The sequence below is a fragment of the Ursus arctos genome, unplaced genomic scaffold (genome assembly GCF_023065955.2).
Source record: "Ursus arctos isolate Adak ecotype North America unplaced genomic scaffold, UrsArc2.0 scaffold_29, whole genome shotgun sequence".
Taxonomy (NCBI): Eukaryota; Metazoa; Chordata; class Mammalia; order Carnivora; family Ursidae; genus Ursus; species Ursus arctos.
The window spans coordinates 8,906,288-8,978,376 of NW_026622974.1; positions in this window are offsets into that span (position 1 = coordinate 8,906,288).

A 72,089-nucleotide genomic window follows, 5' to 3' on the forward strand; every position below is an offset into this window, starting at 1 on the left:
TGCTAAGAAAATACTAACACGTAGTGGCCTGTTTTCTTTGAATACGAGGGATTTATATGCACATATCATCCCTTCTCCATCATCTGCCATAAATCTATATACTGCATCTCCTCCTAATGACTTCACATAAATATTGAGTTCTTCCTTTAAAAATGGGCTTAAAAACAAAATCTATTATAAAACCCAATTTCATGTATTTCAAACAAAAATTGATTTTGATTATTTATAATCACATCTTTAGTGTTCAAATTCAGTTATTTTATTAATACTTCAAAACATCCTTTAAAGAAAAGTACCAAAAGAAAATAAAAAGATGTTATTTAAAAGTCACTGAAAACATTAAGAATTAGATTTGGTCAGAGAAGGGAATGATTCATAACCTGAATTAATGGCATACTTGTGTTTGTTCCAATGTAGTTTTAAGTGGAAGAAAAATCATACATAAATTGTAGTAAATGTTAAAATGAAGAAGAGAAAATGAGTTTCTTTTCTGAATGAAAAATGGTGGTCAATGGAAATAATAAACAAAACTTTATATATAAATGCCACGTAGGCAGATGTCCAATTCAAAGTAATAAAATCAACCTTATATTGTTCCTAAATTCAAGATAAAATTGCTAGTTAATGATATTCAATTTTCAAAGGTGAATCTAGAAACCACTTTGAATTATTGGGAAATTGATGAAATTCTTAAAATTGTTTCAAAGTTCTTGATCATATTTCCCCTCCTTTTAACTGCTTCCCTCTGATTCATATTATTTTCTCCAATGAATCTAACCTGTAATGTAACCTAGACATATTACAACTCAGGGTAGTCATATGGTTGCCAGGAGATTTAAGTCTTAAAGTTGTGAAGTACATAAGATTTGATTTCTCTGTAGGCTGCCCCTTTTTCTTGTTTCAATTTTTGCTTATTCCTCATTCATACAACCAACCAAACACCAGGAATTAGGTCATCAGAGCAGATTGGATCACTGCCCTCATGAACTAGTAGTATGAGAAATGGGTGGGCAAACAGATAGTAAGAAATTAATCCGAAAATTGTGTAAAATAGAAGTATGAGAAACACTATGATTAAAAACAACAGAATAATGGATTAGGGAATTCATCTAATCTGAGGGATCAGAACAGATGTCCCTGAAGAAGGGATATTTGATTTGAGACCAGAAGGGCGAATTGGAGTTGTCTAGGCAAAATGGTTGTGAGGAAAACACTGTAGACTAATAATGGAAGATGCGCCATATTGAAAAGACTCGACATGAGAGAATCATGGCATTACAGGGCCTGGAGGAAGGAAATGAGGCCAAGGAGGAAGCAGAGGTGAGAAAAAAAACCACAAGGTTTTTCAGCCAATTAAGTCATTTTGCCTATTGTATACACAGAAACAAAAGTCTTTGTAAGAATTGGGGGGGTAGGGAGTGAGGATAATAAGATCTTCATTTTAAAAAAGATCTTTCTGCACATTCTATGGAGAATGGATTTCTGGGAGCAAAAGCGGGAAAGAGTGCTTGTCAGGCTAGTGTGGTTGCCCAGCAGGAGATGATACTAGCTTGGAGCAGGATGATGCAAGTTTTAGAGATTGAAGGAAGAGGGCAGCATAGCAATATTTAAGATAACCAATCAAAAGTAATTGAAATATTTTTGTGAGGAGTGTAAAAATCCATTTCAAGGTTGAATCTTATGGTTCCATCTTGTACACCAGACGTGTAATTCTCTCATTTGCTGGGATGGGCAACCTTGGATAGGAAACAGTTTTGGAGGAAAGATGATAACTTTACTTTTGAGCCTGATGAGTCTGAATTCCCTTTAGGGCATTTCATGTGGCCATGGTGAGTAGGTGATTGGATATATGGGTCTGGACCCAGAAGAAAGATGCTGATTGACAATAATGATTTTGGAGTCATAGATCACCTAAAGACCTGGGGGAGGATTTAATGCAGAGAGCACCAAGTCAAGGAGTATGGGGTCTGGGAGAGGACCTAGAGAAATTTAGACATACAACAGAGGAAAAGAGACTAAAAGAGAACCACCATTGATTCTCATTCTTTTAAAGTTTGAGACTCCTGTTATTTTTCTTTTTTGTTGTTGTTACTTTTCTTGGCTGAATCAATGACAGCTGAATTCTCTTCTCTTGATGGTTCTATCTCCCTCTCTCCAGGATAAGTCCCACTTGTTCATGCTTTCTACCTATTAAGATGGTGAGGTGGTTACCTGTGCTCTAGTATGTCAGGGACTACAGGAAAGTCTCTGCTCATAAAGTTTGCTGGTGAATGAAACACCAAATCAGTGGTTTGTCTTTTGGCTAAAGACCTTGCCCTCTGTTAACATGAAAAACTCATTGGCGTTGTATCATTTTTATCAGCAACCATTTAGTTCATCTTAACTGGAATGTATCTATAAGAGCATTTCCTGAAAATGCCTTATAATTGATAATTATTTCTTCTAGATTTTATTATTAAGGAGGACTGATTAAGGAACAAACTCAACATGTGGGACATAAACTTATTAATCAGTTTTCTTTGTTAATTTATCCCTGGGTGTTTGCATTTTAATAGGGAATTAAATTCTCTTTTAAATCAAAAGAATAGAAGCTCTGCTGTGAACTATGCCTTGTGGTTATCTTTTTGGAGAGGTAGAAGAATCTTCTTAGAATCAGTAAAATTTTATGAGCTGTCACTTAGCCCAGTAATATTCTTAAGCAAATTTCAATGAAAAACTAAATGGTGGATTTTCTCTACTGGAAAAGCTCCTCTCCTGAAAACCAGGCACTCCAATTTTCATTTTCTCTCTCTTATCATCCTAAATAAACCTCCACAATTCAGTGTTTATTTTTGTAAAATGGTGCTCAGCAGTGTTGTGGCAAAGACACTGTAGTTCAAGGACATATCATTAATATCAACTTACAACTTAAGGCTTTTGGCCAAGGAAATTAAAATAATTAAAAAAAATAAAAACAGTTTCATTTGAGTTCTCAGTTTCACCCTTTAAATATCACCTTGATATTCCTATGTCTCCTAATCTCAATTAGGGGTTATTTAGACCCTGCAACTGTCCTCCCAGAAGTTTGAGGAAATGCTTTGTGTTCCTGTTAAGCCTTTTCCATATGTATAGAACCTCCCTGACATGCTATAACCGAGGAGAAAATTCTGGATCAGACGGGAGTGGGGAATATTAAGAAGAAGTGAACTTTCTTTTAATGTTGTGGAATGGGTCAAGTGGCTGCCTATTACTCTTTTTACAACTTTATTCCAGAAATTTCTTTAGTAGTTGAGATCATTTAATGATTTTTGTCCAACAGCACATTTGGTAAACACGCCCAGACAGTGGACTGTCTTTCACAGAGTGGATATTAAGATTACCCATAGCCAAAGTACATGGAGTTGTGGAGAGAGGCAAGCACTCAACACTGTGTCCCCAAATTGATGTTAATCTGCATGAATGCATGAGAAATGATGTTTTACAAACATGATAATTTAGGGTCACTTTTCATTCATCCTCTGCATTTGCTTGGTTGGGTTCCGTATTTTCACAGTAACCTATTATATATGTGCTAATTCCACCGGCGCCATGGCTTTTATTACAACATGCAACTCTCTTACAAGGGATGAGAATGATTCTTAGTGGTAGGGTGTCTTAGCTTAAGCTGATATAACAAAATGTCATTGACAAGATGGCTTAAACAACAGGTGTTTATCACAGTTCTGGAGGCTGAAAAGTCCAAGATCAAGGTGATGGCAGAGTCAGTTCTTGAGTGCCCTCTTCCTGGCTTACAGATGGCCCTTTCTTGCTGTATGCTCATGTGATCTCTTTGCATGCATGTGGAGAGAGCAAGATCTGCTGTCTCTCTTTCTTCTTATAAGGATACCAATGCCACTGAGGCTTTTATGACTTCATCTAAACTTAATTACCTCTCAAAGACTCTACCTCCAAATACCATCACATTGAGAGTTAGGGTTTCAACATATGAATTTTGGGAGGACAAAAGCATTGAATTTATAACATGCATTCAAGGTGGCTCACAGGCCAGCATTTGGTACTGGCTTTTAGCCGGAGGCCCTCAGTTTCTTGCCACATGGACCCTTCAACAGGGCTGTTTGAGTATTCTTGTGACATGACAGACAGCTTTCCCCAGGGATTAATCCAAGAGAGAGCAAGGGGAAAGTGTAATGTCTTTTATAACTCAGCCTTGAAATTCACACTCCTTTATGCCTGCTATTGTTTACTCAAGTCAGCCCTCTGTGGGAGGGGATTATATTAGGCATTCATATCAGGAAGGAAGGATCACCGGAGAGCCATCATGGAGGCTGGCTTCCACAACATCTCTTCAAGAATAATTCCTAGAAGTCCACAGAGCACTTCTTAACAATCTCTGCTCTTGGTCAGTTCTGAAATGTTATCAACTCTTTGTTGAGAATGAAGAAGAGACACTAAGGGAATTTTTTCTTTTTGAACATTGTTATCTTTTGCTAAGATCCAGGTTTTAGAAGTAATAATGAAGGAGGTAAAACAAACCTACTTTCTCCCTTTGTAGTAATTTCCTACATCTTCTGTCATTCTTAATATTTGTGTGTGTGTGTGTGTGTGTGTGCCCAGGTTTTTCTTTTGCTTTGTGGTTGACTAGAAACACCCCTTTCTCCTCTAATATTTGTCCTACAAATTTTTTTTTCTTATTTGTACTTCTATTTAATATACTCTCTTTATGTTTCTTCAATGTTAGCTGAGCTCGGTTTGCTAATATAAAGAAAGTTATTTAGTGAAATTGATGTAAAAGGTTATAAAGTATTTTATTTACTCTTCTAAGTGTTTTTGTGTGTGTAAAGAATGTCCATTCTCTTAAAGTACTGAAAATTGAGATGTGGAGTTAAGAATTAAGAGTCAATTAGGACCTTTTAAATATTGATAACAACACTTTGTGTGGTTTGGGAGACTTCTATTTTGGAGTAGGATGGAGTAATTTGTGGCATTCCAATCCTTCTTCAAGCAAAAAATACCCTACAAAGCAAAAATAAATTACAAAAGTTTAAAAAAGTATCAGGAGTTGCAGAAACAAGGAGGGTGAGAGATACTAAAATTTCAGAGAGGGGAGACCTTTCAAAGTTGAACTCAGGACCTGCAGCTGCTTTTCCTTTTGAAGGCATTTGTCAGTTTTGGTAGTAGGCTAGAAGCTGGGAATCCAGGCTTGTGGGAACAGAGGATCATTGCTGCGAAGGAGAATACAGAGAACCCACAGCAGTCACATCAGGCTGAAGTGGAAAAAGATTCAATGGGGCTTAACAGTTGTTTGGTTTACTCTTCCAGAAATTTGCTGCACTCCCTAGGTGCATTAGGTGGGAGTGACATTATCTTAAGCAGAGTGGAAATTCCTGAAGTCTCAAGGTGCTTAACAAACAAAACCTTTCAGGGGCAGGGGCTCTAAGAAAATGACAGGCAAGAATTGAAACCTCTGAGAGGTTAGGGGGAAACATCAGTTCATTCACCCAACAAAAGTACCGAACTATAAACTGTATAATTTCTAGGACAGTCCTATCTAGGCACATCATGATAAAAGGGTTTTTATGAGGCAATAAGAAAATCATAAGTGCAACAGGAAGGAGGAAAACCACCCCACATAAATATTTACCAAGTACCCTTACGTTTACCCCGGTCCTGCTTTAGTTTAGCTTCTCTTTTGCAAGCTTTCCCAGGCCTGTTTGGAGGGGGTTGTGTGTGTCCTTTATGGCTAAAGCATAGGAGGAATCATGCCATTCAGCTTAGGTGCACAAATGGGAGGTGAATATATGCAGGAGCAGGGTGAATTGGATTTCTCAAGAAAGAAAAGCCGAGGATGGTAGGATCACAGGAATGTATTATTTTTCAACCATCTCAGTACAATTATAGTCTACCCACCTGGGGGATGAGTCCCTGTTCTCAGTCTTATTGGAGTAACCTACTTCTTTGAGAATCTTATGTAAGTTATGGACAGAAAGCAAATTTTAGGCAGTTTCTGGGAGAGAGTGCATGCCATGTTTGAAATTAGGCATTGTCAAAAACTTCAAATAATGAATCTTAGTGAATATTTTAGAGATAACAGACCTTGAAAAGAGGGTGCTATAAAAAATTGATCCTACTACATTCCCGGCCGTTTTAAACATCAAGAGAAGCTATACAAAACATGGATTTGTCATTCACAGCACCAGCACAGCTGGCATCCTCTTCACACAATAGGGTGATGTAGAAACCACAGTGGTCCTCTGGAAATTAATCTATCTTAAAGGAATTTGATCTCTACAATGTGTGTACATTTAGTCATGATGTTGGTACATACCTGTGAGAAAGATAACAATGTATAGATATTGACTTCAGCTTCATTTAATTTCTTTAAAGAAAATGTAAACAATATGCAGACTCATTTGAGGGATCGTTTGCTTAATGATGAATCAAGATTTTGCATTTGACTTCATGAATATTAGTAATACAAATAGAGTTCTGGGAAGAAGACAAATGTTCATTTTGAGAGTTGCAGATTGTGAGGCCTAGAATAAAGAATGAGGTGATGAGTGAGTGTCTCCATGTCCTTACTTTACCTCTGACTACATGGAGAATTCACGGTACAAGGATGCTTGTCAGTTCAAGGACAGTAACGTCACCGTGACCCATTTTATTCTGTGTTTTGTCCAGCAGCTGATGTATGTTTTAGCCATTAGTATGTGGATTGTGCTAGGTCTAAAAGCCCACAGATAATCTTACAGAGAAGCAATTTTGTTACAACTGCAGGAAGCTCAACTCCTAATTACTTGCCTACATATTTACAGATTTAAGCAACAAAATTGGGAACTCCTTAACACTAATCCTTAAAGATAGACTTCTGTAAAAATTGAGTGAAAATTTCAACACAGTTCCATTTTCTGGGAGCAAGTAATTAACCACGGATAACACCTGGACATAAGATCTCAAGTAAAAGGCAATGCATGGGAGCAGTGCTAACCTGGACTGATGTATCTCTTTCCATACCCGATTCCATTAGAAATTCGACCCTACTCTTTCCCAGAACAAGCTAGATTTGGTTTTTGAACTCATGACTATAAAATCTAAAGCAGACAAACCACCTGTCTCGGTATTAAACATTTATGAGGAAGACAAGTGTGCAGAAGAAGACCAGATGTGTTATTTTCCTTTCTTGTTCCATTTCTTATAAGAACACCAGTCCTCTTGTTTTGGGGTCCCACCCTTAAGACCTCATTGATCTTTAATTACCTCCTTTAATTGTATCTCCAAAGACAGTGACTTTGGGGATTGAAGCTCCAACACACGAATTTTCAGGGGGACACAATTCAGTCCATAACGAGCAAATATAAAGTATAATTCATGTAAAAATGATTTTAAAAACAAAAAAAATGCAAATACCGGAAAGAATATTATTCAGTCGGAAATCAGGTATCTGCAGGTAGAAGGGTAAAAGATGATACGATTTTTATAGTTTTGTTGTTATTCTTCTGTTTTCTTCCCTCTAACTTCTCATCAATAAACATGTATTACTAGTGTGATTTTAAAATACAAATTGTCTAGTACAATACATACCATTTCACTTTTTATTAACTCACTGTGAGAGATCAGTGTTGCAATACAGCAAACCCAAGATCATATTTTCAGGATTAAGGGTTGAGACCAGCTCTGAATTCTTTCCCAACATTTTATGAGGCCATTATACATTCTATGTTATTATTGTAATATCTTGCAATGAAGACTGTTCTGGTGAGAAAAAGGAATCTAGGGGGCAGACATACATTCCAAGACATTCCAGATTCTCTGGCCCCAATATTTTGTGAAGAGGAGCTCATTTTTTTCCCCTTGAAGAAGGAGGTGAGGAATTGGATGGAAAAAGGAAAAGAAGCAGGGGTTAGGATCTAAAAGGAGAAGATGGTGTAAGGGTCTTTTTTTTTATTATATAATTTTTTGAGTTGTAGTGTACCAACATGAGTCTTTTTAGTCCTCCAGAGGCCGTGTTCAAGAATATACAAACTTTTCAATACTATTTTTGAACTAGAATACCAATGATAAAGGAAGATATGTTGCAAAAAATCACAGAGGTACTCAAAACCACAGACCACACATGACATATTACCAGAGTGGGTCTACTTTAATGAAAGATTTTGGAGAAATAAGCTAAAGAAAAAAAAAAAATATATATATATATTGACTTAGGATGGTAGCTGTATAAGAACTTTTAAATAAAACTTCAAAGAAATTTTGCTTCCCAGGCAAACATTTTGCCTATAATACCAAATATCTAATGAATTATTAAATTTCCTATACTATACTGTGGTGGAAATATTTAACTTTTTCCAGCTATTTCATGAATTTTCATATGGCCCCAAATTGGTTCTTTATGGACAGAAAAATCTTAGCTATTGCAATTCTTTGTAGCCCTCCAAAAAGGCCAAAATACATAAACAGATAAATAGTATATCTGTGTTATTAATTCATTGGAGGAATTAGGAAAAACATATCTGAAATATCTCCTTGGCAGGGGCAATGATGAAAAAAAAAGTTGAGAAACATTGATCTGTTTAGTCACTTGACATTACTTTGACCAATTGACTAAACTTGTTCTTTGATGATAATTAGCTGAATTTTTCTTTTATCAATTCTATCCATAGTGGAAGCTAGTATGGAGAGATCTGTAGGGGTGAATAAAAAGTGATTGATATTGTTAATATCATTTGTATAAAGAAAAGAAGTCACTGCATGTGAGTTGAATTAAAAATAAAAAAAAGAAAACCACAGACAATGGAAATTTTGTTTTTATTGACCCTTAAAGTGTTTTATGATTATGATTTCTTTACTGATTAGACGTTAGAGAAAAAAAAAAACTTTAAGGAAAAATATTTTGTTATAATTGAGATGCAATGAAGTTAACATAAACGTAGAGAGAAATATATATTATTGCCCACAGAACAAAGGCATTAATATTTAATTTTTAGAGGAATGAAAATGGCTCCATGTTGATGAAGATACTTATTTGGGAGGCAAATATCCAACCCATGGAATTAATAAACCATTAAATGAAAATAAGCTAGAAGGCTGCTATTATTGGTTCTCAATCATTTTATCTCTTAATTTACCCCAACTTTTTATCACAAATGTAGTTGACGATATTACTTCTTTCCTTTTAGAAAAATATGCCATTTGAAGGACTCTTAAAGATTAATTGCTTGATTCTATTGGTTTAACAAGCACGAGGAGAGTCCATGCCGTTTTTCATATTACAGCCCGATGAACCAAACTGTTTTGACAACCCTTTACAAGTTGAGTCACAAGGGACTTAGAAATAGGCTCCTTTCCAAATCTTATCTTGAGAAATGATTTCTTTTCTGAAGACATGATTTGTAAACTTGAAGTCTCTTTGTCTCACTTCCTGGCCTCGTTGCTTTGTCTGGACACCTCAATTTCGTAGTAGGCAATATGTATGAAGGGAACACTGCTAATTTGGTCTTTGCGCCTAGGCTGACTCTCATGTCTAGCAATGAATTTTTATGGAATGTACTAGAAAAGGCTGAAGGCCCATAATCTTAGTCATACTCCTGGTGCTTTGCAGAAACAGTTGGCTTCTACTCTCCATGAGGCCCCAAATTAATGGATGCTTAGTCAACCTAGATTATAGGCTTCAGGCAGAGACTACCTTCTTTATTAAAGCTGTTTTCTCTTCCATCTCTGACAATAGACTGGATAGCTTTATTCAGAGTTCGGCTTTCTTGCATAGCATGCTATTGATACCAGCTATTAACAGCTGCATGCTACTTTTTTCAACAAGCCTGCATGCCATGTTTCTGCTGCTATAATCATATGAAGCAATTATTTGACCAAATATTTCACCCTAATAGTAAGGGTCACCTGTCCTGTAGGCTACAGCATAAGTGATTTTTTTCTGTCTGCTGTCTGGCAAGCTGGTGCATGTATTTTGTATTTTAAATTATACTATACCAATGTGGCTGATTGGGAAATTGTAAGTTTCTGTTGCAATACATAAGCAAATTTGAACGCATTAAAACAGTACAAGTTAAAGAGACCTGAATGGACACTGGAACTTAGAAAATTACTGATGCTTCCAGTTATTCAGGAGATAAAACAGTCATTGCTTTTTGCTGTGTAAAAACTGGATATTGGAGTCTTGACAGAATGAAGTTAATAATCTCTTTGGATCTTAGTTTCACTAATACACTGTAAATGTCCTGAGAAGGACTGCATCTGCCTTGCTCAGTAGTACAGTTTCAACATCCGGTGCTTTGCCAGGGACATAGTAGGGATTCAATAAATATTTGTTCAATTCAATTCAATGTGGTGGGCCACCTGGATGGCTCAGTCAGTTAAGCATCTGCCTTTGGCTCAGGTCATGATCCTGGGGTCCTGGGATAGAGCCCTGCTTTGGGCTCCCTGCTCAGTGGGGAGTCTGCTTCTCCCTCTCCCTCTGCCCCTCCCCTGGCTCGTGCTGTCTCTCTCCCACTCTCAAATAAATTAATAAAATCTTAAAAAATAAGTAAATAAATTCAATGCAGTGATACCATGATTCCAAAAATTGTAAGAAACGTTAGTAGAGCTAATTTTATTGGTCAAATCAGCTCTGCCAATTCAAAAACTAATCCCTTTTCTAGCTTATAACATTAAATGAGTTTTTATGCTTCGTGATCTTCTCTATACATCGACAAATTCTGAGTCATGTCTTTAACTCCTCCTTTATCCTGTTTCTCCTTATCTCTCCAGTCAGTGTCTTTTTTATCCTCATTTTGAGGCTGTAAACACATCCGAAGCTCTTTTCTTCAAGGAGTCAGTTACTTAGTTTTAATTTATATCAAAATAATACATAAAGGTGGTAAAAGAAATGACACAGAAGAGCTTATGATGAAAAGCAGCTGTCTCCAGCTATATCTCTTCTACCTTCATCTTTAGTCCCTGGTGGCAACCTCTTCCAACTGTTATTATTTTAGATCTAGTTGTTACCTTAATAAGAGCAGGGGATATCATTAAAAATAAACAAATAAGAAACCATCTTTTGGTAAACTATTCTCATTTCCTCCTTTATCTTTCCAGCACCTGGAGCAGTGCCTGGCCCCTAAGTAAAGATGTATTAAATATATCAGAAAAAATATAACAAAGAAGATTAGCAAAAGGAAAATGTGATATTTCTCCCCAAAGAAGCACCAATTCTTTGACATCAGAGACCATGTAGGAAGCCAGAGGACAAAGGAATAAAAACTTCCATCAGGTGATATTCCTCAGCTCCTATCAATCTCAGCACAATTTCATGGAATGTAATCCCTTCCCTTCTACGAATGTAATTATGAAACAGGAAGCAGGCTTTCCCATATTATTTTACAGGCAGCTGAACCCAAAGAGAGTAGCAGCTGGGCAGTTAAGATAATCCGACTGCATTGTTGAGCAGGTAGTAAACCTTCTCTTATCATTTTAAAAACTGTAATAAAAAAAGAGAGAGAGAGAGAGAACTGTCTGTCCTAACCTAGTGACATGGACTTTTTTTCTTTTTAACTTTTCATTGATTCGTAATTAGATTTGCTTATCTTTTATGCTGGTTTCCTAACCAACATTTAAAATTATATATCATGGCTCATATTTTTGAAACGTGGCACCCCACGACAAAAATCAGCTTTTCCTCCTTTTAACTTCCAAACATAGCATCTTCCAGGTCGTTTCAGTGAGATCTGGCCACCCTCAAAATCTAGTGATGAATTACATTAAAGAAAAACACTTTTTTAGTGAAAGCATGTCTGAGTACATGTTCGTGAATGGACTTGAAATAGATAAAACAAGTTTTTTTTTTTTTTTTTTTTTACCGTTGTGTTTTCACTGAGGTGGTAATTTGCTAATCCTCAAATATCACTTGCCGTATCAGTCAATCGCTCCACAAAGATGTAGTTTGTCCTTCAGCTCCCATTTTGATGGTTTTGCTCTGCCAGCCTTTCTAGTTTTCCTTCTGGAAATTTGTTTTCCTGTTTGTCCCCCTCCACCATGGATTTTCATTAAAATTTGGCATTTAATGAGATTCCAGTTATCCCAAAATTTGTGGTAGTTACTGTATAAACAGAGACCATATCTCTACTTATACATAAAGAACATAAAGAACTTGAAATATGTTTGAGTAAGTTAATAGAGGAATGGAAATGACACAAGAAAACCTCTCACTTTGGAAGCAGAGGACTGTATGTGAGTACTGGGGGTGGATGTGAGGTAAGGTCAAGCGCAAGTGTCTCAGAAAATGAGACCAACATTCTTCACCTCACTGCTTGGTAGAAATTCATCGGCATTTCTAACCTGCCACATATAGTATGACATATAGTATAGTATACATGGTATCATATATGTCATTTGCATGCTATGCTTGAAAATCCACTTTCGTGCATTGCCTCCAGCTGAGTATTGCCAGTGGGTTTGACATTGTTCGCAGAGTCTGGGGCTGGGGTTCTCTTCTGGCCATATGTATCAGAGAAGACATCACCCTCTGTCTGCCACTCAGGCCCTGAGTTTGAAATGATCCCTACTAATGTCTCATGCTGCTAACAGTATAGCAGATAAAATCTATTTGTCTACTAGAGTAAGTTTCTACTTTAATTCTAAACAAGTCACAAGTATTTCTCCTATTTTGCAGAATTTAATGCCACCCTTATTTGTGTACAGCTCACTATATAGGCTATTGACTGGAGAAGGGAAGGTAGTTCACGCAAAAGCAGTGTGGGTAGAATATGCATGAGCAGCAATATTGTATATATCACAAACCGAGGGCAAAAAAGCATGAAGGGTAGGAAATATTCACTGTACTCCTTTTTTCTTACCAACCAACTGTTTGACTTTGGGAAATTCACCTAACTAGCAGGACCTCAGGGTCTTCACACATGAGAGTGGAATCGAGAATTCACTAAAAATCCTTAGAGATCTAAGAAGCCATGATTTTATAAAGGTCGAGTTTATACAATTCTTTAACACTGGGAACCAGCGATTCTAATATTTTGCAGTCCTAACCAAGTCCTAATATAGTATCTTAGAGAAGATTGAAGCCAGCTAGAATTAGTATTGAAGCAGCCAATAATAATGTTGATTGAAAATCATATTCTCTTCATTATGAAGATCAAAAGGCTGATTTGCATTAAAGTAACTTTTAGAGATGTGGCAAATCGATCCTGATCAGAGTGTTCATTGCCTGTTACCTTTCTTAACTTCCACGTGCTGGGCAGTTATGGGCCTTCCCCATCCACACTGCCTAGAGCTGTAAAAGAAGCCGTGGCTGGTGGTGGCCAAGGCTGTGAGTCCTCAAATCAGCATTTCCTGCCTCTGAGAGAAGTGGAAGAGCCATAAGAGGATCCTTCACTCTAGACTTTCTATAGAGAGTTGTGACCTGTAGCTCAATTTATCCATAACTGAGTGATTTGGATGGCTCAGCTGAAATTTGTTTACTTGGCATCCAGGCAGGTAGAACATAAACTGTCCAGGTCACAATAGACCCTTTCACTTGGCCTGCTTCCCTCATTCCTACTTCTCACGAGAACTTCATGCCATTTGAAGGGTGGTGGTGGTGGGGGGGGGTCAAGAAAGCCTAAATAACCTGTTGTTAATGGGTTTTTAATTTAAGTTCGCTTTTGCTTGGGAAAAGTCGCTCCCCAGAGTGAAGATAACAAATCTTCCAGAATGGAACCGTAGCCATATAGACCAGGGCGACACAAACATTGCATGATCACAGCAGCTTGAAACCTGTAGTTCTGGAAATATAAAACTAAAACTAGAATTCTCCACAATGGAAGTGGGATCGATGTCCAACAAAAATATACTCTCCATATAGTCACCTGCCAAATAAACCCAATTTCCTGACTCAGGCGACAGGATCCTGTTGAAATTCTCAGTGGCTAAACATCAACTTGGAGCATAACGGAAGGGAAGTGGGCAGAAGCAAAGGAAGGTTCTACTCTTCAAGGTGAAGCTGTCAGTGCGAGGAATCTGTGTAATCCCTCTTTGCTTCCAAATATCATTTGGAGATTGTTTCAGATCCTCAGCCCTAAAGCCATTTAATTTCAATATAGGTGAGCCAGAATTGCCCACATACACGTAGCGATTAACATGTGCAATTTCTATTTAGTATAGGAAAAATCTTTCACTGATGTGGTCGCATCTCAAAGGTTAACAGTTTTATTTTTCAATTCATGTATTTCCTACTTTTATACCATATCCCAGCATGTGAAGGCTTAGGATGTGGAAAAGCAGAAAAAAAGATATTTTAATAAACTGTCAAATCCTATCTAGCCACACCACCTAAAATGACCTTAAACTCACTATGTAATTATAAGTGGAGTCCAAGGCAGAGCAGAGATGAGAAATGCCTGCAAGGAAATGCTCCACGGGGCGTATTCTGTGGGAGGCGCTCAATGAGGCATCACTTCAATTTTTGGAGCACTTTGCAAAGCCGTGTCACAGTCAGGATTTTTCTGTGAGTTACTGTGGTCTTTCCACTCTAGCCTTCTATGCTATGCTGTCAAAGGAAGGAGTATCCAGCCCAGACTGTAAACCAAGGGAGAGAAGAACACAAAGTGTCAGAGAAAGTGGTAATTCAAAGGAGCCACTTGCTGCTCGTAGGGTAGCTACAACAACAGAAACCACGTCTGTGGCTTCCCACAAGAACACCAGCCAATGTAATACTACTGTCAAGCCTAAAACAATAGAGCCGAGGATGTGCTAATATAAACCCAATGAAAAAGGAGCAAAGGAGCATGTTTTAAATTCACTGATGTACTCTGACTTTTGTTGTTGTTGTTGTTGTTTTAGCTTTCAAGGGAATTAGTGGAAACTCCTATAACTAAGAAATGAATCATTGGTCTCTTTTGGGTTCCAAACTTTGGACTGAAGAAAGTTGATCTCCTCCTAATACTGTTAAAGGAAATTCTCTGCGGTAACCATTCTACGAACAAGCACGGAACAGAAGATACCAGCTGCCAATCTGAGCTTTCATGCCAATCATGGAGTCACCATTGTGAGTTGCGAAAACAAAACACAAAAGCATGGGGAGCTGAAGCTGTTTACTCAAGAAGACTTTACAGCGAATCTGTGATTGAGCCATAATTCAAACCCAAAGTTCTTGACTGCTGGCCCATTTATATTTATCTGATACCTTAATATCTCACCGAATTCATTTTACTTCAATGACATTTCATTGAGGTTATTCCAGATGCTGTGGGCAGAACTCTGCAGAGAGACAAAGTCCCTCTCCTCAGGAGGGCATCAAAAGGCAAGATAAAGAGAACGTGAACACTGAATTACATATGTGTAAGCTTAAATTCCACCTTTAAAATTTACGATGAGACCTTGGACAAACAACTCAAGCATCTGTATCTTTCTCGACTTGTCTTTGTGAACGAGGATGCTCGCAGGATTGTTAAGGATCAGAAATAAGAAATGTTCCACAAGTGTCCAGCAGGAGCTCTTCCCTAAATGTCCTCTTATATTATTAATGGAGAAAATGGCAAAGAAATAGGTTACCGCAAGGCTGAGAAGAATCGAGCCAGTGCCCTAGGGAGGCACGCTGAGTGCTATGGGCATTTAACATGAAAAAAGGATACTGTGGAAAAGTTATTGTGTGTGGCTTCCTCTTTCAGAATGAAAGACACTGAAGAACTAAAAGAAATCCTGTTTCTGATCCTACTACCCTTATATCATTTCCAAGCACCGCCTCAGGACTTGTGCTATTTTGCTTGTCGCTACCTCGCTTTCGATCCATTATATTATTTCCTATTTATGAAACATACAGAACGGGCCCTCAGTGTCATTTTCTTGAGCTCTATGAAAATTGCCTTAGCATTATAAGGATTTATTGGGACATATTAAAAAACACTAATAATATCATTTGATACAGTCCTTTTTTCATTTTCTATATACATCTGTCTTCAGGATTATGTGGAAATACTTTCCACTATTGTGAAGTATCTGTGGTATGACTATGTTCCCTGAATATTAATTTCTTTCTAAAAGCAAGCCAAATGTATAGGGACAAATTCCTCTAATGCTTTTATAACTTTTTATTTTGTTAAAACAGCTGTTGATGTCGCATGAAAGACTTAAAGGATGCATTTATTTTTTAGTGTATTTCTCTATCATAATATTCTTTTTTATCTTAGTGCTCATTCCTAACAATATTTGCATAAATATAAATTTCTACCATTTCAGCTTTCATTTCTCTCTGAGTCTTATTCCCCACACAGAGTTATAATCTTCCATTCGCGGAATTACCATCGGATGTTGTGAAATCTCTTATGAATTTAAGGCATAAATGGCTATCAGGAAGTTAAAGATTTCTCAGAAGTAGATAAACTTAAAACCACAGATTTTTATGCATAAAAAAGCCCTTTGAGATTAAAATGTAAATTGGAGAAGAGAAAATAAGCAAGCATGTATCACATCGGTAAACCCATTTTGACAGAGTTTTATACCATCACAGAGCTTTCTTGAAATATATCAAAATACTATAATTCTCTCCAGTGTAGCAAGTGCTCTGTTGTGGGAGAGAGGGTCCAGGGGCTCCAGGAAACTGGGCTCCCTTGCCAGTTCTACTTCCTCATACCAGAGACAGTGTGTTGTGATTGTTCGGAAGGTGGCTTAGGGTCCAGGATATCGGAGTTCACCTCCATCCCAGTCCCCCTTTACTTAGACTGTGAAACCTGAGAAAGTCATTTAACTTTGCAGTGGCTCAGTTTCCTCATCTGTAAAATGGAGATCATCATAATGAACCGTGTCTTGGAGAGCATTACCATGGAGATCTCTCTCTCTCTCTCTCTATAAATATATATACACACACACACACACACACACACACTGAGACACAGGTATATATGCACACGCATGTATGTATATACGTATATATTCATCTATATTCATTTATATTTATGTTCCAGGCACTTACTACTCTAAGGACTACACCTGTGAATCAGAACAGCAAGTGCCTGGCATGCATAGAACTTTCAATAATTTTTTTTTAATTTTTTTTTAGCTTCCATCCTGGTCGGCTGGTGAAGGAGGGAGAGGGAGCAATTTATGTTTCGAGTACTACAAACTTCTTCTGTTCTTACTGAGATGTAGTAGATTTTTTTGAAGCAAAGTTTTCTCATACACCGTATGCTCTTAGGAAAATTTCCAGGGTGTGAAATGGTTGTGCTTATTGTTTTAAAATTAATTTTCACCAGTTATAGTTGTTTTACTAGGGGACAGGTCTGTGGAGATTCTCAGGCTGCCATCCCAGAAGTAGCAGTTTGATTTTATAAATATATATTTTAAACATTTTAGGGCTGTTACATATCCGTGAGAGAGTTTGTAAAAGGCAGAATTACGAGATTCCTTCTAATTGATTTTGCCTTCTATAACACATGAGATGCTTCCCTTAGCTTTTATGAACCTGGAAATTCCAAATTTTGCTGAAGCCAGTTTGAAATGAGCTTTCTAACTTATGCAAAGGAGAAACTCATAACCAATGCAATGAACACAGTTGACTCAGTATGAATCACGTGCCCATTACTGTCGGCATAGCAGGAGGTCCCCTACATGAAGGTAGAGAGAAGAGCTGTTAGGGTGATACAGAGAATAGGTCTTTAATCACTCTAAAGACATTTCATTATTTTCTGGCTTTTTATTTTTGTTTATTTATTTATTTTTTAAATTCAGCATTTCCTTACTTTCTGGAACTACAACATGCTCCAGCTTCTTTTTGTGTCTTTGCTGCCCCAGACCTCCAGTCAGTCATTTCTCTAAGAAGCGCTGGACCCTTTTATTGGAAAAGGGTCTTAGAAACCAAGATCTGGGTGCTGGGTATGTTCATTACTAGCAGGCCCTCTGAATTGGCAGAACGAGGATGTGTATTGTGTATACTTCCTTTTAAAAAATTATTGTTTGCCTTATACCGTAGAGGAATGTATGTCAGGATCTTAGGTTCATATTCCTTCCTGATATAGAGACAAATCATACCATTAAAATCATCTTTAAAAGGGAATTGTATCTATGTCTCCTATGTTGTTCTCTCTCCTCAACTATGAGAAATTTATCTACAGAAACAGTACTATTCTAGATCGATGACTTACTTTTCTCTACAGACGTATTTAAGAAGCCAAAGGGGGGACAGTGCCCTTGTTCCATTATGCCCTTTAAAAACATATCTCTCGTATTTTTACGAGAATTCTGAATGGTAAATGACCATGCAGAGTATTTCTCTTCTATCATGGAATCTTTGTAAAGGCAGCACAGCTATGAATGAATTCATTCTTAAAGACAACAGTAATAACAGAAAAACAAAAATCTCTCACAAAACAGGTACCTGGCAAAGGGTGGTATGACAGAAGGGAGAGTCCCTGGATCCAGACAGAATAACAACAGGGGTCTGGAAATAACAACTAGTTCATTCTTGTTTAGGAATAAGCCACAATAGCAAATCAAGGAGCTTCTGCAGTGACTAGAAGTGCACTTTTCAGTGATAATGCCAGAGTTGGCAGATGTGAGTGCCAAAATTTGGTGGGAAAAAAAGAATCAGTGGCCAAGATAAGCTGCTGCTATATAGCGATGGTGCTAAAGGAGTCATACTTGGTTAGAAAATTAGTTGCAGAAAATGGTAAGGGAAATGCGGTGAAAACCCCAATAACAGAATGACTTAAAATTATGCTCTTTCCCATTTACGTTAAAAATAATATTTTCAGTTCTTCATTTTGGTCATTAAAAAATTAAGTTACACAGATGTTCACGATTTTAAGGTAAGAAAGCCCAAAGAGAGATTAGTATCTCCTCCCAAATTACAATCAACGCTAACTTAGCTTTCCAGGTCCTTGTGTATGGACTATACATATAAATCACTATGAACCAGCGTCGTTTCCCCAACAATTGAACTGAATTTCAGTAGAAGAACGTGTTTTAAACACACAACAACTCTGAGTTGCTGGACGAAATAAATGTCCATTTCTGGCTTTTTAAATTGCAGCTGAAGCGTTTACTAAAGCAGATGACATTTTATCAGTTATGATGGCCTCCTTTCCGGTTTCCAATTCACTGGGCTTCAATGAGTGCATCTAGAGTGAAATCAGTGGTTTCATGAGGGTCATTAATATTTGCATTTAATGACTTCTCTTTAATTATCAAATTTAATTTTTCCAAATGACTTTCAATTAGAAGCTCAGTGACTAATGCTTGTTAAATTCCAAGGCCTTTAGGAGGACAATTGGCTCCCAAACTAACAAGATTCAGCAATTCTGGGCTGTGTTCGAGATGTCAGATGACCTCGTACCGTCAGCTTATTCACAGAGAATAAGATTTGGAATTTAGGGGGAAAAATCCTTAAAATCCTTGCAAAACATAAGGTTTATCCTTAACGTTAGTTATTTCAATGACTTTTCCTGCCTCTTACATTGATAAACGTTGGAGCATGTGTTAAACAGTGCTTGAGTGGGGTCAGGCACCAGAGAGAACTGGTTAGACTCTCTGCATTGTATCAAGTACCTTACGTGTCTTGTAACTTACCTTCATGACCATAGTTAAAAGTAAATTTAATTATTCCCATTTTATGGATAAGTAAACTGACTTATAGAAGTTAAACAATTTAACACCCATTCACTTTCTACTACATACCAGTTATACTTTAGTCCCACTCAAGAGTTTTATTCCATACTTTTGGCAAATAGACAAAATATTTTTATACTAATAGGTATGATCTTACTTTTTACCAGTGCTTTTAGAGTGATAATCCTTTCTCTTCTGGCTCATAATGAAGTAATCATATCAATGGCAAGCAGATGAAGTAGGTTACATTGAAAACATAAAGGAGACAAAATTACTAGAATCCCACCTTTAACTTCTTATGTATTTTATATTAAAACCCTGGTTTAGGAAGTCATACATTCAAATTGCAATAGAACAGCACCAAAGATTGCTAAACTATTGTGTTTCAGCAGGGGAAAAAATAAATACCAAACCAATTTTTAAAAATCATCGATTCTTTTGTAAAGTTTTTAATTTATTGTCTTCATTTTATTTAAAGCTGTTATAAATTTACATGAGTCCGTGAATCAAATTAGGAACTAGAACTAACTTATATTTGGGTAACTCATCCGCTTGTTGATAATAAACACATTCTAGTGTGAAGAGAAAAGTTTTTTCCAATGTTTGTACTGAACTAGTGTAACGCTTACCTAATGAATGGGTCCTTCTCGATCAAGACGCCAACAACTGCCTGATGAACAGCATCATGGTTGAGGGAACTTAACATCCCTGCCCTTGGAAAAACTACAGCAAAGGCTAGTGACATTATAAAGAACAGCAGTAAGGAGAAGTTTATCACGGTGACTTAGGGCACTACAGCTGGCAGAATAAATGATCACTTAACATCCGACTATTGAACAATGGAGGAAGAGGGAACCTGGCATTAAGGAGAGGAAGGGCAGAGGGGAAGTGTTCCACTGAAGAGAAACTCCTGACAAGGAATATTATAAAAGATTCTGAAGACTTTTAACAGTAGACAACAGACAGTAGGGCTGCTTGCGATTTTCAAAAGGATCAATTTTAAAAGTCCCAGGCCCAGGTGAAAACCTGATTCTTAAGATTTTGATTCTAATTGCATAAACACAAGCAGCTCAGCAGGTGTCAGAGATGGGGAGAGCACTTGACAAAGTCAGCCCCTTTGATGTTAACCTAAATTTCTGCAATGTTTGCTCAGTAAACATGGTCAGTTTTCCTCCTTACCAGTTTTTAAGGATGTCCCAAGCTTGACGGTCTACACAAAAAAGCGAGACTTATCTAAACAGTGAAAATGGGAACATTCTCTATTGTATGCAAGTTTTCCTGCAAGAATATCTTTGTAACAGCACCCTTTTTAGGCATCTCTGTTGAGCCATTATTCATTTGGAGACCTAATCAGTAGGCAAACAACTTTTGGAATGAAGCCATTTTGATTGGAATTCAGGTTTTACCATTTAGATAAGTTACTTTCTCTGTCTCCATTTCCTCATTTGCAAAATAATATAATTCTTACCTCATAAAATTGTGGGAATAGTTAAAAGATATATTTGTATACTGCTTGGTACAGTGCTAGACATATAATTAAACACTTACTTCAGGTAAGCTGTACTTATTTCTCATATTATGGATTACCCCTCCACCCCGAGGAAGTGTGAAATGCAGTGGTACTTCTCCAAGGCTGTGAAGTTTTATGGATCTGGGCTCAAATTATGGCTCCATTATCTAATAATTCAATGACCATGGCAAGAGCTTCACTTTTCTGATTGAAGTTTTTCCTCATGTATAAAACAGTGATTATGGACCACCTATTTCACATAGTCGTCAAAATGAATGCATATGCTAATGTCCTTAAGGCACTTAGCACTGGCCTGTGGGGGCATTAAGAGGTCAAACTGGTGGCAGTTACTGAGACCAATATCTATTCCAGACAGACATCTGTCTTGCCGACTTTTAAACACTTAAAGGAAAGTAGTAACTCATTGCAGGGAAAGTTCCTTGGTCTTTTTGGCACTCTTAATATACTCTCTTTGATTAGACAAGAAAAAAAAATTAAAAATACGGCAGCCCTGAAATTCTCATATCTTCTTATGCTTTGGTTCATATATTCTTTTTCCACACTGAGAACCCAAAGGAAGTTGGTTTTGATGCAGGTGATGTAGGGGTCATGGAATTCCTATTCTAGATCTGCCATTTTCCTCTCTGAATAGATACCCCTCCACTGATTCTTACCTTGTGTTCTCAGTAATCTGCTCTCTCTTCCCATCCCTCATTAAACCCCGTTCTCAGAGCTCCTTTCTATGCCACCTTGAAGTCAAACCTGATAGAACTACAAATGTTGGATGTCTCAAAGATGTATGCATTCAAACTGGGATTAAAATCTTCCGCCTAAGAAGAAAAAGTAATTGTAATTCAGCAAAAAGATAGAATTCAACTACACAGCTGAGGATTGGAGGCATCAAGACCTTGTCGTAGTCCCTGAAAATTATGTCTATGACTAAAACTGAACCTGCCCAGGGAAATAAGATGATAGGATCAGAGTGTAATAGGAAGAGTGGAGATGGCCAGAGAAGATACCAAATGGCTTTACGCCTTGCCTCATTTTCTTTCTTCTAGTCTTTTACTTTCCGTTCAGCCTGGGTCCTAGGTTTGAATCCTATTTCCATCACCTATTAGATACTAAACATAAGCAAGTCAAACAAATCATCTAATCCTCAATTCACCTTATCTAGGACATGTTTATTTTTAGGTTTTTGTTTTGTTTTGTTTGTTTTTTTTTTTGTGACCAAATTATTGAAGGTGTATGAAAACACTTCCCAAGTGCTAACCTGGAATTGTTAGGACAATGCTTTTTTTTTTTTTTTTTTTTTTTTTTAAAGATTTTACTTATTTGACTGAAAGAGACAGCCAGCGAGACAGGGAACACAAGCAGGGGGCGTGGGAGAGGAAGAAGCGGGCTCCTAGCGGAGAAGCCTGATATGGGGCTCGATCCCAGGACTCTGGGATCACGCCCTGAGCTGAAGGCAGACACTTAATGGCTGCACCACCCAGACGCCCCAAGGACAATGCTTTTCTGATCTGACTCAGGTGTAACTATCTACCTAGACCTTACGCTTTCTACTTCTTAAATTCTTTTTTTTTTAAAGATTTTATTTATTTATTTATTTATTTATTTATTTATTTGAGAGAGAGAGAGAGTGTGCAAGTGAAGGAGGAGCAGAAAGAGAGGGCCAAGCAGACCCCACATGGGAAACACAGAGCCCAAAGCTGGGCTTGATCCCACGACACCGAGATCATGACCTGAATTGAAATCAAGTCTCGGACGCTTAACCAAACTGAGCCACTTAGGCTCCCCAATCTACTTCTTAAACTCTTACCTTTCATACTCTGATACAAAATTAAGAAAGCTCTTTTGTAAAGGCAATGTGTAAAAATGATTTCAGACCTCAAAAATCAGACTAAACTTTAATAACTGAGTATAATTCCCTATTTGAAAATATGTTGCTGTGAAAAGTTTGACCCACTCTTTTTCTCATTTATGTTACAATATTATCAGTCATTCAGAAGTTATTGTTTTCTGTTTACTCTTGTCCAAGAAACTCTAAAGGAGTTCTTGTGCTATCGTAGGGAGGCAGTTGCTTAAAACTGCAAAGGAGCTTCTCCAGAGGGGTTTAGAAAGGGAGAGGTTCTTTTGCATTTAGCTTGCTCTGGACTGGCAAGCCCTTTGTCAAAGTTTTCCCACCTGACTTTCACTGCTGATGTGTCCCTTAAGTTTAGGCCTTTGTATTGCTAGGGAAGAGTAAGCAGATTCATGAATTATTCTCAATGTATTCATTTAATCAACAGAGTGACTGTTTCCTTGACTCCTTACTAGATTTGGCCTTTTAAAGAATGCTAAATTTTACATTTTACACAATGGAGACAATTTTCAGTGGAAATGCCATTGATCAAGGCATTAATGTGATACTCAAGTTTAAACCAGAATGAAGTTTAATGGAATTTCCTACTCCTTCTTTTATTGTCATAAATAATAATTACCCATTGGTTATTTAAACATATCTAGCTCATTCTATTCAGGTCCGACATAAGACTATGAAGCCAGGCACGTAGTTCTGTCGGCGATCTGAAATTACCCGGTCATGCTCCATATTTAGCGGAGGAGGGAGATGGTGCTCAGAAAAGCTAAGAAGAGAAAGGCTTTGTCCAAGGTCACACTGATGTGCAGCAACACCTCATCACTTTCTTTCAAGCATTTCCTGTGCCCTTTCTTATTTACAATCACATCCTCTCCTCTTCCGCTGTCGTCTGGTATTGTTCTCAAGTTCTCCGAGTGTGCCAGCCCCTTCAGATGGTGTGCTACATGTAGACACTTTCCTTCCTTGGTCTATATCATGAAATATTTGTCCCTTATTTCCATGATATATGACTTTATTACAAAGCACTAATGACTGATGTTGGATTGACATACTATCATGTTTTCCAAAAAGTATGGTTCGGTGTTTTAACTTTAAGGATTGATGGTCCATATATAACAGCAAATGACTTTAAATATAGACTCTCAGGAGAGTTCTTCAGGTCACACTCAAATAGCATCCTCTATTTTTCTGTGTCTTCCACTCACATGTATAACTGCTGTATTCTGTCTATTCTGTCTATGCTTCCAAGAAAAATATTTTGCACCTACTTCATCTTCAATGTTTAATAAAAATGTATGACCTTGGGTGTCTGGGTGGCCCAGTCAGTTAAGTATCTTACTCTTGGTTTTGACTTAAGTCGTGGTCTCAAAGTCATGAGATCAATCCCCTCATGGGTTTCTGCACTCAGCACAGAGTCTGCTTAAGACTCTCCTTCTCCCTCTTCCCCTCCCACTCGTGCTCTCTCTCCCTCTCAAATAAATAAAAAAAATCTTTAAAAATGTATGACCTTATTCATAAATGACTTTTGTTTCTTTATTTGTAAAGCATAATCAGATCCTGAAAAAGCAATCCAACACTGAATTACTTAAAATGGATGCCATGTAGGCTGTAGATAGAAGTAGTGTCCTTAAAGAAAGTTTTACCCAATGTAATGTTTAAGTTAAAACTAGGCCACGTATTGCATGGTGCACTGGGTGTTATACGCAAGTAATGGATCATGGAACATTACGTCAAAAAACTAGGGATGTACTGTATGGCGACTAATATAACATAATAAAAAATTATTGTTAAAAAAACAAGGCATAGAGTATATATATTCAGGATAAATAATGGACAGTGTAGGCAATATAATTTTTTTAAGATTTTATTTATCTATTAGAGAGAGAGAGAGAGCGCCCAACATAACTAAGGAGCTTAGGCTTGACCTTCATGAAGCTGTAAGGAGGATCTAACACTTACATAGATGTGGAATCAGGGAAGGCCAAGTATGCAGCTGGGTCTTTCACCTCTGCTGGCTCATAATGGAGCATCCCTACCCCTGATATTAGTAGGGGCTATGTGAAGAACTGATTTCCACCCTAATCGGGAGGTAATGAAGTGCCCTTTCTCTTCTCTGCTGGGGTGGTGCTTGAGGTCTACTGAAGAATCAGGATTTTCACCATTTCTCAGAAGTAATGAGCACCTCACCCTGTGGGGTCATGGAGGAAGGTCACCTGAGTAGCTAGAAATACCACCCCCCCAACAGTAACAGTCAGCTCCTTTCCTAATGTATCAATGGAGACCAATGGGGAGCCTGGCCTTGTACCTTCCCTAGGCAGTAAGGAGGTAGTGACCTCCTTCCCCTGTCAGAGAGCATTAGAGAAAACTGGCTCAAAGAGTTGGTTTAAATAAGATCCAGAGTCTCACGATATATTACAAAAACGTGCAGGTAAATTGCAAAATCACTAGTCATTCCAGGAAATGGAAGATTTCAAACTGTATGAAATAAAAATCAATCAATAGATGCCAACACCAAGATGACAGAGATGATAGAACTGTCTGACAAAGATTGGAAAGCAGCCATGATAAATTCAATATGTACTATGAAAGTTTTTGAAAGAAATGAAAAAAATGGGAATTTTGGTAAAGAAACAGAAATTCCCAGGGAAGAATAGAAGATATCAAGGATAACCAAGTGAAAGAAGAACAATTGGAAATATAATGTTTAGTAGATGGGTTCAACAATAGAATGGACGGGTCAGAGAAAGAATCAGTAAACTGTGAAACAAACAATAGAAATAGTCCAATCCGAACAACAAAGAGAAAATAGACTAGAACAATGAACGGAGCCTTGGGGACTTTTAGAACTATAACAAATGATGCAATATTTGTAAATTAAAAATGTTTCAGTTTGTGAATTAAAACCACAAAGTGATGCTCGTTGCACACCAACTAGAAGGGCTAAGATATAAAAGTAATATCACCAATGCTGGAGAGGATAAAGAAAAATCGAATCATTTACATACTGCTGGTGGGAATGGAAGCTAGTATGGCTATTTTGAAAAACAGTTTGACAGTTTCTAAAAACTGAATATATAACTCCTACACTCAGCAATTGTAGCGCCGGGAATTTATCTCATAGAAATGAAGACTACGTTCAAACAAAAACCTGTACACGAATGTTGATAGCAGCTTTTTTTTTTTTTTTTAAAGATTTATTTTATTTATTTATTCGACAGAGATAGAGACAGCCAGCGAGAGAGGGAACACAAGCAGGGGGAGTGGGAGAGGAAGAAGCAGGCTCATAGCAGAAGAGCCTGATGTGGGGCTCGATCCCATAACGCCGGGATCACGCCCTGAGCCTAAGGCAGACGCTTAACCGCTGTGCCACCCAGGCGCCCCGTTAGCAGCTTTTTTCTTAATAGCCCCAAACTGGAAGCAATCTTTTTTTTTTTTATAATTTTTATTTTGTTATGTTAGTCACCATACAGTACATCCCCAGTTTTTGATGCAATGTTCCATGATTCATTAGTTGCGTATAACACCCAGTGCTCCATGCAATATGTGCCCTCCTTACTACCCACCACCAGCCTATCCCATTCCCCCACCCTCTCCCCTCTGAAGCCCTCAGTGTGTTTCCCAGAGTCCACAGTCTCTCACGGTTCATTCCCCCTTCTGTTTACCCCCCCCTTCATTCTTCCCTTCCTTCTTAACACCCTTCCACTGATGGATTAAACTATGGTATGTCCGTACTGTGGATTACTAGTCAATAATAAAAGAGAATAAACTCCTGACACATGCAAGAACCTCAGTGACTCTCTCGAGAATCATGCTAAGTGGAAAAGCCAGTTACAAATGTTTACATATTGTATGTTTCTATTTGTATAAAAGTTTTGAAAGGATGAATTCATAGAAACAAAGAGCAGATTAGTGGTTGCCAGGAATTAAGAAGGGGGAAGGAAATGGGCGTGGCTATAAAAGGTAACATGAATGATACTTGAAGGAGTAGAAATGTTCTGTCTCCCGACTGTATCAGTGTCAATATCCTGGTTGTGATATTGCAGGACGGTTTTGCAAGACATTACTATTGGGGGAAACTGGGTAAAGGGTACACATGACCCCTCTGTATATTATTTCTCATAGCTGCATGTGAACATACAATTATTTTTTACAAATTTTTAAAAATTCTATACCTTATATATTCTTTTAAAGTTTTTTGTCTAGGAGAAAAAAAATCAGTATTCTGTATATTTTCTTTTGAGGAAATCAAAACAATATGAATAAATTTTAGAAAGGTTACATATTTTCCTCTGGAAACTTGCACATGAGAACTTATTGGCCTGACTGAGGCAGTTAATGACTTAACAAGCCTTGGAAAACTGTAGTCCTACCTATTTGTTTCTATGAATTTCCTGCGTTAAAATGAACATTTCTATCATGTATGTGGAGCAACTGAAATAGTTTATTCAAGATTGACCAGTGGCTCTCAAAACATGGTCCAAAGACCCCTGGAGATCCCTGAGACTATTGCAGGTATCCTCTAGATAAACACTATTTTTAAAAACATGATTTACCTTCTTCACTGTGTTGATTTTTCCACTGATAGTGGGTAAAACTGCTGGCACTTTAGCAAGAATCAAGAAGGTAACACTAAAGTTTATTAGCAGTCATTATATTCTCCACTACCATGAACCCACAGTAATAAAAGTGACAGTTACACCTAAGACTGCCCTTAATGAAGCAGTAGAAATTATTAATTGTATTAAACTTCAGCCTTTGAGTAGATGTTGTTTTTAATATTCCGTGTGATGAAACGGGGAGTGCGCATAAATCACTTCTGATGCCTACCAAAGTGGGATGCTTGTCTCTAACAAAAGCACTTGTGAGAGTCTTTGAATTCTGAGTTGAGCGAGCTGCTCTTTTCGAGAAACGTCATTATGACTCGAAGCAACAACTGACACACAAACTATGGTTATTCACACTTGGGTAATTGGCAGACATTTTCCCAGAAACAAACAAGATAAGTCTGTCATTGCAAGGAAAGCAACTGACAGTGTTTGTTACCAATGATAAAATTCGTGACTTCAAGTGAAAAACTAGAAATTTACAACCCTCGAATCTACCACTGTGAGTTTGGCAGCTTTCTCATACTTAAAAAGTTTTCTGATGAGATCGATGGTGATATTAACAAATGTAATTTTTAATATTATGTAATGAAACATGTCAACATTTGGAAGATACATGTAACTTACTGAACCCATATTTTATAAATGGCCCTTGAGTTGTACAACAAAATTATGCGTCAGTAAAAGGACAACTGAAGTGCAAGAGAGACCAGTGGATCTTCATATAACTGTGTAGGAAGAGTTAATGGGTGTCACCCTGTAACTAATATTTAAGAACTACGGCCTTGGCTGCTTTGGGTGTGGTATCAAAGAAAGATAGCCCCCACTCACCCGGGTAGCTCAGTTCTTAAAGTGTCCCACCCTTGATTTCAGCTCAGGTCATAATTTCAGGGTTGTGAGATTGAGTCCTGCATCAGGTTCCACGCTCAGCGCAGTCAGCTTGTCTCTGTTCTTTGCTATTCGCCCACTCATGCTCTTTCTCTCAAACCAATCAATCAATCAATAAAATCCTTAAAAAAAAAGGATAGCCACAATAATCTCAAAAAGCTATCAAAATAACTTTTTTCCAACTATATATCTGTGTGAAACTGAATTTTTGTTACCTACTTTAAATAGAATATATTGCAACAGATTGACTATCGTGGCCTATATGAGAATCCAGTCATGTTTAATTAGGCCAGACATCAGGAAAATTGAAAAAAAGGGAACACGATGCCACTCTTCTTACCAAGTTTTGGAAATATACATTTTTTTTAATAAAATAGGTCTTTTATGTGAACATGTAATGGAGTTTTTAAACAAAGAATTGGCATAAATATAACCCACATTAAAAAATTCTTTGGGGGGCACCTGGGTGGCTCAGTCATTAAGCGTTTGCCTTCAGCTCAGGTCGTGATCCCAGGGTCCTGGGATCGAGTCCCGCATCGGGCTCCCTTCTCAGCGGGGAGTCTGCTTCTCCCTCTCCCACTCCTCCTGCTTGTGTTCCCTCTCTTGCTGTCTCTCTCTCTGTGTGAAAAAAAAAAAAAAAAGAAAGAAGAAAAAGAAAAAAAAATTCTTTGGGGTCTTCTACAATTTTTAAAAATAAAAAAGATCCAAGGACTGAAAGTTTCAGAACCACTGATCATTGCTGCCTACAAATAAAATAGGGTGGAACACAGACCTCAGTATCACTGTGGTAGCATTATTCCCTTAAAATATGGTAATCTTTCCAATAATTAAACTGTTGGCAAGATATCTATACTGAATCCCCCTTGGAGCAGTACTGAATATACATGTTTTCAAAGTTGCACAAAAACTGGAGAGAGGTAAAGTTATATTTTTCCCAGCTGTACTTCCAGGTTGCACAGACAATAATTTACTTCTCCCTTTTAAGTCGTTTATATATGGAAATTTTCAAATGTATGTTTATTTTAAAAAGTAAAGAGAATAGTACAATGAAACTTCATAGGCTTATCCCATTACAAAGATTGTCAGAATGTTACCATTCTTGGTTCAATTATCACCCCTCCATTTTTTTTTACTGTAATATTTAAAAGCAAATTTAAGATATCATGTTTTTTCACTCACAAATGCTTTAGTGCTCCTATCAAAGATGTTAATAATATAACCATACTTTAAATCCAGTAAAATTAAGAATAATTCTTTGTATTCATCTGATAGCCAGTCTATATGATCAATACTTCCTATTGTTCTCAAAAAATGTCTTCATAGTTCATCTGCCAATAATGCAAGAATGGAAGCCTGTCCATATATAACATATGGCTTATATATTCTATCATCCATAGTAGCTCCCCTTTCCTCTTTAAAATGCCAATTCTTTATTGAAGGAAATAGTCAATTGTCATATAAAATTATCCACATTCTCTATTTTGCTGATGGCAATCTCATGGTATTGTTTAAAGTGTTCCTTTATCCCATTTACTTGCTGTAAACGTGATAGATATAGAGGCTCGAATAGATTCAGATTCAATTTATTTTTTGGAGGGAGGAGCTAGAATAATTCATAGGTGGGGCTGTAAATTTACTCTTGCGTTATACCAGAAGGGATATTAGTTTTAATAATGTGGAGATTGATCCACGGGTCTGGTATTGCAAGCCTGATAACTTCATTAAAATTTTTCCAGAAATCTTTGAATGGCTTAGCAGACATTGATAACCGTTACCTATACATAGAATTTTGCTAGAATTTTCAAAATGGTGATTTCCTGATTCTATCATTATCTCTGCTCTTATTACCTATGATTCTTCCATAAAAAAGAATATTCTCTCATTGACTATTTATAGTCCACACTGGAAAGGCAAGATAAATACATGCGTTTTTGGACTTATTCACCAAATTTTAGAATAAGAGGTGGTGTCATAGTGACCAATAAATAATTTTTAAAAATATCACCATGGTTTTGATATATTTTATGCATTTTAATCCCTTTCTCTCATTATTCTTTTTGATGTCCAGTTGTCTTATTTTTGGCCATTGATAGTCATTTCTTGTCAGCTCCTGTATACGTTGACATTACTGTGATTTGTCTGTTTTACTTAAAAATATATCTTGGAGATGTCTCTAGAATGTCTTTCATTACGTCCTTGCTTTCTGGTATGTCGAGAAGTTCCAGGTTTCCTTCCACAAAGTCATGAATCAGCCATTTCTCCAAGGAGCTGGCAGATTTTAGGGGGAAATGATGGGACTTAGAGATTGTGATCTAGGTACCAGGGTTTCTCACTGGCCTTAGTTTATTGTTGTTTCTGATCTTTATGGTGAACAGAGCTGGGAGCATATACTTTTTTTTAAAAAAAGAGAAAAATAAATCAAGACATCATAAAATTCAATTCAAATTTAACCTTACAAGCTTTTTACTTATTTGATTTCATATTTTAATCATTTTTTCTTAAATTGAAAACTTCTAACAACATTAATATAACTGTTTATTTGATCCTTCAATATATAAATGTATATGCATATTTTACATCTATTTTTATAGATACACATTTAATATTTTAATATTCTTACTAACAATAACATTGTTGAATGCATATTTTCTTTTAAACACTGGAATGCACCTCAAGGTATTAATGAGTCAAGGGATAAATGCTTATGCAAATGACAGAAGTGGTTAGAGGCAAAAGGGGTGATGAAGATGGGTTTTGATAAAGAGAGTTGCAGTTAAATAAGATAACCTGTGTAGCCTTTGAAAGGTCCATGAATAAAATTTGAAAGGAGATCTGAACAGAATGTACAAGATTAGGCACAGCCCAAGATCTGAAGAACGTTTATAGAAGTGTTAGCTTTTACTTTCTCCAGACATGTTCATTTCAAGTCACTCTTCTTCCTATAGGTGTATTTCCAGCTCAAATCCCAAACAATTTTTAGCTCGTAATGGGGAAACAAAGATAACATAATTTACATGATTGAGGAAATCTGGAATCGTGATTGTAGACTTATACACAAACTTGAGAACTGTGAAGAAATCTTTGTGTCATGTTCAACTATAATAGGTTGAATTTGGTTTTTCTCTTTGTCAACAAGATGTTGAGGTATCTCACTTAAATATCTTACTAAGCAAAATGGTTACAGACAATGAGATTTAGCTGTGGTTGGATAATTTTGTTTTTCAATGGTGTCAGCATTACAAGGAGAAGTTATGCGTTAATAGCGTTCCTGAAATCGACTCTATCAGTCTTGTAATGCCTCATTATACATTTGGAGCTTTGTTGCCTTTCCCTACCCAGCATTCAATTGTCTACTGATATCTGGAATGCTTGATAAGCAGCTTCATTCCTGGGGCAGGAGGGGGTGGAATTTTTCTCTTCGTACCTTGTGTCAGGTGTTAACTTTTTCTGTAAAGGAGAAATAACAAGTATTTTAGGCTTGGTAGGCTATATCATCTCTGTTCCAACAACTCAGCTTCAATGTTGTAGCGTAAAAGCGTGCAAAAGAATGAGTCTAGTGGTGTTCTGATAAAACTTTATTTACAAAATCCTGTGGCAACAAAACTCACCTCCTGGAAGTAATCTCTCAGCAAATGGAGCCCCTGTGTTATCATCAGACCATGAAGGGACCTGGAATTGAAGTAAAGTCAATTTCAGGAGCTCTGGCTGATGGTTTCTGTCCCAGGAACTGAACTGAGAGAGAAAAGTGGGAGCTGTGTTCCTCTCAGACCCATGCCTAACGCTCTCAGGAAAGCCCCCTCTGTTGGCTTTCACTCTCCTGCTCAAATAGTTTCTGGGAAAAGCCAGTCTGGACTTTCAAAAAGGACATTTCAGGTTAAAGCTGAGGAGAAATTATGAAGCCACTTAGCAGGACTCTCAAGGCCCTTACTGCACCTTCATTCAGACTCTTGGCTGGATGCCCCTTTGGCCAGGATTTCTGCCCCATTCCAAATGACATATTTCTTCATCTCATTTGAAGTACAGTTTTTACAAGGAAAGAGAGTACACCAAACCAGGCAGCTGGCAGTCAAATATGCTTTGTCTTTCTTATTGTCGTCCCCATAACCTGCTTAGTTCCTTGTTCGGGAGATACAAAAATCTATATGGAAGGGTTAGCTCATGTGGGTGTGCCTTTGAGGGCCTCTCAGATGGTGTGTTGTGTGGGCATTGTTAACTATGAAGAGTCTGCTGAGTCATTTCAGGGACCTGTCTGCTGTCCGTTGTGCGATAGGGGAAGAGAGTAAGGGTGGGGTGGGCAGGTGGGGGGAATTTCTGCTTCTACCTAACCGTGCTTCTCCAGGCTGACTCATCCAACACGCTGAATTCCGATTTCTCCGTAGAGTTAACATGTTATTACATGTTATTTTCTTCCAGAGAGGCTTTTTCCTTATAAAGAGGAATGTCCTTTCCTCTAGGCATGATATTGGTTAGAAAAACAGAATTTATAAGGAATAAAATGCTGCTGCTGCTGCTATGACTACTAAGGTAGTGGCCTAAATTGTAGGAACAGAAGAAAGAAAATAGTGAGTACCAGGAGCTGCAGCTGGGCAGAGAGGCGGATTTTTGAGGGTGATGGGGTACTCTTTATTTTTATTTTGATGTTGATGACACATTGTATATATTTGTCAAAACCCATAGAATTTGTCAAAACCGAAAACCCAACACACACACACACACACACACACACACACACACACACACACACACCAGATGATGGCTATATTTGGCCTGAAGGTTGACCCTTGCCCTACTCATTATTTAATATATTTCTGGAAACATACAACACATATCCTCTGTCTAGAGATTTCCACTGCAAAATTGGACTATGTAATTATCAATACTTTTTTGAGCCATGATTGAGGTCTTTCAATCAGGAAGCCTACATTGATCTATCCTAATGCCTCTTGGAGATCAATATCTATGACCAACTTAGTTTCACAATCTATCCCCTCTTGGATTTTCATGTCCATTTCTTCACTGAGTGTTACTGAACTCTAACTAACTCTACTCCTGAGTTTATACAAGTCTAAGTTCTTAAAACGAAGGAACCCCTATGTAAAAAGTCTTGAGCAAGACAGAAGTTTATTTCTTTCTCACCCAACCTTCTATTCTAGCATAGAAAGGCCATCTCTCACATTCTTAACATGTGGCTTCCATGTCTACATTCACTGATAGTAGTGGCTCTAGCTCTCATAATCTCCCAGTCAGTAAGAAGTGAGGAAAGAGACTAGGGGATCATATGTACTTTCCTTTTTAGGGTCCCAATATAGAAGTGGCATGTATCACACCAGCTCACTTACCATTGGCCAGTTCTTAATCACCTGTTATATCAAGTATCAAAGAAGGATGAAAATATAGTTTCTAGCTGGCCATTCATGTATTCACCTAATACCTAGGAGTTCTGTTATTAAAGAAGGGGAAATAGATTTTGTTGGTCAACTAGAAGTCTTTATGGCATTATGTTAAAAAAGAATGAAGGTTTAATGAGAGAAAAGCACTTTGAGAAATGTATTATGTATCTATAAAGTGTGGAATTTTTTTGAGAGCCATTATAGATTGATGTTCTATTCATTCCCACAATTTAAGGATGTCATAAAAACACTCCGCAGTCTCTATTAGGACCTAGTTAAAGATCTAGAACTGTGGCAGAATATGACATTAAAATCCATAGAAATAACTCCCTAATAAAAAACATATAAACCTAGCTTGAATGAAAAATAAAACTCCAGATGCCAGAAATGAAAGGGAACTCAAAATAAGAAAAACAAATTGATGTTGCAGTGGCTGGGGAATTATTAAATCTGGATAAAGGCCCTTAGGGCTTAGGGCTTGAGTTTTGTAAATAGAATATATTTGGGTTGCAGTTTTTTTTAAATCCCCTCTACCAATCTCTGTCTTTTGATTGGTGTATTTTACCATTGAACTTTAAGGTAATTATTGATATGTTAGAGCCTAACACTGTCATTTTATTATTTGTTCTTTATTGTTTATTTCCTCTAATATGCATGTCTCTTTCTCTTTTTCTACCTTCTTTTAGGTTGCTTGAATAAGTTTTATTGTTCAATGTTGCTTTATTTATAGTGCTTTTGATTTATCTCTTTGTATAATTTTCTATGTGATGGAGGTATTGCAGTATACTATGCGACTTACCATGGTTTACTGGTATCAACATTTTACCATTTTTTTGTGAAGTATGGAAACTTCACTTCCATTTCATTTCCTTTATCTTCCCCACTTTAAATACCATTGGCTGGAGTAGCCAATGGTAAAATTTTCATTTCAGTCATCAAATATAAAACTCACAAGGAGAACAATTGCCTTGGGGCACCTGGGTGGCTCAGACTGTTAAGCGTCTGCCTTCAGCTCAGGTCATGATCCTGGGGTCCTGGGGTGGAGTCCTACACCAGGCTCCCCTCTCAGTGGGGGGCCAGCTTCTCCCTCTGCCGCTCCCCTGCTTGTGCTCTCTCTCTCTGATAAATAAATACATAAAATATTTAAAAAAAAAAGAAAAACAATTGTCTATTATATGTACCCATACTTCTTTTTTTCATTGATCTTTCTTCCTCATGCTCCAAGTTTTCTTTTCATTTCTTTTCTTTCTTCCTTTCCTTTTCCCCTTCCCTTCCTTCCTTCCTTCCTTCCTTCCTTCCTTCCTTCCTTCCTTCCTTCCTCCCTTCTTTCCTTCCTTCCTTCCTTCCTTCCTTCCTTCCTTCCTTCCTTCCTTCCTTCCTTCCTTCCTTCCACAAAATCCTTTATGTGAAAAGAAGTCCCTTTAACCAATTTTTATGGGTAGGTCTGCTAACCACAAATTCTTCACAGGTGAAATACCTTCATCCGAGTATGCTTTTATTTCTCTTTATTCATGAAGGATAGTTTTATCAAATACAGAATGCATGGTGCAGTTCTTTTCTTTCAGCACTTGTGAAATGTCATGCCACTTGCTTCTGCCTCCATGGTTTCAGAAGAGAAAGCCTCTGTAATTTGAATTAGTGTTCCCCTATAGGTTATCCATCATTTTTCTCTGGCTATTTTCAAGACTTTTCTGTCTTTACTTCTCTGAGTTTTAATTATGATGTGTCTTGTCATGGATTTCCTAGGGAAAAAGCTTTCTTGGACTATTGGTCTGTTTTTAATAAGATTATGAAAGGTTTTTCTTTGTATTTTTGGTAATCTACCTAGAAAACAAAGATTCTGTGTTTCATCAAAATAATTTCCTATGGTTCATGTTGTCTTTATCAAGTCTTTGATTACTTTAGAAAACTGGCCCTTCTCTATTAAAAGAGATAAGTTTTGGGGGCACCTGGGTGGCTCAGTTGGTTGTCTGCCTTTGGCTCGTGTCATGATCCCAGGGTCCTGGGATTGAGCCCCATATTGGGCTCCCTGCTCAGCGGGGAGTCTGCTCCTCCCTCTTCCTCTGTCCCTCCCCTCTGCTTGTGTTCTGTCTTCCTAGCTCTTCTCTCATTCTCTCTCTCACAAAAAAAAATCTCTTTAAAAAAATAAAAGATATAAGGTTTTTTTTTTTTATAATTCTGTAACTCTGTATTTGCCTTTGAAATTTTAATTGCCACTTTTGTCAAATGGTAACTAAGTTTTGCTTCACAGAGACTTATGCTCTTATTTAATCAAATGTTTTAAGTTTTTTGATACTTTTGACAAACTTTCCAAAAATCAAATTTTGAATGAAGTCTTTTTGATCTTTAACTTTAGGGTTTTTCCAAAGGGTTCCTGGAACATTTCAAAAGATTTGTCATCTCTCCTTATAAAAGAGAGATATTAAACTAATTAGGCTTATTTGATGTGTTAAACTATGTGGGAAGCATTGTCAAATAAGAAGTGATGCAAGACTTTCTTTAGCTTATATTTATATAAAGATATGTTATTGATATAAGTATCCCTGCAAAAGTGCTTCCCTAGGCTACTGTGCAGCCCCATGATATGTCATGGGATGGTAACCCAACATCTGTCCCTGTTCTCCTTCTCCACACCCATAAAATGGGCCCATTACATTGATGATATAATGTTTACATGTGAAGACTTGTCTTGGCTGCAGGACACTCTGCAGACTTTTCTGGAACATCTGCAAGAACGAGAATGAGTAGTGAACCCACAAAAATTCAAAGCTTAGGCACCACTGTAAAGTTTTGGGACAACATATGGTTGGGTAAGATGTGCATTGTCCCAGAAGCTGTGATTGATTAAGTGTAAGCCTATCCAATTCCTAAGAACATGAAAGAGGTATATGCTTTTATAGTGACTTTGAGATTTGGAGGAATTTTATTACCCACCTGGCACAGGGTTTCCACACTTATACCGTCTGGTGAAGAAATGGCATGTGTGACTGGGGGTCAGAGCAACAAGTTACCTTTGAGAGGGTAAAAATATTAGTGAAGCAGAAAAAAGTTTGGGCATCTCCTAAGCAGGGTTACCATTTGAGTTAGATATGTCTGTGATACTGGAAGGTATAAGTTGGGCACTGTGGCAGAGACAACAGAAGGGGGGAGTACCTCTAGAATTTTGGTCCAAGCCCTGGAATGGGACAGAAACCAAACATACGCCTATAGAGTAATAGCATCTAACGGTGTACCTGGAACTCCTACAAGTAGAGCCAGTCATATCTTGGTAAGAATTCCCTTCCTTTTAGGGAATGGGTTGAGAATATGTTCCATCAATCCATCCCTACCATGGCTTAAAAACCTACTTTGACTAAATTACATGCCTATTTGCAGTGGAGGAGAAGCATTTCCACCAGCCTAAAAATGCAAGTGACACTAGGCTCCATAGAGTATGTAAATCTTCCAAATGCCCCTGCCCCAACAGCCTATAGAGAAGGAATGGGAGAAATTCTAAGTGATGCTTGTGCTTGGTATAGAGAGGCCTAGAACCTGTAACAAACCACAGTAGCCAGTGGGCTAAATTCAGAAAGTTTAGCTGGTGATCACTCATAAGTCCTAGCCATTAACCCTTTGTACTTGTAGTTGGGCCATTGTAAAGGAATTAACCCTATGATTGGACAATGGAAAGCCAAAGGGTGGGTGATCATGAATAAACCCTCAAGGGGTCAAGATATGTGGAAAGACAGGAAGACATTTGGCTCACCTGCAAGAACCTAAGGCAGTCCGCACTGTCTCCCATGTCCTGGCTCCCAAGGTGCTGACAGCCCTTGGTAATCAGGAAGCTGACCCCCAGCCTGTACGTGAGTCCTAGCAACTGACCCAACGGTAGATACAGCAGATTTGGTGCGTAGGAAGAGCATTAGGGCCCAGGTGGAATGGCACATTGTCAAGGATGCCAGTTGTCCTTGAACGTTCGGTGACCTGGTTGATGCAGTGACAGCATGCCCCGTGTGTTCTGAACAATGCTTAAGGCAACTGCCACCGGAGTCCAGGGCCATCCTCTGGAGTTCCAAACTGGTTAAGGATTGGCAAATTAATTATATTGGCCCCTTCCCTCCAAGAAAGTGTTCTAAATATTCCTTGGCTCTTGTGGGCACTGTGTTTAGCCTAACCCAAGCTTTACCCTGTCATCATGCAAACTAGGCTGCCACCATTAGGGGATTAAAAAAAGTACCATGTTTTGATAACTGCATTGAATATTCAGTAATCAAGGGCCACATTTCAAAGGTCATGATACGCAAGACTGGGCAAAAGAACATGACATTGAATGGAGAAAAAATGAAATATTAAAGCAGCAGATTAAATTACTAACAAATAAAACTACCTTGGGCAGGCAGATTAAAGTACTATCCCAGGCTTCAGTACCTTTGAATAATGAACTAGTATGGCCTGTTGCCCCTTATGCTGGACTGGGGATCCCTGCCAAGACAACCAATACCGTAAAGATACGGAAGTCACTGGAAACAGCCATTGTACCAACTCTCACCGTGGATCAACAAGCTATGCTGCTGAGAACACTGAGCCCCATCATGCCTGGAAAGGCATTATCTATTAGAATTTGCAATGGGATGCCCACCAGGATGGATAAATTACTTCATACCCCTGGTGGAGGGGGAACTACTCAATCTCCACTGGGATCCCATTGTCCTGATGCAAGCTAAAGCTGTTGAAACACACTATACTTGGAACAAAACACACCATTGAAAGAGGAGAGAAGGTAGTCTGCCATATCCTGCCCCCAGTTCATCGCCTCACACCTGACAGGGCTACCTCCCCCAGCCAGAATGTACGGTATATGCGTAACTAAGTCAAATTTGTAAAGCTGCCAACCTCCCTCTCCTCAAGGCCAGGTGGGTGCATTTTTTCCCCCACTGGTACAATCATTTGGCTACAATCTTTGCCTCTCCATTGTCCTGGAGGACATTATAGCACACATAGAAACCCCTACTAAATTCACCCAACAAGCCTTAAATGATAACTGGCAAAGGCTGTCTTTATTTAACCCTGCAATGTGTCTAATGAGAAAAGCTGTCCTCCAAAACAGCATGGCCTTGGACATTCTTACCGCCTGCGCCATTATCCGAAAGAATGTTACGTGTTCATCACTAAAGAGCCTGCTAATGTATCATTGTTATTAAATCACATGAAGACACAAGCTCTGAGTGATCCAAACTCATTCCTAAGGGACTTTGTAAATCAGTGCTTTGGATCTCGAGGTTCTTGGTGGAAAGGATTATTACTTATTTATCTTTTCTCTTGCATGTGCCTGTATCATTGCTGTAGTGTGAGCCTCCCGTACAGCCAGATAGCTGCCAAATGAGCCACCTCTATGCTGATGGAATCCTTGCTGACGGCTTACAGCACATTGGGGGAAAGGAGGGCAGGTGAGATTGCAAGAGCCAATCTTTGCGGGAGGTCATTGAGAGGACTTGACTTCCCGTTGACCCAAGAGCTGTACCTAGGGAATTGACGGTTCCTCACTCCTTCCCCATCCTTAGAAGGTACGTTTTGTCCACCATTCCTACAATCAGAGCCGTTTTAAAGGACGTAGTCTTGGGAGAGCAATGTAGTGCTGAGACCACCTGCAGGGTGTAAGTGAACCTAGTTAAGGACTCTAGATAAACTTTAAGATTCCAGCTGGCAGGTGTGGAGATCTACTTGTCCTGTGTGGCTGCCCCAGACAAGCTTCTTATGTAAGTGTCTTTGTTTTTGAACCTACCAGTCTGCCACCTACTGATCTGCAGTGGTCTGTTTGCCTCTTTCTTCCTTCTACTTTGCAAACTAACATTCTCTTTCTTCTCGTCTTTGGCGACTTAGACGGATATTGGATCTTTGTTAATAACCGAAGTAAATTGAGGCTTTGGTAATTTTTTGGGGTCTATTTTCTGTTTGTTTTTTTCCATATTGGGTGAATTCTATTGATCTATTTCAGTTCCACTGATCATATCCTCAACCATCTTCACCCCATTTTGCACCTAGCCGGCAAGACTTGCTGTTGTTGTTGTTATTGGTATTTTCTGTCCTATAACTTCCATTTGGTTCTTTTTATTTTTTGAAGATTCCTTTCTTTGAGAAAGAGAGAGAGAGGGAGAGAGAGAGAGCAGGGTGGGGAGGGGCAGAGGGAGAAGGAGAGAAAGAATCCAAGCGGACTCCTGGCTGAGCACGAGCCTCACGGTGCTCAGTGTCAGGACTCTGAGATCGTGACCTGAACTGAAATCACGAGCCCATGGCTCACCTGACTGATCCACCCAGGTGCCCCCATTTGATTCTTTTTAATGACTTCTGTTTCTTTTCTGAGGTTTCCTATTTTTTTTTGTTTGTTTCAAGAGGACTTATAATTGCTGTTGAAACATATTTATGATGACTGCTTTTAAAATACCCATCAGATAATTTCAGCATTTGAGGCATCTCAGCGTTGCACTCCATGGACTGTATTTTTAGATTCATGTAGTGATTTTCTTGTTTCTTGGTATGATGAGTATTTTTTTATTGTATCTTAGACATTTTTACTGTTATATATAGGGAAATCTGGGTCCAATTTTAATTTAATTTATTTTTTTTCCTTTTCTTTCTTTCTTTCTTTCTTTTTTTTTTTTTTTTTTTTTTTTTTAGCAGAAACAAGCTGTGTTACAGGTTTATCATGAAGCAACTGGTCTGATTTTGTGGGCTGTGGTCCAATAAAAGTGAACTTTTCAGAGTCTTTGAGGTATTATTTTGGTCTGCTTGGTTTATCTGGCACTGCTGGGTTTCTCACTGTTTCCTGCTGGTGCTCCTTATGGGGGCAGAACGAGGTTTTGCCAGATGAGGTTGCCTTGTTATCTTTTAGTGAGGTGTGGATGAAGACGCTTCCCAAACCAGGTGCTTGTTATTGTGATTTTCCCCTGATGCCCCTAAGATGTTGAGGCTTGAGTTTTGATCTTCAATAGGGCAACTCGGATCCAGACAAAGTGCTTATCTGGATTTGAGATATCTCCTTAAAATTGGGACTGAAAGGGACTGTTCAGTCTGTGAGAACATAATCAGTGAAACTCTGCTCATTGTTTCAGAGAATTCTACCCATGGTTAAGGACTTAACTGAGCCTCCTCCAGGCATTGGACAGAAAAAATATTTTTGAAAAAAAAAAGTGATACACACAAGCCAGTACCACACATGCGCACTGGGTCTAAATTTACATTACTTAAATGAAGGGTTAATTTCAGGCTCAGAATAAATTATACAAACAGATCTAGCTCCTACAAAAATTCCTGAAGCCTTAAGAAAATAATTCAGAATGATTCTTCAAGAAGATATTCCTAGACCAGGTCTCTCTTATCTTTGATAGAAGAAAAAAGTGAAAGTAGGAGTCATAAATCAAAACACTATTTAAATGACCATTAAGAAGTGCCAGTAGCGGCTATAGAGAGTAAAATTGACATCCCAAAATGAAATAAAATAGAACAATCTAAAAGAGATTATAAAATTACTATATTTGTAATGATTAAAGAGGTCAAAAAGGAAGGGAAACCATGACAAATGAAGAAGATATTATGAAAGAAAATATATCATTTGAGGAAATAGAAACATCATTCATGTCACTTGTTACAAAATTCTGCCACCCAGGTGGCACATGCCTGGGACTGTACTTTTCCAAAAGGCACAAAATGTCACAAAGAGACAGGCTGTGAAGTAAGGAAGGTAATTGTAGGCATGGCTCTAAATTTGGCTCTAAATTATCACTGTAAAAGTCCTCATTTAAAAAGTAAAAAAAAAATTTACTTTTAAAGCTTTAGATAAGAATCATAATCGAGAAAAAGGAAACACTTGTATTGTCTTCTACCTGAAGCTTTGTATTTCAAATGGTGTTAAATGACCCATGAGATTGATTAAATTGAAAGCTTAATGGGTCTTTATATTTTGGGTATCTTATTTTTTTTATGATTTATAATTTTAGCTCTCAGTTTATCTGAACTATTCTGTGTGCCAGTAAACAACAACAACAACAACACAATTTTCATGTTTGTGAAGATTCAGTGACATCTCTCAGAAATTGGAACCACATCACTCAAAGCTGGATGGAGTTTTCTCTTACAAACACTGTATAAGTGAAACTCCTATATGAAGAGGGAGGAAGTCGATAAGATTTCAGAGTGCCTTACTCTCCTAAAGCAGACACCCTCAAATCTAATGTAAAGGCTCCACAGTCAAACATGTGCATTTATTCATTGCATGTGCTCCATACTATTAGTTTCTTCAGGCAGTTAAATCAATTAATGAGTATAAGCTGTTGTAAAGGACTGCATGAGGAGAAGCGTATATTTCTTCTACGAAATATTTGTTAATGTTAAAATGTGATTTTTGCTTGTTATCTTATGTCACAAAGGTACTAGAAATTTCCAATGCTCCATTTTCTCCATTTCTGATCAGGCAACGCACATTATTAAATCTAATAAGAGAGTATCTTACAAGAGGCTTAATTGGAAGTCCTCCCACTTAGTATATACTTTTTACCAGCATTAATCTCATAGGTAACTGTGAAATAGTAGAAGATTTTATTTGAAGCCTTGCATTTTTCTTGTCCTCTCTCCCTTTGTGTAGATGTTATATTTCTACATACATGTTATATTTCTAAAGACGTGTTTTGATATTAGCTGTATCTTCCCCAGTCATGGGTCACCCTCAATCATTATGCCTTCTTCCCCATCAAAACTTTTATTCCTAAGTTGTGTCACTGGTTTTTACCATTGTAAAATATGGAGTTTTCTTTTTATAACCAAATGAGTATCACAAACTCCTCCCTGAGTAGCAATTGTTATCCTGATGTCCAGTGAATCAGAAATTATTATGGTGATGAGCTAAGATGCATGCACACTACTTTTTGAAACAGCTTGTATTTACTCTCCATGAGAAGTATACATGAAATGACAGTGCACTGAAATGTAACACATTTATTCAGTCTGTGAACAATGCCTGCTCTGCACTTTCATTTGTAGAAACTTTGTGATAATTGACCCAACTATTGATCAAAATGATTAAGAACCAAAGTCTACACCCTTTTCAGGGGTAATTGCTTCAGTTTCCCATTTTCATTTCCTGCTCTGGTATTATCCTCTCAGGGATTCGCATAATAGGCATTTAAAAGATTTGTTGAATGAATTAATGGCCCCGTACCTTTCTTCGCAATGGGTGGTAAAGCCTTTTTTGTATAAGATATTTTCTGCTAATGCGCAAACTGGCTAATGTGTTATTCTTTCCAGGTAACAAAATATCCAAACCCAGTTAAAGGGCAAGAGTTTCATTTCACTTAGTTTAATTTTAGAAGACGATTTAAGAATAAAGATTATTTTGCAACTATAAGACAGTGGAGCCGGCCGAAAAGCAAATCTTGTGTCACGTTTTCCACAATTGGGATTTTTAAGTACAGCAGCCTTCTTCAGAGGTTTCTCAGGAAGATAGATTGCTGGTGCCATGTGGGGGGTTTCCGTTTGGCTGATGAAATTTTTTCCAAAGACATTTTATCTCTGTTGAATGAGGATGAATAGTTTGCCTATCACAGGAACTTCGGGTAGGTCCCAGCACACTTGACCTTAAAAAGGCAACAATCTAAGATCTGGAAAGAACGTAAAATTAAAATTCTCACAAATAAAATAATGCAGAGATTCTTCGGACTTTATAGAGATCAGTATATTTGTTCTTAGATGCAATTCTCAGTATTTGGTGATGCAGGAGACTGGGATTGCCAAAAAATGATGAAAAGCCAATGACAGCCCTCTGAAGGAAGGTGAAGTGAGACAAGCAGTAAACTTTGTTCACTTGACCTTTGGTCTTTATGAAGTAATTTTATTTATGGCCTTGCTTAAAGTGATTGTTCTTAACCCAAGCAGCTCAGGAACCAAATCTAAGCTAGAGAGCACTTTACAAAGTTTTTGTGTTTTGTAAGTCAAAGGTCCCTAAAAACAAGTTAACAAAATTAGCCACCCCTTTACTCTCCTTTCAGTAATACCTGGCCGTGAGTCTTTAGGCACTCTCCAGTCTATTGATATTATTTCTTTTTTATTTTGTTTTGAAGCTTATTTGTATTTGTAGAAAACTCAATCAGTTTTTTTAGAAAGTAATGTTACCTGGTGGAGAATAGTGTTTGCTCTTATTTTTCTGGATTGAATTAGGTAAAATCTTTTTCAAAGATTTGAACTAAAATATAGACAGATTTAAACTATATCTCTCCTAAATGTTAGATGCATTTTATCTGTAATGACTACCTTCTATTTTGTGTGTATATGTGTATACCCTTTTTTTTCCTGGGAGGCAAGCTATTTTTATTTTTGAAAAATAATAAAACTATTGCAGAAGTCCTATTAGTGAAAACAATCATGATTAATGTTTGGTTATTAAATTAGAAAATTTAGCTAATATGTGGAATTACAAATAGATACATATAGGAGTCCCCTTTATCCACAGGGGATACATTCCAAGACCCCCAGGGGATGCCTAAACCAAGGATAGTACCAAAACCTATATATATATATGCTATTTTTCCTATATAGGCATTCCTATGATGAGGTTTAATTTACAAATTAGGGACAGTAAGAGATGAACAATAATGACTAATAATAAAATAGAACAATTATAACAATATACTGTAACAAAAGCTATATGAATGTGGTTTTTCTCTCTCAAAATATCTTATCGTATTGTACTCACCTTTTAACTTCTTGTGAGGATGTGAGATGATAATTGCCTTTGTGATGAGATGAAGTGAGGTGAATGACTTGGGCACTGGGATGTAGAGATAGGCTACAATTGGCCATCTGATCATATGTCAGAAGGAGCATCATCTGCTTCTGGACTGTGGTTGACTGCGTGTAACTGAAAGTGAAACCAGAGGAGGCGGAACTACCATGTATAGTTCTTACTTTGTCCAGTTCTTGTTATGCACAAATTTAAGTTACCACAGTTTGTTTGTTTGTTTTTAAAGATTTATTTATTTATTTTAGAGAGAGAGAGTTTGAGAGCACACATGCAGGGGGAGGGCCAGAGGGAGAGACTCTCAAGCAGACTCCCTGCTGAGCACGGAGCCTGATGCTGGGCTGGATCTCATCACCCATGAGATCATGACCTGAGCTGAAATCAAGAGTCAGTCACTCAACCAACTGAACCACCCAGGCACCCCCCACAATTTATTTAAATAACACAAGTTCCTCAATAAAATGGTTTATATTTCAGTTACTATGAGATATTAACAAGGAGTAATTGCATGAGTTTCAAACTTTGTTGCTGGATCTTCAATTCACAAATTACTAAATACATAACAAATATGCTTCATGACTGGTGACCAATCACATCACTTCGGAGAGATTGGTCACTGCACATCTGTTTTTCAGTTCTTACGCAAACAGCACAGGTGTAATTGTGTTGCCTTCTCATCACCCGGTGATAAAGGCATGTGATGTTTTAAAACATGGACAATCTGAATAGGTGACTGATCAATGAAGTTGAAAATGTAGCAAAGAAACAGAAAAGTGATGATACTAGAAGTAGAATTCAATTAAAACAAATTATATATAGTTATAAAAGAAATGGTTATATACAATTAGATAGATAGATAGATACATAGATAGATGAGAGGGAAGAAATAACATTCCCTTGAATGTCGATACTTCTGCCAGTCAAGAGACTCTACGTATATATCCAGAGGAACTTAGTCAAGAGAAACTTGTTAACACAAATGAGGTTGTAATGAAAAGGATGAGGATACTGTAGATGCCAGCAAAAAACTTAGCATTTAAAATAACTCTCAGATATTTTCCATAAGCTGAAAGCACAAAAGATAAAATGTTGGAAGATGGTCCAAATTTAGGAATGAGAATGCCCTCTCTGCTTTCACTGCCACTCTGTATGTATTTATTTATTTTTCTGAACTTTTAGGAAGTTGCATATGGAATACCAATTTTCACCATAAATATTGGAATGCATATTTTCTAAGAACAAGGACCTTTTCTCACATAATGATGACACAGCTATCAAATTCAGGAAATTTAGCATTGATAAGATAGTACTATCTTATTTACAGTCCATATTTCAATTTTGCCAATTGACCAACAATGTCCTTTATAATGATTTTGTTTTTCTTGGTCCAAGGTCTAATCCAGAATCATGTATTGTATTTAGTCGCTGTATGTCTTTCTTCAGTTTTCTTTTATCTGGATCAGTTCCTCTGTTTCCCTTTGATGAGTACCAGTCAGTTAATTTGTAGGATACTCTCTAGTTTGGACTTGTCTGAAATTTCCTCCTGATTATATTCAGGTTATATGTTTTCGAGAGAAATACTACATACAGGTGCCTGGGTGGCTCAGTCATTAGCGTCTGCCTTTAGCTCAAGTCATGAATCCCAGAGTCCTCGGATTGAGTCCCACATCGGGCTCCCTGCTCAGCAGGGAGTCTGCTTCTCCCGCTGCGCCCCCCCTCCCCCGCTCTTGTGTTTTCTCTCAAATAAATAAATAAAATCTCTTAAAAAAAAGAAATACTATATAGATTATGTTGTGTTCTTCTTAGTGCGTGGCATCTGGTTGCTTATGATGTTGCTTTATTGCATTATTTCTTATGTGGTGGCTACCTGTTCTCTGTAAACTTACTACTCTTCCTTTGTAATTACTATGCACTCTAGGGGGAAGTCTACTCTTTCTCATCAGGTTTCCATCCAGAAGTTTAGCGTTCTATTATAGGTGTCTTACTAACACCAAGATGGTATGTATTTAAAAAAAAATAACTTGTCTATGTTATGATTTTGTAAAGAATTTAGCTGATTTTTAAGAAAAACAACGCTCTTTTTACAACACACACACACACATATATAACATATATTAAGTCTGCTTTATTTTATTTTATTTTAATTTTTTTAAGTAAGCCCTATGCCCAACATGGGGCTTGAACTCAAGGACCTCAAGATCAAGAGTTGCATGCTCTACTGACTGAGTCCGCCAGGTGCCCCTACAAATTGTATTATTAAAAGAAGTACCTCTAAAGAGGAAAGGTGGGATACATCACTGATTCTTGACACACACAACTCAAAACTGAGAGATGTGGAAGGGAAAACAAAGTAGACAACTAGTTTTGCACATTCAGGGTGTGGCAGATATAATTCAGTAGTTTTTAAAGGAAAAATGGAGAGTGTTGGTTAACCCCACAAGTTGGTTAGGTAGAGATCCATAAACACAGTGTTTGTATTTGTCAAAATGTTTTTCTTTGAATATAGTTTTGGCTTAATTGCATTAGCTTTATTAAATAGTATTTTCACGGGCCAAGACCTCATGAATAATGGAATAAGGAGCCTAGTACACTATCTCCCCAGCAAAACAACTTTCACTATTTAAAGTTGAACTTTAACCAGTTTTAACTTGTGAAAATGATGAAAAAAAAAAACACCTATTTAAAGACACTGAAATTGTTTTGTAGGCATGCAGAAAATGAAGCAACATTCATTTAGGAGAATTTGCTAAATCTTAGAGAGAATAGAAAAATTCTGTGGCATTGGAGCCTTGCTCCACTTTATAAACACCAGGTAGCCCTCCAGCTCTGTGCTGTAGAAGCTCTGCCTGAGGTGTGTGCAGCCAAGAAGACAATGGTCGGTCTACTCTCCCCGTAGCACCCATTCCGCGGTTAGGATTTCACCCTGGGAGACACAGGTTTCTGGTGTTTCTCACCACCCTCCTTAGCTTCATGCTGCAGAACTTCTATTCCAAGCAGGTGCAATGAACACAATTTTGCAAACATTGACACTTAATCCTGAAATTCATGTGAAAGTACAAGGGGCCCAGAAAAATAAAAATCATCTTGATAAAGAAAAATCCATTTGGAAGACTCATACTTCATGATTGTAAACTTACTGCAAATTATAGTAAACAAAATAGTATGATACTACAATAAGGATATGACATATAGATCAATGGAAGAGAGCAGAGAGTTTAGAAATAAACACTTACATTTATGGTCAAATGATTTTTAACAAGGATGCCAAGGCTATTCAATGGGAGAGGAATAGTCTTTTCAACAAATTGTGTTGGGACAACTGATATCCACCTATGAAGTAATGAAGTTGGATTTCACAGGATGTGCAAAAGTTAACTCTAAATGGATTGGAAACTTAAATGTATGAGATAAAGCTACAAAACTCTAAGAAAAAAAGTAAGATTAGGTAATGTTTTCTTAGATGTGACACAAAAGAGGCAGGTGACAAAAGAAAAAAATAGATGAGTAGAAAATCATCAAAATTAACAACTTATGTCCTATAAATGATACTATCAGAAAAGTGAAAGACAAATCACAAATTAGAAAAAAATATTTGTGGGGCACCTGGGTGGGTTAGTCAGTTAAGTGTCTGATTCTTGATCTCAGCCCAGGTCTTGATCTCAGGGTTGTGAGTTCAAGCACCCTGCTGGGCTCCACTTAAAAAAAATTACAAATTATATATTTGGTAAGGGACTTATATCCATCATATATAAAGAATTTACAATTTGACAACTAAACAAAAATAGCTCTATTTAAAAATGGGCAAAAGACCTTTCTCTAAGGAAGCTATGCAAATGTACAATAAAGCACATGAAAAAATGCTCAATAACATTAACATTTGGGGAGTGTAAATCAGAACGACAATAACTATAACTTTACACCTACTAGGATGCCTATAATTAAAAAGTTAGACAAAAAATGAATTGGCAAGGATGTTGAGAAATTGGAAACTTCATACATTGTCAGCTGGAATTTATTATGTTGCAGCTACTTTGAAAACAATATCAGCGTTCCCTTAAAAGATTAAAAACAGTTATCATATGACACAGCATTCCAATCCTAGGTATATACACAAGACAATTGAATGCAAATGTCTGCACAAAATATTGTACATGAATGTTTATAGCAGTATTATTTACAATAAACAAAATAGAAACAACTCAAATGTCTATCGACTGATGAATTTATAAATAAAAGGTGGTATATCCACACCAAAGAATATTATTTAGCACTAAAAAATAAATTTAATAATGACAAATTCGGTAACATGGATGAACTTTAAAAATATTATTCTAAGGTTAAGAAAGTAGTCACGAGAGATTGCATATTACATAATCCCTTTCATATAAAATGCCCGGAATAATCAAAGCTATAGAACAGAAGGAATATTAGTTATTGCTAATGGGTGGGGGCAGGGAGTGTGTAATGGGATAGGGCAAAGGAAGTCACAGCTAGTTGTTACAGATTTCACTTAGGAAGGATGAATATACTCTACAAATAGATTGTGATAACAGTTGCATAACCCTGTAAATATACTGGGGAATAATAAATTATACCCTTTAAATCAGTGAATTACATGGCATGTGAATTACATCTCAGTGAAACTTAAATATTTAGATTGTGATATTGATTTAATCATTGTTCCAAGAATTATTTGAAAGAGTTTTTTATTGTTATTGTTTGGTTGGTTGGTTGGTTTTGTTTTTTGTTTTTGTTTGTTTTAGTTTTTAAGTTATGATTATTTTATTATTTATTTCTAGATCATATTGTTTTCTGGTCTAATAATATTGTGTTCACTACTTTCATTCTTCATTGAGATTTTTTGTGATTATTTATTTAGACTTCAAACATGGTTGATTTTTGTTTCATGGACATTTGATTATAAGATGCATTCTTTTTATATGATATGTGTTTGGATATATATTTATAGATCAGCGGATCTCAGAATCAACATCGAGACACCCAAATCACACTTTCATAAACTCTGATTGCATAGGCCTTGTTGGGCTTGGTCTCTGCCATTTAAACAAAATACCTTGGTAATTCAGATGCAACATATATTTTGAGAATTACTCTATTAGGTCAATTTTATTAATAGCATATGTGCAATATGTCTTTTTTTTTTTTTTTTTTTTTTTTTGTATATTTGGTCTATGAGTCACCAAGAAAAAGTTATGTTAAATTTTCTTTCTCCTGTTTTGTTTGGTGGGAGATTTTCCTCTGAGGATATTTTATGAAACTTCTAGTTGGGACAGGCTCTTTCAGATTGGGGCTCACCCTCTTCTGTGGGAGATGCTTTCCATGACTTGATTTCTTTCTCTGCCTTCAGGTGAGAGGATGAGTTAGGGTGATTCCCAAAGGCTCCATAGTTTTTGGTTGCTGTTTAACTTACATACAGGCCTGCACAGTTGTCTATGGTCTGTGCTTTCAAAATGTGCTTGCCTCTCGATCTCCTCTCCTGGACACCAGAAAAACTGTTATTTGGCCACACAACTTCCTTTATTCTCCACGAGTGGTAGCTTTGCCAGTTTTCAGCCTGAAGCAGGTTTGATCCTTGTCATCCATACAATTTACCCGCATCTCCAACTGTCCTGTTATTTAATATTATTGGAATATGAATGATTTCCCTCTGTTTAATTCTGAAAACACTTGATTGGGCCCAAGGGCTTCAAAAGTGTTTTACTTCTGTTATCAACTTTCACTTTGGTTGAAATCTAAAGTTATGTTTTTTTCTGGCTCCTTTTATTTGGAGTTTCAGTATGTGACTTGAAAATTTCGTTAAGTTCAGATAGGATTTGATTTATTATTTTGATCTTTCCTCTCATTTCGTAGGTATTAAGAAGTAAGCAGAACTTTATCACATGCATTTTTGTTAAGCCATCGCTACTGAAAGTATTGATGTTTTTATTTCTTTTTGTTTAGATGTTTAATTTGGAAGGGATTCAAAAAGAGGAGTTTCATATGAAAATGAGATAACAGTAGTTTTGAAGAAAATGTTTTCTGTTTGTTCATACGATTTAATATACATGCATGGGGGCACTGGGAAATAATACACAGGACTCTCATCAGGACCTTGTAGTATAGTGGAGAAGAAAAAGATACAAGTGAATGTTAGAATCTCCATCCAGCCATTTAATGGAGTAGGTATTTTGGGATACATGACTAGCAGCAGGGAAACTGACAAGAAGCCATTTATTACAAATATTATTAAAATAATCTAAACACGACCCGAGAGAGAGAGGCAGAAGCCAGAGATACTAAGAAGGTAGAATTGTCAGCACTAGGTGGCCATTTGTATTTGGGAAATTGAGGAGGAAACAAGGTGGAGGAATAAGACATGATTCTCAGTGCTCTACCTGAGCAACTGGATAGACAGTAGAGAAGATGGGAGAAAGCAAGCTTATAGCCTCAGAGGGCATTTGAGACATCCAGAAGAGTTTTAAATTAGCTTGATTGAACTTTTTGTTGCAAGTCAGAAATCTGTACCATATATTATGGATGAGTACACTTTTTAATTGAATCAAATTACTATTCTTGGCCTTTGAGGCAAGAGGAAACAACAAAGCCTGCCTTCTGCCTTCAGCGGTTTTTGGTGCCCAAAACTGAAAGCCAAGAGACAAAGCATTGTCCATAATTGAAGTGAGGGAACCCTGGCCTCAGTGACCCTCGCACTGCAGCAATAGGGAAATGATTTAAAAGTTCTTTGTGGCAATGTTGATTTGCAATGTAGAGCTAACAAAGATGGACTAAATTGTGCCCATATGTTCTGTAAAACAGTCATCCATAACCCCAGAATTCTCCCTAATTGTGTATACTTGGAAGACAGTCAGTGCTATTTTTACCCATTGATGCATTTCCCCCCTCTTCATTGTGATTCATTATGTGCTTTCCTTGGAGCAAATATCGTTTGAGATTGAAATAGCCCCATTGGGAATGCTCACATTAAGCATGAGCTATTTTTTGATGCAGACTATCTGTTATAACTTAAGTGGAGTGGCAGTTTTATGATCTTCACAGGCTTAGGGAGGCAGAGGACTTAGCAAGAAGGACAGTCACACAGGTAGACTAAAGCCTCGTGATTCAGTAAGGCTGGTTGGAATCTCCAGAAAGAGGCTCTTTTATGTTTCTGCTTTAGCTGCAGACAAACCATTCATTCATTGTGGATAAACGTGCCATGAACATTCCGAGATGTCCTTTCCCCTCTCCTCACTTACCTAAATCATATAAAGGCTCCCCCTTAAACACAATTTTAACACATCACTAGGACTTTAGGACCTCAGTTGCCTACTAAGATACCATTCCCAATGTGTGATGGTATGTACCTACTGCTACAATGTCATGTGGAGTATTTTCACTACCCTAAAAATCCTGTGTTCTACCTATTCATCTCTCTCTTTCCCCCAACCCCAGGCAATCACTGGTCTTTTATACTGTCTTTATATAAAGTTTTGTCTTTTCTAGAATGTCACAGAGTTGGCATTGTATAGTATATAGCATTTCCAGATTGGTTTCTTCATTTAGTAATATGCATATAAGGTTCCTCTATGTGTTTTTATGGCTTGATCATTTCTTTTCAGCATGAAATAATAGTCCATTATCTGGATGTACCAGCATTTATTTATCCATTCACCTACTGAAGGACATTTTGGTTGCTTCCTAGTTTTGACAGTTATGAGTAAAGCTGCTGTAAATATCCATGTGCAGGTTTTTGTGTGGACATAAGATTTCACCTCCTTTGGATAAATACCAAGGAGCACAATTGCTAGATCATACATTAAGGGTATGTTTAGTTTTGTAAGAAAGGATTGTTGGTTTTTCAGGGAATGGAGCTGTGGGGAGAGCTGGTTGAGGTGTTGGGTATTTTTGTTACTCAGCCTTTAATAATATTTAATTAAATTAGTATATATTACTTTGTTAAGAATTTTTTAAAGTAAAAATATGACCATACAATAAACATGTCAAATATTTTAACTCATTAATTAATGAGAGAATAATGAGAAGTTATAAATGGAGCATTAAAAGAAATACATGTTACAAGTCATAGGGACACTGAAGTAAATTTACAAAGGAGTACAAAACTAGGCTGTTCACAAGGCATATCAATTGCATTCTTTTTTTTTAATAATAATTTTTTTTATTATATTATGTTATTCACCATACAGTACATCCCTGGTTTTTGATGTAAAGTTCCATGATTCATTACTTGCGTATAACACCCAGTGCTCTATACGTGCCCTCCTTAATACCCATCACCAGCCTATCCCCCCCGCCCCACCCCCCCCGGAAGCCCTCAGTTTGTTTCCCAGAGTCCATAGTCTCTCGTGGCTCATATCAATTGCATTCTATGTTGCAATTTGTGTGTGTGTGTGTGTGTGTGTGTGTGTGTATTTGCATTCTTACCAGTTTTCTATAAACAATAAAGTGGTGAAATAGAGCAAAGACAAGGAAAGGTCAAGATATCTTGAAAGAGGGGCGCCTGGGTGGCTCGGTCATTAAGCGTCTGCCTTCAGCTCAGGGTCTGATCCCAGGGTTCTGGGTTCGGAGCCCCACATAGGTCTCCCTGCTCTGCTGGGAGCCTGCTTCTTCCTCTCCCACTCGCCCTGCTTGTGTTCCCTCTCTCGCTGGCTGTCTCTATCTCTGTCAAATAAATAAATAAAATCTTAAAAGATATCTTGAAAGAGTGCACAAAGCAGGACTGGTGGTAATATGCAAATTTAGAATAAAATGAAAAAAATTCAAAGGGATAGAATGGAAAAAATGATAACTTTTCCAACTTCAACACATTTAAAAATACTTAGGAGGGGCGTCTGGGTGACTCAGTCAGTTAAGTGTCTGCCTTTTGCACAGGTCATGATCTCAGGGTCCTAGGATTGAGTCCTGCATCAGGTTCCCTGCTCCGCAGGAAGCCTGCTTCTCCCTCTGCCCCTCCCCCTACTCTTGTGCTTTCTTTCTCTCTTTCTCCCTCTTTCTCTCTCCCCCTCACAAATAAATAAATAAAATATTTTAAAAAAACACTCAGGAAGGAGCAATAATAAGTATGCAGGTTGTGCATATGAAGGGGATTTAAAAAGCTTACCAATAGAAATAAAACACATGAATAAATGAAGATAGATACCATCCATACTACTGGAAATGAAGACTAAATTGTGTAAAGTAACTATTCTTTCTAAACTAATTTTGTTTTAATGTGATTCAAATCAATGCCAAATAGAATTTTTAGTTAGCATTATAAAACTGACGTTTAATTGTAAGAATAAATAGAGAAGGGGCACTTGGGTGGTTCAGTCGGTTGTGTCCAGCTCTTGATTTCAACTCAGTCATGATCTCAGGGTCGTGGGATCAAGCCCTACATTGGGCTCACTCAGCACAGAGTGTGCTTAGGATTCTCTCTCTCCCTCTCCCTCTTGCCCCTCTGCTGTTCCCCCACCGCAGCTCACACTTTCTTTCTTTCTAAATACAAAAATACATAAATAAATAAATAATCTTAAAAAAAAAGAATAAACAGAGAAAAACACTGGAAAGTGTTGTAAAGAAAAACTGAAGGGGAAATTGCACCATGCAAGCATACAAATGACATAGTCTATGGTAATTAAAGTGCATGGCACTATTGGGAAATAAAACAGGTTATTGGAAAAAATACCAAGTACAGAGCTAAATAAATATTTAGCATAAAAATAGACGTGACATTGAAACAAAAATTAAAGGCTATGCTATTAAATACAAATTTCAGAGATAATTGGTTAATTATTTGGGAAGATAAGTTCGATTCTAAGGAGTTCAGCTCCTGGCCAGAAACCCGCCTGTGATCTTGCAGGCCAGACCCCAGGCAATTACAAAGGCTTTACCTGGCAGGCCTCCAGGAGGTAGCTGCCCTCCGCACTGCAGGCTCTGGAGGCACAGCAAGGACTCAGACGCCCCTTGCTGGCCACGCTCCTGGGTGTAGCGGCTTTCATAGCTCAGGTGCTTCCATTTGGATGCCTCTCTATAGGATCCTGTGGCAGCGGTCTTCATTTTCCATGGGGAGAAATGGAACAGGAGGGAGCCAGCACTTTGTGTTGTGTGACTTCTTGGTCACACTATCACAGTAAGTGATCACAGACTTGACCATCACTCTTGGTTAGGCTTATTGTCTTAATTGAGCGCTCCATACCCGGTGGCGCAGCTCTCAGCTCAGCTCAACTCTTTTTTTTTTTCCAAGATTTTATTTATTTATTTGACAGAGAGAGAGAGCACAAGCAGGGGGAGCAGCAGGCAAAGGGAGAGGGAGCAGCAGGCTTCCCACCGAGCGGGGAGCCCAATGCGGGGCTTGATCCCAGGACCCTGGGATCATGACCTGAGCCGAAGGAACACGCTTAACTGACTGAGCCACCCAAGCGCCCCTCAGCTCAACCCTTGAGAGCTCCATCATTCTCACTCTATATAAAATTAAATCTGAGAAGAGATAAGATTGAAATAAAGATAATGTGGGATATTCAACTTACAGAATAAAAATAAAAATTAAAAGTTTTTGTATCCAAATATAAAAGTAAAATTAAATGGCATGTAAGCATTTTTTGAGGCATGCATACATTTTCTTAAGAAATATTATGAAAATATAAAAATATTTTGCAGCCAGTAAGGGGATAATCAGCATAGCATTAGTAATGAAGATATGTGCCCAAACCATTGCCCATAATAAAATACAAAATGTAAATAGCCACTAAACATGGGAAATGCTTATTGTCTGACTGGATGGAACAAATATCAATTTGTAAGACAAGTGCAAGGTATTGCAGTGGCTGGGATCTTGAGTGCTCAGGAGTCTGAGGGGCAGTGCTAGGGCAGGGCCAGGCCTCGGGTCTGTGCCTGCTGGGTGAGGAAGAAAGTATTCTGACTGCCCCAGCACCGGGCGTTCCCTGGCAGGCCTCAGAAAGCCCTGGCCTCCCACCCCCAGACCCACAGAGGGGTCTGCAGGAGGAGGGTAACTAGTGTTGGGCTCAGAAAGGAGGACTGGTGGGCCCACTCTACTAGGATTCAAGGCCAAATCCAAAGTGGGGATTACAAATAACTATAATCTTCAAAAGCTCGTTGTCTTTAGGGTTTACAGGGAGAGGAGCTAAATAAAACATTAGTTGATTTTTTCTAAATTTCTAGAAATATCTCTTTTTTGGCTATTTTGTCACTGGTTTCAACATTCATTGAGAACACAGATAATACACTATTTTCTTTGAAATTCCTGAAGATTTGGTTCGTGGCCTACTATACCGTTAATTTTTAAAATAGTCCCTGTGTACTTAGAGACAATAAGAAATCTCTTTAGAAGGAGGTAAATATTTCTCTGTATATAAATTTGATAAAGCTTATTAACTGTGTTATTCAAATATTATGTGATTGGCTTATTTTTTTAACTAGATAAATTTTTAATAAGCAATATCAAACATAATTATTTGTTCATATATATTTTCCCATAATACTGTTATTGTTTTTAAATATTTAGATACACATTATGAGTGTATATACATATATAATAACAAATTAATTAATCCATTAAATATGTATACAGTGCTTCTTATATTCCAAAAGCTCTTCTAATAATTTATAATTAATTCATGTAATCCTTGTAGCAACTGTATGAGTTAAAGTGTATTTTTAGGCTTAATAGCCCAACTTTTCTTACACTCATTATCAGTTGTTTTTATGATCCATTTCTGGGCTATTGTAAAAGAACAAGTAAACATCTAGAATTATGATAAAATTAAGAAAAGTGAAAATATTATTATTGGTACGGTGGTGCCATATACATTCTGCACTTTAGCACCACAGGGCAGTAACTTAGTTTTCTTACTGTCTTCTGTCCTGTCCAAGTATTGGCAGAGATGGTACAGTTTCATTAAAACTAGAATTTAAAAAATAAAGCAATTTCTAATGTATTTCAGGATTCTCATGTAAATTTCCTATATGTTAGCTCATTGCAGGTCAGCATTCTATATACTTGTGCTTCTTTAAAACCAGGGAACCACTTTTTTTCTTTTTAAAGATTTTTATTTATTTATTTGACAAAGAGAGAGAGAGAGATCACAAGCAGGGGAGCAGGAGAGGGAGAAGTAGGGAGCCCAATGCGGGGCTCGATCCCAGGACCCTGGGATCATGACCTGAGCTGAAGGCACGCACTTAACTAACTGAGCCACCCAGATGCGCCCAGCAAACCACTCTTATATGAGTTGAATGAACACTCATAACAGGCCAAGATATCATTTCTTTGCTTTTTCTCAGAGCAGCAACTTCATAAACTAATTCATTGCAGAGATTTTGGCTAAGATTATCAGGACAAGAAAACATTTTTGAATGTTATGAACAGAAATCAATTGTCTTCTAGAAATTCTTGTGTCTGAAAATATTATTCTATCAAAACAAAGTTTAATTTTCTTAACTCTTTAAAAATAAACAAATACAAATACCAAATGCTTTGACTGTAATTCCATGGGTTAAATGAGTTCTAGGAAGTCCCATTTAATTACGTAATTCCTTGCTCTACATGGAAGAATATACCCTTTGAAAATCGCTTCCTAACAAACAAAATACTTCGAAAACGCAAACTGTTGTGTGCCACTGAGGTTTGGGGAAGATTTTCTAATTTAAATACATGAAAAATATTGTGTTGTCATTATTATTGCTTTTAATTAATTTATAGTAATTAACATTACTTTACAGATACTGTACATAGGAGATGAAGTAGATATTTGGAGGAAAAATTAGGTTAAAATTCAGTTCAATTGCGACCTAATCTCATAGTTTTTGGCAAGTGACTCAATAATTGAAACATTAATTTTCTAGTTTTCATTTCATTTTTTTATTTTTGGGGGGGAGGGGCAGAGGGAAAGGGGAAAGAAAATCTTAAGTAGACTCCACACCCAGCACAAAGCTTGACATGGGGCTCGATCTCACTACCCCAAGATCATGACCTGAGCTGAAATCAAGTCGGACCCTTAACCCACTGAGCCACCCAGGTGCGCCTGAAATGTTAATTTTCTTATCAGTAAAATATGGATAACAATTCAGATCTATTCTGCTGTATTTTAGTTTTTACAGTTAAAGTCTAACATAATAGATATAATAATGAAATAGACACTTAGGAGTCCGTGTTTGTGTGCATGTGTGATGAGGTAGCAGAGTAAACCACTGAAAACACAATTGGTTACTTAGATTAAGATATGTAAGCATGCGCTGAGACTGTAAACATGTAATTATACAGATATCGCTTGTAATTGTGCTTCTTCCCGTCAATAATATTCAAGTCTATGATATATATTGTCCATAGTACTGATTTAGTAACACTTTGTATGATCCTGAAACATAGCGCTCCTCATTGGTAAGGAATCTTGAATACCTTGATATCTCCTCCAAAATGAAGAAGGAACTTTGGGAAAGGAAAGAATATGGAAGAAAAAACCAAAAATTTGTCTCTCAATTACTTAACCTGCCGCACTCTTTTTAATATATTTATATGGCAAGATTAGCATTCTTACACCTTTCTTTATGAATGGTTCATACTTTTTGTTAAAAATCTCTCTCTTTATCATATTCCTTTTTAATTTGCATTCCAAATAAACTATATTTATTATGAAGTTCAGGGAATCCAAACTTCCACAATTTCTACCAATCTATCTACTACTATGAGAAGAAAAAAAAAATCCAGGCAGGTAGGTCAACGCCCAGGACTTAAAGCAGAAGAGTCAATATAGGCTCTCTTTTATAGCTCAATCATTGAATATCCTCCATTTTGTTGTTAATTTTTATCAACATTAAAAAACACCCAACATGGCTCCTATTTTTGCAGTGTCTAGGATAATAAGTCCTCCCTGCTTCAATACAGAGTCTGTGTCAAGAAAAGGTCTGTGCCTCTAGAAAAGACAAGGAAATGCAGAAATATTGCCACATAAAAGGCGACTACAACAGTATATTCATAGCACAGTCAATTCTCCTCATTTCTGGTAGTTAATAGTCTATAAAGTTGCTGTGACTACTGAATTAGGGAATACTGAACCACTGCTCCTAGAAGAAATACCAGGTTAGGTATCTGTGAGCCTATTGACACATTTTTGTCAACCAATCGATGTATAACTTTGTTTTATATGTGTTTCTGTTTAAAGACTTATGTAATAGATGTTGATTCATTAACGTTGAACACACAGCCTAACTACAGTTTATCTAACACACATTAAGCTGTAAGGCACACCCCAGCCTGAATGAGATTAGAAACACAAGACAGCCCTTCAGCCCTTTACTTTGGGGCCATTTTAAACTGCCAAAAGAAGAGCACAAAAATGTAAAAAATCTGATACGAAAGAGATCACATAACAGACGTCTGGTTACAGTATGAAAGCTAAAACAAGAAGACAGAGCACCACCCTGTTGGAATTCAACTCTCAGAACCCTCCCAGCTCCCTGTGTGTCTGTGAATGACTCTACAATCACCGCAAGTCTTGATTACAGATACATTTTCGCTGCCTGGTGGATTTGCAAATATGGAGTCTACAAGGAAGGAGGTTCGACTGGATCTGGATGCTTAACTGGGATGCTGCGTTTCCCTGAGTGAATCTGGAAGCTCAACTAGAGTTAATATTTGGTTTAATCCCATAAAGGTTTAAGGAAAGGTTGGAACCATCTTAGTTGCTTTTCAGGTACTATTTCTGAGCATTCAAGAGCAACCTTAAGTTGCTCTTCCAGGGTCAGGCTAAGGTCACTGGGAGAGGAGAAATGAGCTCATGTAGTACTTTCATCTCTGAAAGAGAATGTGGTTTTGGTGGGGGATGGTGAAAGTGGAGTAGTGGAAGAGAACAGCTCATCCAAAGAGGATGGTTACCTAGCAGCATTAAGTGGGTTGCCATAGGGCAATTATGATCAATGTACTTGTCCTTCCTTCCTCCCTCCTTCCCCTCTTCCCTTCCTTCCTCTCTCCTTTCTCTCTTCCATCCTCCTTCCCTCTTCTCTTTTCTTAGATGCAATGCCTTTTGTTTTTCTGGACTTTTTTTTTTTTTGTCCACTACAAGGTCGTAATCAGATATCTGCTGGGAGCTTGGACCAGTATCTTCTGAGACCTTTGGTTGTTGTTTATCTACGTAATATCACCCCCGCTGGAGGACAAAGAATTTTCATGGTACAGTCAGTTCTGCCCTAAGGTGACATATATGTTGCTAAAAATCATCATGTTATGCAAACTAACGCAGTAAAAGCCAAAGGGCTTATAAGAAAAATGAGACCGGTTTGTAACCCTCAAAACTTTAGGCAGTGGCACAATAGACAGAAAAGATAAGAGCCTAATTAAAACAGTAGCACAGTTTTGCACACATTAAATGGTTAAGAAATCTGTAAATAGTACAAAAAGGCGGCAGTTTTCTGGAACAAAAGCCTTAAATTCTCTGGTGGAAGTGGGCATCAAGGTTGCAGCTTTTGTTACTGTCATGTGGCGAAGGCAGGCTACCTGAAATCAGAGGGACGGTGTTAACACCACAGGAGCCTGGATGTGGCTCTCAACTCGCAACCCAGCCGATGAGCTGAGGCAGCGGTGGAGGTGTGAGGTGTGTCTTGTGTACTCTTGCGGCTCATTCAGCCCGGTGCAGTTGTCTGTTCATCCGGTGTTTCCTGTGGATGGAATTACATATAAGCAAATGCAAATCTGCTCTGTCCTCAAATTTAATATATCAAGGTATCAATCGGATTGGAAAAAATCAAGTTTGTGTCCCAAGTTTTGTCATAGAACTGACTGTACCGTGTTCATGGACTGGGTGTGATTAAATTTTTGTCCTGGCTGAGCTTCGAGATTCCCCCAGAAATATTCACTGGTCCTACATGCAGCGGATGAATCTTGTTTTAGGCCCACCCTTTCATTCCTGAATTTATATTTCAGAAGTTCTGCCGCTGGTGTATATCTGCTCAGTACTCTGCTGTTTTCTTTCTGTCTCTACTCACTGTGGCTTATTATATTCTCAAAACAGTGAAGAAGGACCATGAGACTACACCGCGTGGGAAATATCAGGTGATCTCCTTAAGTATATGAGGCACTGTTGCCTTTATCTAAGCACTTCACCCAACCTGTATAATTACGCTGTCTTTGCTGGGCAAGGGTTTTTCCTAATACGGCCTCATTGGACTGTGTGGATCTGAATTCTGGCTGACGTTCAGCCTATTTCATCAACATTGTGATTTCTGTGGCTGTGTGCCATAATGACAATATCGAAACATCAAGATGCAGAGACATGCTTTCAGTATTAAAGCAAAATGAAGAAAATTCGTTCAAAGGAGGAGTTCTTTTGGAAGTAAACTTTTATCTAAAATGCCTTTCCTTCCCCTTGACCTAATTTTACCCACCCCTCAAAGACTCATTGTCCTGTTTCCTCCAATAATTCGTGCTATGCTAATCTCACTCTTACTGTGTGCACATATCCCACCTTACCCACCAGATTGAGGCTGACTGCTTCAGTCTTCGCATTGTTTCATAGCCCTGGACCCTTCACAAACCTATCTTTGTCTTAGCGGTTCACAGAGATCACAGAAGGCATACCTGCCTGTAGCAGCACTTCTTCCATCTTTGTGAGAACCTTCCCCCCGTTAGTGTCTCTTGGTCGTTGAGCTTTTTTTCCATGACCTGATTTAGGAGTACATTTTTCTTTAGGTGTTTTGCCTTTAGTAATTTGTTCTACTCAACTAACGTGTTGGCTTCAGGGGTAAAGGGTACCTCCCAAAGTTGATTCATTTACTAGACACTCTTAGTTTTGTAAAGACTTAAATTCAGCCTTGTCAAATGCTTGTCAAGCTTATACATATTTTTGCTAGTGAGGAACTTATTGTTTGTTGAGGCAGTTCATTCAGCATTTAGAGAACTCTGTAATAAAGTTTTTCTTAATATGGCTCTGAACTATCTATTAAGAGTACTCAACAATGTCAGTGTCATCCCATAAGACACTCTTAGAATAACACCAATTTTTGTCTCCAAGAAAATCTCTAAAATATATTCGGAAAGCTAACTTTCTCCACCAATACTGAGTTCGTTTCTCTCCAAGTTCACGTTCAGTTCCTTAAACTGATTCTCACAAAACACAGACATGAATCCTTTCAATGGCCATTTCTTTGAATTTTGAAGTTTGTCTATTTCCTTTTTAGATTACAGCATCCAGACTCCTACCTGAAGTTTGTTTTGTTTTCATCTTTCACAATACTTAGCGCAATGTTGAGGCCATAAGGAGATAATTAAAATATTAATTATTTGAGGTATACTTTTCTATATGATGAATTTTAGAATTGCCCTCACCGGAGGCTTTACTTTTTTGACAGCAATATTTATAGATGATTTGGGAAAAAAAATTGTAACATTTTCAAGAACTTTCCATCCTTCACTTTTTGGTAATTCCGCAGATTACGCTTATGTTCAACTTTCCTTACAACTTCCTCCTCTATTTTTATTTGTCTACAAATGTCTAAACTTAATGCCTGTTAAGTGTTAAAATTGCTAAAACTTTTAAATGCCTCTTAAAATTTTGTCATTTGATGATGCAAACTCTGAGGACCTCCCAGTTGGTTGCTACATGAGGAAAAGCTACATACATACCCATAAGTAGCCCCAGGTCAGATTTCTGTAGTCTAGGAAAATCTGGAATATGGCTCAGTTCAATGGATGACTAACACATTCCCACCAAAGTGCATTGTAATGTTTAATAATCTTTGATGTCAAGTAATTTCCCCCCTCTCCAAGCACTCAAAAAATGAAAATATATTGCAATTTCTTCTGATTGATATTTTTATGATTTAATACTACATCTATTATTAGCAAGGCAAGAGATATTCTTTAGGCCTGGTCTATACAGTATTAAAAAGAAGAAACCCCTAAGAAAAATAAATTTGTGTATATGTGGAATACCAGTCTCCTAGATTGAGAAGATAAAGTAGAAAGCCAGGAACATTGAGGAGAGTGGGAAAGGAGAAAGAATATGCAAATTTTTAAATAGAAAAATGTGAGTAGGCAGCACATTTAAAATCTTAAATTTTAAGATAAAAAAAAATTTACTTAAATCTCTGTTCACTAAGCAAAGAGTTAAGAAATTTTTTCTATCTGAAAACATGACATAAAATGTATGGTCAACATAAAAAGAGAGAAATTTTCCTTGAATTCATCAATACCAGCTATGAAATAAAGTTAGTTAGTTTCTCTTACAAAATCTTACTTGTCTCTCCTGAGGGGAACAACCACTGGACATATTGACCGGCCCCCTGATAACATGTATATGATTGAGTTACGGTGGTTGACTGGCTTGATCACCTGTTTTTCATTGTCCTGCAGGCTTGTCTAATCTTATTCACATCATGGTGGTCACAGAAGTCCCATGGACAGCAAAAGAGAACAAGTTGCAAGGCACCAAACATTTTTCAATCTGTGTTGTATTCTGTTTCCTTCTGTCCCACTGGCCAAATAAGGCAAAGTCAGATGGGGGGGCAGACTCCACTTCTTGGTGGAAGGAAAGAATTTGCAGTAGTTTTTGCAATCTACAGTCTCCAATTTAACTTAGCACAAATTACTGAAGAGACTTTCCTTTCTTTACCATTCTTCAGTGTTATTACCACAGAGCAAACATCCTGTATGAATGGTTATCATATTATCTTTATTTTTATAAAATATTTGTAGGTTGTTGCGATGCTCCATTTTTCATTCATTATATTGATTATTTTACTCTCTTCTCTTAATGTATCACCAATGTCTTATCAATTTTATTAGTCTTTTCTGAGAACCAACTTTTAACAATTATGTATGAGTCTATAGATTGTTTTCTATTATATTTTTAATTTTTTAAGTTTTAATTTCCTAATATTTTTCCATTTAATGTTTATACCTATCAGCATATACGATGTTATGCTATTGCAATGAATAGCCTCCAAATCTGAGTTGCTTAAAATGATAGAGCTCTATTTCCCATGATTACTTTGTGCCCATCATGGGTCTTTAAATGGTTTTCTTCTTCAAAAATCATTGTTCATACTCTGTGTCTTCAGTATACTGAAGGGTCAGCGTATCATAATTATAAATTCTAGCTTTTCTTTGAGTTATTTAAATTTTTACTGAGATCAGAGCTTCAACCAAAATCTGTGAATGTGTAATTGTAAAAAGTCAAATATCAGGAAGGATTCAGGGTAAAGAGCTCAGAAATTTCCTTAAATACTCAAAATACTTGTCTTATGATTGGGACATGCTATATAAAGCTTGTACACGTTTGTTTATTTTTTGAACTTAGTTTTAAGGAGAATTTTAGATGGCAAGTGCCTGGATTTTTGTCTTCTGTTTTTTCCTATATATTATACCAGAGGCTTAGCAGTACATTTCTGCTCCCTAGGAAAAGCCAGCCATGCTCTGTGTGATTTACAAGCAAAGGATTTCAGAAATGGTAAAACACAGACAGCATTTTTCACAACCACTGTGTGACTCCCTAAGGCAAATTTTCAGAGGCTTGTGAGCCTGACAACACCTGTATGAGGGGATTCTATTTTACAGAATCTTAGGTATGACCGAAATGCCTGAAGGGGCATGGCCTATATAAGATGTAATTTGAAGGTTGTAAATTAGTTTTAACAAAGCATATAGGATTGCTGAATCCAGTATTCTCCACATGTTGCAAAATTAATGCTTTGGGGCTTTCTTCTAAGCTTGGATAAAGCTGGGTACAGATTGGGTTTTCTTCCATGCAGGACATCATCATAACAATTACTTTTTGTTCCAACTTGTCCGGAGGGAGGAATTGAAGCTGAGGGGTGTGTCCCAGTTCATTAGGCAGTTTAAAGTCCTTGCTGGGGCACAAGATCCATCTCTTACCTTGTACACTTTATATGAGTTACTTGCTTAGAATCCTGTCCTAGGTATGGCTGTCTAGATAAAATATCAAAGATGTATATATATCTCCAAGATGCCTTAATGTGCCCTTCAGGTTTACTAAACTTTGGATACTTTTCTTCTTGACTATAGGCCACTGACCTTCCTTTATTATATATATATTTTAAGTTTCTATTTAAGTTCCAGTTAGTTAACATACAGGGTAATATTAGTTTCAGGGGTACAATATAGTGATTCAACACTTGCGTACTTGACCTGGTACTCATCACAGCAAGTGCACTTCTTAATTCCCATCACCTATTTCACCCATCCCCCACCTACCTCCCCTCTGGTAACCATCAGTTTGTTCTCTGTAGTTAAGAGTCTGTTTCTTGGTTGGTCTCTCTCGCTCTTTTTTTCTTTTGCTCATTTGTTTTGTTTCTTGGATTCCATGTATGAGTGAAATCATGTGGTATTTGTCGTTCTCTGACTGACTTATTTTGTTTAGCATAATACTCTCTAGCTCCATCTGTTTGGTTGCAAATGGCAAGATTTCATTCCCTTTTATGACTGAATAACATTCCCTTGTACATATAAACCACATCTTCTTTATCCATTCATCAGTGGATGGACACTTGGGCTCTTTCCATAGTTTGGCTATTGTTGATAATACTGCTATAAACATCAGGGTGCATGTATCCCTTTGAATTCTAATTTTTGTATTTTTTTTCTTTTTTTTCAGTATTTTTGTATTTTTGGGGTGAATACTAGTAGTGCAACTGCTGGGTCATAGGGTAATTCTATTTTTAACTTTGTGAGGAACATCCATACTCTCTTTCACAGTGGCCGCACCAGTTTGCATTCCCACGAACAGTTTAGAAGGGTTCTCCTTTCTCTGCATCCTCACCAACACCTGCTGTTTCCTGTGTTGTTGGTCTTAGCCATTCTGCCGGGCATGAGGAGATATCTCATTGTAGTTCTGATCTGTATTGTCCTAATAATAAGTGATGGTGAGCATCTTTTCCTGTGTCTGTTGAGTATCTGTATGGCTTCTTTGGAAAAATATCTGTTCATGTCTTCTGCCCATTTTTTAATTGGATTATTTGTTTTTTGGGTGTTGAATCTTATTCTTTATATATTTGGATACAAACCTTTTTTTCAGATACGTCATTTGCAAATATCTTCTCCCATCCTGTTGGTTGCCTTTTAGTTTTGTTGATTGTTTTCCTCACTGTGCAGGAGCTTTTTATTTTGATGAAGTCCCAGTAGTTTATTTTTGCTTTTGTTTCCCTGGCCTCAGGAGACACGCCCAGAAGGAAGTTGCTCCTTTAAAGAGGTTACTGCCTGTGTTCTCCTCTAGGATTTTTATGGTTTCAGGTCTCACATTTAGGTCTTTAATCCATTTTGAATTTATTTTTGTGTTTGGTGTACAAAAGTGGTATAGTTTTATTCTTTTGCATGTTGTTGTCCAGTTTTCCTAGCACCACTTGTTGAAGAGACTTGTCTTTTTTTCCCATCGGATACTCTTTTCCGCTTTGTTGGAGATTAATTGACCACATACTCGTGGGTTTGGCCTTCCTTTCCTTGGAACATTTACTTCAGAAAACCTTCAGTTGTAAATTATTTCTCTGCTCCTTTGAGATAATAAATCTTCTTCCAGCCTCTTTCCAGTTTTGCAATCCAGGAATGTCTTTCTTAAGGACTTGGGAGACATCCCTCTGAGATGTAATCATCAAGGAAGATGTTGCTCCCATCTCCCAGTCTCCGTGAGAGGTAGGAGCCTAACTTCCATAAGCAATAATTAGTAAACACAGATAGCCTAATCACATTGATCAACCTCCCCACTAACATCCTCTAGTACTTTCTTCCCTATTGCAAATATCTTAAAAAGGCTCTCTCTTGCCTGTTTAACTTTACTGTTGCAACTTTTCTTTGACATATCCCATTTCCATTTTGTATGAATGATCATCTTCTGAGGAACTAAAATAGAAAATGACCAGCGCCTTTTCTGCCTGGACACAGAGATATTTGTTAGAACAAAGATATGATGTGTGTGTGTATGTGTATATATGTGTGTGTAGATTCCTTTGTTCTGGGTAGACAGTCATCATTTTTTTAATTTGTCCCACAGTTATCCGGTCTGGTACATATCAGCTTACTTTTGTTGGGAATGGAGCCAGGGCTTGGGCTTGAGTGGATTTTTATTGTGCATTGCAAAATGACTCAAGTTAATTGTTGCCAGATCATGTTTGTATGTCTTTAAGGGTAGTAGCCTATCTTACTGATTATTAGATTTAATTCAAACTGCACCCTAGATGCTCATAGGCTCTTTCAGCCAGTGAGCAGTAGGAGAATCCCATCTAGTTTCTCACTGGTCGAACCGTAGATTCAAAAAGTTTGGACAAAGCATCCAGTATCATATTTCACACTTGTATGCGTTTTACAACCAAACCAATCTACATTTCCAAACTTCTTTTCTATATCTTTTCACCAAAGGGGATCTCTCCACCTGCTTGTAGAAATTTTTTCTGACGTTGGCTCACGTCATTTCTAGTAAATTTGGGAGTTTTTGCTACTTCCCACTAATTTGGTTTACATACTTGTGATTAAACTATTTTTACGTTTTGGTACATCACATGATGGCTGATTAATGAGCTTTCATAATTATTTATATTAGGGCTTCTGTATACTTGCGGAAGCCTGTCTTCAAGATGGTCACCACCAATTCCCTCCCTTTCTGGATACACATAATCCCATAAAGAGGTATAGTCTATTACTCTTTTTCCCTATGGTCTGTACTGGATACTGGATGGAGTGACTTATTTCACCAATAGGATATGAGAAAGTGGCATCCTTCAACTCCTAAGGTTACGTCATAAAAATCCTTGCAAATTACCTGGGGTCCCCTTGGACTGTTTGCTCTCAGAATGTTTACTCCGAGAGTAGTGGTAATTAATGATGTGTAAGAGTGGGTCCATGCTGTGAGATCTCCAAGTTACATTGAAAGGCCAGGTATGTTGAGATACCATATACGAAGAGTAAAAAAAAGAGACCACGGAGCAATGAGATGCAAATATGTGAGTGCAGAGACCACTTGAAGTGGATCCCCTGCTCCAATCTCTGCACATGATACCAAGTTGGCAAGAGATAAACTGTTTAGGTAAGCCCTTCCCAAATTTATAACCCTCAAAATCTTTAGAAAAATAAAGTAGGTATTTTAGTATCTAAGTTTTGGAGTAGTTTGTTATGTAGCAATAGGTAACTGGAACAATACCCACATCTCGGTTTTAGATTTTAGAGCTCAAGAGTCACCTCCATCCATCCTTATTCAAAACTTCCTGCTCCTTTCCCCCAAATCAGCTCTGCTTGAAATTTCTAAAAGGGAGGTCAGCACCAAAAGTTTGCTGCAAGTATTTTAATAAAGTTAATTCTTCTCTTCCTGCATCTCATTTGTAAAGAAACTTTGCAGATTTATATAGAGGGAGTGTAAACATGTTCAGGGAAGTTAGATCTTCATTCTAGCGTTTCATAATATTAGATAATTGCCCATGAGAAATTAGTGCAAACTTATATGTTGTGTAGAATGTATTCAGAATAGCAATCCTGTAAAAATTTCTATCTTTGGGAAGAAGGCTTTTGGAGTTGGCATGTTTTTTTTTTTTTTTTTAAGATAGGATCTTAATTTTTTTTTTAAGATTTTATTTATTTATTTGACATAGAGAGAGACAGCCAGCGAGAGAGGGAACACAAGCAGGGGGAGTGGGAGAGGAAGAAGCAGGCTTCCAGCGGAGGATTCCGATGTGGGGCTCGATCCCAGAACGCCAGGATCAGGCCCTGAGCCAAAGGCAGATGCTTAATGACTGAGCCACTCAGGCGCCCCGGCATGTTTGAATTAAAATCTTAACGCTCCCATTTATCTAAAGAAAATTACTTAAAAAAAAAATCACATCTTCATCTTTAAAATAAGAATAATAATGCTTTGGAGTATTGTAATACGTGATATGTAAAATTATGCATCAAGCATAGAGAAGATGTTCAACAAATGGCAGTCTCCTTCCCCCATTTTCTTCTCCTGCTCCAGCTATTCATCTCTCTTCTTTTTCAGTTTAAATAACACTGTCATTATCAATTTGTAGATATGTTTCAACCCTTAGACTGTACACTGCAAGGTACAAGGCTATTTATCTTTGCATATGTAGATAGCCCATACCTTTGCAAACAAAAGATACTTTAAAAAATATTTTTAGAATAAAACTATGAAGTTTCACCTTTCCTGTATTGTCTTCCATTGAAAGGCTTAACTCTTACTGCTCTCTAATTTTTCCAAAATTTAGTAAAACAACAACTTTACCATCTGTTTCATCCTTTTGGCAATCACAATTTAGCCTTTTAAATGTGTTTTTTTAATATCAGTTTACCATGTGTAATTTGAGTTTGCTCTTGTAAAATCTCATAAAGTTGGCTGTGAAGTCTTTCTATGAAATGGTTAGGTGTGTAATTTCACAAGTCTAGTCCTTGCCTTAAAACAATGCCATGCCTATATATTTTGAATGGTTAAAAAGATGAAGGATATAAGAGGAAAATGAAAGGTCATGGACATTCAACTTAGATGGGTTAAAATAATCATGTCTCTCTCCTATACGTTGGCAACTTGCAGTCCTAGCATTAGGAAATATTAGGTGTCTTAGTTTGGAGTGGTTCAGTCTCATCCATTGCAATTTAAAATGATAGCTTAATTGCATTATGATTAAAGGATGGTCAGGGTATTTAATAGGAAATCAGTCTTGGAAAACTAGCTGAAAAGTGATTACTGTTTAATTGGACTTGTTTATAGTCACAGTCCATCTTTTAAACTATTTTAGGATTCAAACAAATGAGAACAACTTGGAATCAAGAAACTCATTTAGCCATAAAAAATAGTTATTTCCCAACGTTAAATAGAAAATTAAACATTCATTTATGCTGAGGGAGATTAGAGAATCGCTTTTCTTTAGGAAAGACACAACAGAGGAGAAACATAAACCCTTTCAGAGGGAAAATAATAGATTTATATTAACAACCTCCCAAGAGCAAATGTTGACCTATCTGTTGACTAAGCAAGCTTGCAGCTTAGATTCGTTCATTGCAAAGCTGTTGCCATCAGAAAGCCTTCAGAAAGCCAAGTTCTTGCCAATGATCATGGAATCTGTCCAGTCCATCTGCATCTAATTACTTGTCCAAACTAGGTTTTACATTTCCTAAGTAATACTGCACTTAGAATTTCTCTATGAGCATGACTCCCTTATTTAGTTAATCACATTGTCAGGAAGCTGCTAGAATTTTTTTAGAAGTCTTCTATCTGCTATTTTTTTTTTTTTTACATTCCATTTCACTTATCTAAATAATTCTTTTCTCCCTTGACTTTTCAGCCTGTCAAAGTGTTACTATGTCCCATCTTCTTTGCAACTGAATAAATCTATAAAACTAAGGTGCTTTCCTTTTCCCTCTATTTCACACATTAAGGTCCCCAAAAATGTTTTTATTTTATTTGATTTTATCAGATAGTCCTAAAGAAGTGACCCAGATTATGTAGCAACAAGACAGTAGATTGTTTTGTCATAAAATTATTCATAATCACAGTTCATTTTTTAGATAGTTGCTTTGTTCTCTCCAGTAGCTTTGCTCTGGTTATTCATTTTAATGCAAAATACATTCATATACAGGAAAAAAATGAAAAAAAAATAACACATAGCAAAATCAATACATATTTAAGGGTGCAAGAGCAAAAATTTTAAAGAAAATAGAAAAGGGATCCTCATTGAAGCACTTAGCTGCTAGTTTTAAATAAATTTGTTTATAAATAGATATTAGAATAAATAAAAATCAACCTATCTGACTTCTAATGAAAAGTATTAAACCAAGATATATTAGCAGAAAAAAAAAGAAACCTCATCTAGAGGAGTATATGTTTTCTTTGTATTTGATGATGATACCTATTATATTGTATTTTGGGGTGATTAAATTGCCATTATTTAATTTTTTTTCTGTAGTCTCTCATCTCTTTCACCAAAATGCACACAAGCTAATATGAAAGTTAAACATCTGTTAAATTTTGGTTGACCTTATAGCATAAATCAACTCTTGCGGCAGACAACTATGGACTGCCTGCATAAGTTATAGCAAATCCAATGTCTACTTTTATAAGTAATATTGATAATAGAGCAGTAAGCCCATCTTTTCATAGTCCTTTAAAATTCTGATAAAGGGATTTTAATTTGTTAGGTCCCTTGAATGTTACGATGCTTTTCTGGGTTTGTATTATATTTTCTATTATTAAATGTGAATACTGAGACATGGACAGGCTCAGTGCCTATGGTCAAGATCATATACCTAGTATTAAGCTAACTCAGAGGTTCTTAATCCTAGGAATCCTAGGGCTCTCCCAGTTATCTTATGTCATCACAATATATTACATTGAATTACTAAAGTGGAAATTAGCATAATATTTTTATATGCTGCTTGATGTGTGGACTGAGATACAGAATCAAAATATATACACTCACATTTCTTACTTTGGGGACTATCAAGTTTTTATAACATATAAAACTGAGAATTAAGTTTTTTGTTCAAATAAACTTCTTCAAGGCATAATTTACATAAAATTTATCCCTAGTTAGTGTGTATATTGATGAATTGCAAGATCTGTATACAGCCAGGCAACTCCCACCACTAATAAGACAGAACACTTTCATTACCCAGAAAGTTCCTTCACAGTAAATTTCATCTCCCCATCCTTCGTCCCAGACATCACTGATCTGCTTTATGCTAATGTAGGTGGTAATTATTTTTCTAGAGCTCCATATAAATGACTCAAGAGTCTCTACTCTTCTATGTCTGCCTTCTTCCTCTCAACATAATGCTTGTGAGACAATGCATGGTGTGGAGTTGTATCTGTAGTTCATTCCTTTTCATTGCTGGTTGGCCTTCAGTTGTAAGATATACCAACGTGTTTATTCATTTGCCTACTGATGGCTATTTGGATTGTTCCCAGATTTTGGCTATGGGGAATAAGGAAGCTAGCTAGCTGTATATGTGTGTACATATCTCTGTGTGGGCATGTGTTTTCATGTCTCTTGGTCAGATATCTGGGAATGAAATTGTTAAGCTATATGGCAGATGTTTTTAAATTTATAAGAAAGAGCTAAATTGCTTTTTAAAATGGTTGTCATTTTATATTCTCATAAGCAATGTATGTAAGTAACCAACTGTCAACACTGGAATTGTCAGTCTTGAATTGTAGCTGTTCTATGAGGTTCGTAGCAGTATCTCATTATAGTTTTATTTTGCATTGCTGCTCCTTGCTAGTGTAAATATCTATATCTATACCTGGTATCGTATAGCATTTATTAGCTTACTCACAAGTTCTGGTAGGTTTTTTGTGGATTTCTCAGTGTATATGCAGATACATACTTCTTCATGTGTTACATGTGAATAAGACAGTTTTAATTCTTTCTAATCTCCACACATTTTTATTTTTGACTTGATGAATGGGCTGGTAATGATGAGTGGGAATAATTTTCTTCTAGCTGATATTAAAGGAAACGCATTTATTCTTCTGCCAAGTGTTATTTTAGCTGTAAGTTTTTCATAGGATGCGTTTATCAGGTT